This window comes from Xyrauchen texanus, chromosome 19, assembly GCF_025860055.1.
Source record: "Xyrauchen texanus isolate HMW12.3.18 chromosome 19, RBS_HiC_50CHRs, whole genome shotgun sequence".
In the NCBI taxonomy this organism is placed as follows: Eukaryota; Metazoa; Chordata; class Actinopteri; order Cypriniformes; family Catostomidae; genus Xyrauchen; species Xyrauchen texanus.
The window spans coordinates 39,430,318-39,502,406 of NC_068294.1; the positions used below are offsets into that span (position 1 = coordinate 39,430,318).

General features: G+C 36.2%; 3 protein-coding genes across 4 annotated transcripts; 1 reads left to right on the forward strand and 2 right to left on the reverse strand.

Moving 5' to 3' along the window:
• Positions 1-437: 437 nt before the first annotated feature.
• On the reverse strand, positions 438-1,427 carry LOC127660161 (trypsin inhibitor ClTI-1-like). Its single transcript, XM_052150263.1, has 4 exons — positions 1,305-1,427; positions 1,117-1,157; positions 904-1,013; positions 438-770 (listed from the first exon to the last, which is right to left on the reverse strand). Exons 1-4 carry the CDS (start codon positions 1,339-1,341, stop codon positions 725-727), a joined length of 234 nt encoding a protein of 77 aa, XP_052006223.1. The 5' UTR covers positions 1,342-1,427; the 3' UTR covers positions 438-724.
• Positions 1,428-1,899: 472 nt separating this feature from the next.
• On the forward strand, positions 1,900-40,967 carry LOC127659454 (UV-stimulated scaffold protein A). 2 transcript variants are annotated; one of them, XM_052149288.1, is made up of 14 exons: positions 1,900-2,034; positions 2,505-2,639; positions 2,918-3,248; positions 3,638-3,758; positions 7,270-7,596; positions 7,712-7,821; positions 8,420-8,548; positions 18,203-18,308; positions 24,462-24,663; positions 27,508-27,648; positions 29,549-29,732; positions 29,941-30,052; positions 38,323-38,509; positions 38,656-40,967. In XM_052149288.1, the coding sequence occupies exons 1-14, from the start codon at positions 2,030-2,032 to the stop codon at positions 38,747-38,749; spliced, it is 2,184 nt and encodes a 727-aa protein (XP_052005248.1). In that variant the 5' UTR covers positions 1,900-2,029; the 3' UTR covers positions 38,750-40,967. The 2 variants fall into 2 exon arrangements, with proteins under 2 accessions (XP_052005248.1, XP_052005249.1); XM_052149289.1 differs by having other exon boundaries at positions 1,903-2,034; positions 2,518-2,639.
• A 434-nt stretch (positions 40,968-41,401) lies between these two features.
• Positions 41,402-46,929, reverse strand: LOC127659455 (NK1 transcription factor-related protein 1). Its single transcript, XM_052149290.1, has 2 exons — positions 46,481-46,929; positions 41,402-42,349 (listed from the first exon to the last, which is right to left on the reverse strand). The coding sequence occupies exons 1-2, from the start codon at positions 46,884-46,886 to the stop codon at positions 41,634-41,636; spliced, it is 1,122 nt and encodes a 373-aa protein (XP_052005250.1). The 5' UTR covers positions 46,887-46,929; the 3' UTR covers positions 41,402-41,633.
• Between the last annotated feature and the right edge of the window lie 25,160 nt (positions 46,930-72,089).

Genomic DNA, 72,089 nt, shown 5'->3' on the forward strand with positions numbered 1-72,089 from the left:
TAGTTTAAGGGTGTAGTGTGATGCTGCAATTGCAAAATTTTGATATGTATATTAGATACAGCAGAAATATTAATAGTATGCCATTCAGCACATAGCAATCCACTTACTCCAGGTCAGCAAAAGTTCACACACCTAAAGCGTCATTGATATATGAATTTGATATATATATCTTAGAAGCAGAAGTGTGATCTCTTTAAGTGGAGTGTATACATACAATGTTCTCACAACCAAAGATTGAGAATCACCATTATAAAAAAAAAACTAAAACACTTTGCATTTACACAAAAAGGGCTAAGGAACCATCAGTTAATGTTAAAGTTGCACGCAGTAACTTTTCCCCCTAAAAACAAAACTCTTCCTAAAGAAATTGTCATTTTAAAACATACCTATAAAACAAGCACAACAACAAGCACTCAACATGACTCATATCAGTGACCTTTAAAATGCAGTTTTATTTTATATGGAGAGGGTATGGAATGGGTGCGGAAATGTTATGATCACATGACCAGCCATATATTGCTCAATTTCATGAACTGCCATTATTGGACATTTTCACTCTTGTATTCAATGAATCATGGCTGATTTATGTCAGGCTTTATTTAAGCATTAGATCTACTATAACAGAATGGGTTTACAATAAAAGGAGCCAAAACAATTAATTTGGTTAAAAATAAAGATGCAATTCCACCAGCCTTTTCGCTTTCAAAATGGGTGTATTGGTGTCTCAGCATTCGCCCTGCCTGGAAATCAGCATGTCGACCTTTAACTCCCTATGACAAGACAGTGAAACATGTTTTTCAGTCTGTGGTTTCAAAACAACTACATGACATGGAGTCAAGAGACATTCCATGCCTTTGGAACATCGTAGATAAAGGATAAAACAAACAACAAAATTAGACATACACATTTTTGAGGCACAGTGAGCATTCATTGGGGTAAGTAACCCCATCAGTACCACACACAGGGTTATACTCTCTGGTGCAGCTGGGCAGGTGGTATGCAGAACAGTCAGGCTGTAAAGAGAAGTATACAGACGGTTACATAACTCCCTTACAGATAAGTGAGCAAAACTGCTTTTGTTATAGCAACATAAATAGGTTATAAATATAAACCCACCACTTTTGAGCCATCAGGAATGACCGCAGCGGTTGCCAGAACTGTTAAGACAAAATTGTGAACAAATAATATAATAATTGTAGAACACACAATATACCGGTTGCATTTTAAAAATGGTTTAAGTGAAAATCATCAAGTAAAAGTCAGACTCTGATATTCCTAATGTCCAAAATTATTTAAAAACTCACCTGCCAAACAAAGAACCAAACAAATCCGGGCAAGCATGATTATCTGTATCGAGCGATGTCTTCACTGTGTAATCAATTGCTTTCAGGTGTGTGTGAAGTCCTTTTATTGCACTCTTGATCCCACCCACAGAGGGTTCACAAATTTACAAAGCGCGTTCCTCGAGGCTTATTTAATGAATATTAATTAGGTTACGTGTCTTTTGGACAGTTGGCCTTACTGATTGGCTGAAAGGCAAGTGGGCAGTGGTCAGCGGGCGTGAGTTTTTCCAATGAAGGTTTGTCTCATGAATATTAATGAGCTACGAGACTGGACACTACCCAAATAACGCCAATGTTCATCTGAGTGACCTAATTAATAATCATGAGCTATGCAAATGCGTTCGCCTTGTCGCATGAAGTAACGTTGTGGCCGTGTCTCGCGCTGCAAAATGTATGCCTACACACACCCTACACATAAAAACGAAATTATTTTGATTAAAATATAATTCACTTAACAATTCCGTTGTTATGTTTCAGTTCTAGATCACTCAGTTTTCACCTGAGGGCGACTCTTATTTTGAAAATGCTAGGATCGACGCCATTGTTACATGATATGATTGTAGCTTTGTTTACATTACTCACACGGACTAGATAGAAGCTAATATGAGGGGCTTTTAATTCTAAACGGAAGCATAACTATATTAAAATATCGCTGAATAATAACTTTTCTTCATTTTAGCAGCTGGATGAGGTACGTGTTGGTCATTCGTCCCATCAAAAGACAGAAATATTCAGACACATTGCTGAAATGTGAAGCATTCTGTCTCTTGTTACTCACTATAGTGATAGTGATAGTTTGTTGTCAACTCTTAAAAACAAGGAGCTTGTGACAGTAATGGAATAATAGTGCCTAAATCAGGTTACTATTAAAAACAGATATTTCCGTGTCATTTTCTATCTATCTATCTGTCTGTCTGTCTGTCTGTCTGTCTGTCTGTCTGTCTGTCTATCTATCTATCTATCTATCTATCTATCTATCTATCTATCTATCTGTTTATCTATTTATCTGTCTGTCTGTTTGTCCTATATAGTTTACATTGTTAAAACCGATACACTTTTGTTGCAGACATACTTCTATAAATGTACAGGACCATATTTGTTCAGAAAACACAGTGTAAATGCACAATTTCTCATTGACGTTTGGGTTGACTTATTATACAGCATCATTTATCAGGTTCCCATCAGGATGGACCAAACAATGCGGGATAAGCTGTCAGAACTGGTTGAGGAGCTGACTACCTCTGGGGAACCACAGCTGAATCAAGACAAAATGAAGGAAGTGAAGAAAATTTGCAAGTATGAGAGAGATTACATATTTCTGCAGAACCTTTTGAACACCTTTTTTTTGTCGATATCATAAATCGATATTTTAACTAGTCCTAGTTATGATGCTTAATCAACTCATCAAATCACATTGATCACAAAGTGGAAGCAACTACCAGTACTTTCAAGTCTTTATTTAATGAAGTGCCTCCATCAGTTTTGCATTGCATGTTTATATGTAATCATAATTTGTGTTTATGCTCATATGCTCCATGTTTAATCTTAATCCTCAATGCCTTTTCTGTTCACAGAGTTTCCAATGACTACATTGATCATTTCTACCACCTGATGATGACCCAACTGAACCAAGATCACGCAGAGATCCGTCTCTCGGCCTTCCAGATGGTCAGTGAGGTGTTCAGCCGATCACATCACTTCAGAGTTCTCCTCATCACCAACCTTCAAGATTTCCTGGAACTCACTGTGGAAACAGACATTGAACAGCCTCTGCCTCCACCCAAAGAGGTGGCGAGAAAACTCAAGACGCTTGCCATCCAGACCGTACAGTCATGGCACGCCAAGTATGGAGAGGCGTATAAGAAACTGTCTCTGGGATATCACTTTCTGAAACAGATTAAAAAGGTACATTTCAGGCTGTGCCTGTTCTGTGATGTTCGATCACATCACAGGAGTTATGTAATTATTTAATAATTGTTATGTACAGATATTGTGCTCCTGATGGCAATATATTTAGAAATGAAAGAAACAAGCAGAATATTTAATAAAGAATTTAATTCCATTCATTTTCCCAATTCCATTTGCTCATCATTTATAATGTAAAAAAAGACCAAAAGTACAAAATGTGTAATAGAGGTACCTTTACATGTGCGTACCTTTACAATGCATGCCTTTATGAAATACAGACTACACATTATGTGATTCATTTTCATGATCTTTTTGATACTGCTCAACATTTTTGGTCATCATGATGATAGGTCTTCTTAAAGCTAATTTTTTCTATATTTCCCCAGGTAGATTTTCATGATGTTGAAGCAAGAACACTTGCTGAGAGGAAGAGACAAGAGGAGAAACAGAAGAGACTGGAAAGAATTTATAAAGACAAGCTTGACAAGGCCAAACAGGAGATGGAAGGTATTAACCTACATGCAAAACTGCATTTTTAACAGCCACTGATTTGTAATGTGCTTTTCTTTTTGATTTCTTTCATATCTCAAAATGTTTTGGTCACTTGGTTTCTGTTTCTGCACTGTTGTCACTGTGAAATTGTTTTGGTCCAAAATGCAGCTCCAGATTACACACATTAAACATTATATATCATGTGATTGTGCCAGAGCAATTGAGAGATTGCTTGTCGATGAAAACTTGTGTCATGTTGTGTCTGGTTAGGACACAATGTAATAGAACATGCAGTTCCCCTGATAACCTTGATACATGTTGAATTTAAAGGTATATGAACAGGCATAGACATAAATTATTATGTTATATAGTCAACAGGAAAAAATGTAGTGCTACTGGAAAAAAATAGATAATTAGTTGTTGCCTTTTGAGCATTAAAATACATCGCATTTATGAGATGTACAAAATAAATGAACATTTTACCTAATAAATAACTGCAAGGGAAAAAAAAGAAAGCCACATTGAAATTAAAAATATGGAAAAATGGAAGCAAAATCATCAAAAATGCAAAGAAAAACCAAAAGTTTATTCCACTAATTTTAAAACTTTATTGCAATGCTTTACTTATTACATAAAAGTAAATATGTGTACTAATAATCCCACTTAAGAGCCATATCCAACATGGCTGAAGATCGAACAGTGACTCATTTGTACAGTACATTATGATCAAAGAAGGTTTTGTGTTGATAAAATGCTTTAACGCGACATATAAAACATTCTGACAGGCCAAACAAAAACTCTCATTAGCCAGCTTTGCAGGTGTCACTTTCTCTGGCCTTGATTTAGACAAATAGCACTATAGACGCATTGACTTATCAATATCAGGATTACCCATTGATCTTTTGCAAGATAAGCAATTATGTTTTTCAATGATGGTTAAACATTAAGGGGCCGTTCCCAGGATGTACATTAAAAGTATCCTGGGACACGTTAAAATAAATAATAATTTCAACATTGCCTAATTATTTACCTCAATTAATTAAATGTTTCAATTACTAATATCTTGACTACAAAGGCCTTCTCCAAACGAAGTTTATGACTTGCCGGAATGGTTTAAAATTCTTGCCTAATAAAACAGATGGTGACAATAAATTCAATAAATGTCATGGAAATAACATTTTTAAATGTCAAACATGCACAAACAATATTTACATCACTTAAAGAAAAAGTCAGGTTCTTTTTTTGTGTAGATGTTGTTGTATCAAATTAATGTATGTATTTTAGGCTGCTGCAGTTCAAAACTTTGTTTTTGTTTTCATTGCAGTGTTGCTGAATGTATGAGCTTGACTGCATTTAGATAACATCCAGATTTCCCTAAAATTTCAGTCAGTCTCAGGGTAAAATCCATGCTCAATATTTTGAACACACTGGTTAAAATGCTATAACTATAGAAGCTAAATATTAATTTGGCTTTGTTAACACTTTTAGCTCTCAGGGTGTATTTAAATATTTCCTGTTTCAGTGGCATAAAAAAAACAAAAAAAGGAGGGTCAAGTGTTTGGTATTATTTTAAAGAAAACTTTTCAAAATTCTTTTGGGTCAAAAATGTCTTATTTTTCTGATTTGACATTATATATCTCCAAAAACTGCTTTTGTTTGTTGTGTCACGGTGTAAAGAAGGTATCTCCGAAAAATGCTTTTGTTTGTAGTGTCAGGGTGTAAAGACGGTATCTCCGAAAACTGCTTTTGTTTTGTTCCCAATCATGTCACCTGCGACTTAGTAAAATTGTGTGTTGATACGACAAAGCGATCAAAAGTTACAGCATTACAATAAAAATGTATCATAGTGTCCAAAAACATCTCCCTGTGTCCAAAAGCCTCTCCAAACAAATAAAACATAATAATTGTACATAATAACTAATTACACATGCAGATACAATAATGACTAAAGGTATCCTAATCTCTTCACGATCCTCTCTGCCCATATTTGGATGACTTCCACCTAGGGCTGGGCGATATGCCAAAAAAAATAAAAAATCTTGATTTTTATCAAACATATAGACGATTCACAATTAAATTTTTTCAACTAATATAATTAAATGTACTCTAACATGAAAAGTGTATAATCTGTATTAGAACGCAAGGCAACCTGGTTAGAGAAATCCAAGTTCTTTTCATTATAGGAAACAAAGATGTGCACGAAAAATTGACCACAGGGGGAAGTTGTCAAAAGAGTGTAAATGTAAAATAAATTAAAATCTAATAAACCCAAATGTTCAGAAATAACAGAATAAGAATATGGCAAAATAATTCTTAGCCAGTGTATGTATTCATTTTATCTAAGACAAGTCTATCTAGAAGGTTATCTAGAAATCAATATCTATGAATTAACAAGTTTATTTAGAAAGTACTCATTGTATATCAAACAATTTGTGTGTATATTCACAAAACCCTGCAGATAGAGATGCACCCGCTAGTGGAACACGCTGAGCAGTGTGGCAATATTAAATTAAACAATTCAACTAGCAAAATTTGTCAAAATGATTGCTTGCCAAATGTTGGCTATAGATGCAGTACACTTGAATCACGTCACAGAACAAAGCAATAATTAGCAATCTATCTGAATCATCATGGCAAAATGAGCTGCGAATGTTTGATTCTCCCATATATAGCCTCTCTATGATTTGAAATTAAGTGCCCATAACTAACGTGTCATGTAACAAATCTTTTTTATTTTTATTTTTTTAAATCTGAAAAACTGACCTGCCCTACTTCCACCTCTGATTGCAGCGATCTGAATCCTAATATGATTGGTTTAGCATTCCATGATGCTGGACAAAGTCATCTGATCCTGGAAAGCGAACGTGTTTTTTAAGTGAGATAGCACATTGTGTGCTGTGTGCACATTTTGCTTCATGTGGATTATCTAATGATCTATGCATCCGATTATATTGTGTGTGCGGGCTCGTTTTAAAGATAATCACCTCCTCTAAGAATGTTATGTGTTATATTTTGTGTTCCGTTTATTTTTCGTGAAGTCATAAGCGAAAACACAACATATAAGCAACACCTGTTTACATGAAACATGTATGTCAAAGAAATATACTTGGCTATTACTCATTGTATTTTTGTCTGTGAGTATAACAAATAGGCTGGTTGTATTCCACTCTCTGAGAGCTTTCCAACGACGTATGACACATGGCTGTTTTGATAAGTTTGTTGTAGTTACTGATTACAAAAATATGTGCAGTGCAAAATTATTAATAAATTATTAAAATGGTACACTTCTCATTTGTTGGCAAATTTCAAAGCATTTGTTACATGCATTGTAAAGTATTTTGTCTTGGTCAAGACTGTAGTTATTTATATTTTTTATAGAAAATCATAAGCACACATCTCTCCTCATCAATCTGCATGATTTGAGTTATCCATGCCTGTAGCACAAACAATATGGGATGTGTTGGGTTTTGTGAAACAATCCTTTTGTCTTTTCTGAAATGCTTGTTTTTTTATATCTTTCATTAAGAAATGACCGCTACCATGGAGGAAAACTTGACTGAGATGAACAACTGCATAAAACTTCTCACTCCTGATGACTTGAACCTGTTTAATGAGGAACCGGCAGCAGCTAGCGCCTCTACTGAAGCTGAGGACATATCTGACCTGCCCTGCTGCAGTAAAGACCTGAGCCATGAGCAGAATAGACAGATGATAGAAAAGAAGAATGAGGAAGAGCAAAAAGACAAGTCTAGTGATGAAAGCGACATGGAGGAGGTTCCAGATGAGGATGCGTTTCTCCGCAGCACTGGTTTAATGTCTCATCGATATCAACTGGAGCTCAATGTGTCTACAGGTCCAGCTAAATTATTATTTTCATTGCCAGTTTGATCATATTTATCCTCCATGTTCTAGAATTGCACAAAATCGGCTTCTGATTTTGTGAATAAACTTCTGTAACATGTCTGCAGATTTAAAAGTGAGGGAGACGGAGGAGAATGAGGCATTAATAAACACTGTGAGGGATCTTCATAGACTCGTCACAACCAGACACCTGCCTCTGGTGCAATCTTGGATCCAGGTAAACCATCTGACCTATCAGGAGAACATCATTTACTCACCTTCATTTTGTTCTAAACCTAAATTACATTGTTTCTGATATGGAATTTAAAAGGAGATGTTTAGCGGAACGTCCTGATGACTTCTTTCAATGAAAGTGGGATTGATTTACACTATTAAGCTCAAAATGAAAAAGAACCATAAAAGCACTATATAAGTAAAAGCGGTGTGGTACATTCCAAGTCTTCGGAAGTCATACTATAGATTTCTGTGAAGAACAGATCAAATTTTTCATGTTATTCACTGTAAATCCTTTGTGATCCTAAACCCTGGAATCCTAAGTTCACCTTTACGAAGCTTTCACATCTCATTCGCATTTGAGCATATTCAAATGTGTTATTCAATGGGAATGTTTTCAGTTAATAACAAGTTGTTTGGACTACTTTAATGGTGTATTTTGTCACATTTCGAGCTCAACAGCCCCAGTCCCCATTATGAAAACATCTCTTATGTGTTCCATGGAAGAAAGAAAGTCATGCAGGTTTTGAACACCTTGAGGGTGCGTAAATGATGACTAAATTCCTTTATCGACGGATTATAATTATAGCATATACTTCCAGGTTTTTACAAAGGTTGGCGTAGAGGAAGAGCTAATGCGAAGAGCCACTGAGTTGAAAAAGTCACTGGAGAATGCATTGAAAAAACATGAACATCTTCATTTAGACTACAAGGACAGAGAGAGAAGAGTGGTGAGTTTCTGTTTTTCCTTGATCATGCAAATGAAAACAAATCAACTAATGGAAATGGTTTTACATACGCCCAGGTGAAATTTGCTTATTTTTTACACATTTTCAGTGCTGATTTTAAGGGGAAGTCAACCTGATTGTTTCTAGTGTGATGAATGAACTGGAAGTAATATTAGACTTGATTTTAAATGTCTCTTTCTTGACTCATTATTTGATTATTTTACAATTTGACATTATTAAAAATGCAAAAATAACCTTTTTATTTCCAAGTGTACAGCTAGGCACAGTTGTTGCATAATACGTACTGTTTCACAAAAACTATATATATTATACAGGATATATAGCAGTAGGCTAGTATTCCATTCTGAACCTGGCAAATGTGTTATTGGGCCAACTTCAGGAATGAATTCTCACCAGAGGAGGGTGCAATTTACTCATACATGACATACTGGCGTTTCATCTAAATGTTGTACTGGGACAAGAGTGTTTGCTTCTCAAAAGCAGACTATGTTTATTTTGAGTCTTCAAAATGTTGAGAATATTAGTGTGAACATTTTGAGATTAGACATTTATGGAATTTGATCAAATTCTGAAGACATGCATCTCTCCATTGAGGCGGGGACATTTGTGACATGTGCTAATGGAGATTTGCTCACTCTCAGGTGGAATGGGACACCGTGAGCAGTTAGGAGACACATCATTATGACACATGGTATCCGTTTTTAACTGTGTGCAAAAGAACAAGATGGAGAGAAAGGAGGGGAGTGACATTGACAAAGCACTTTACTGCACGCCAGAAAGGTTTATCAGTCTCACTGATGATTTTCAATGCAAAAAGTCATTGCTTTGTGATAAAGCAACAACTTAAAGGCCTTTATCATAATTAGTTTTTCCATTTTAGCCTTAAAAGCATTCCATTACTTTATTCCCTGTATCATTTGCTCTGACATAGGCAGAATTGCTTTCGACTCCATAAACTCCCGCTGACTGGAGAGCTGGGAAATCACAAAGAGTTCTCATTTGAATATTTATATTTTTCTGTTTGCCTTTATTGCCAAAGCATATCAATGTTTTTAGGTTTCACTGTGGTTTGGGAGGTGATTATAAGCTTTACATTTTTTATTCAAGTTTTGTTTATTTTATTTATTATTCATATACCATAGTTTGATTTAAAAAACAACAACAAACAAAACCAAAGAAAATGGTAAATGGTCTGCTCTTATATAGCGCCTTTTTAACCTTTGTGGTATTCAAAGCACTTTACACTCCATCTCATTCACCCATACACACACACACACACACACACACACACACACACACACACACACACACACACACCAATGACGGCAGAGCTGCCATGCAAGGCGCTAGCAATTGGGAGCAACTTGGGGTTCAGTGTCTTGCCCAAGGACACTTCAGCATGTGGAGTCATGTGGGCCGGGAATCAAACCAACCCTGCGATTAGTGTCCGACCCGCTCTACTACCTGAGCCACAGCCGTTCCAATTAATCAAATTAATAATACAATGAATCGTGAAAGCCCTAAAACAGACAATTATTCATCATAATTGCAATTATTTGTTTGCCAGTTTTTCATCAGCCAAATTTCTAAAGTGAGCATTGTCTCTAAAAATGTACTATGTGGCAAAAAGGAGTTAAATTGCCAATAGAGACACTAATGGGTAACTTCAGACTCTCACCCCAGACAGCTTAGAACGTGTACTTATGACAAAGAGTGCCTCATTCTGTTCTGCGGTCAGCTAGCCCGCTAGTCCATACACCTGAGTTATTGGTTTGCCGTAATAATTTTCAAGACCTTCCCCATAAGAAGGAGATTAGCATATAAATAGCAGCTGCATGGAGGACCATCACAGCTGAGTACATTTAATTTTTGGTTTATAAGATTGAATGGGTTTTTAAATGCAAAGCCATCAAACTTGGCCAAAGACAAATGAAGTGGAGGGCTCAGTTGTCCGAGGGCTGCTTCCTCGGCTCATTTTTTAAAAGGATAACAGACTTGCTTAAGGAGTATGCACCCGGCCAACACTTCCCTGGGCACAAAGTAATTTAGATTGCTTACAAAGTTAATTGGACCGTACAAAATATATTGGAGGGCGCAAGGAGCACTTTAGCCCTGCTGGAATGTGCTTTTCCCTGTAAGTGGATGACATTTAACCGGAAGCTCATTATCTGGACTCCTCTCAGGGTCGGGGACAGAGGCTGCTTTGTGATCAATCGAGTTCACTGCAAATGTCTGCCAAAAGTCCACTCATGGGAGACATGGTCCTATAAATATTCTTCATTATTATATTATGGGCACGTCTGCTAATGCTTAAAGGGATAGTTTACACAGAAATGAAAATTCAGTCATCATTTACTCACTCTCATGTTGTCTCAAACCCAAATGACTTTTTTCTTTCACGGAACAAAAAAGATGTCAGGTGTAATGCTACTCTCAGTCTCCATTCACTTTCATTGTATGGAAAAAAGATGCACTGAGAGGAACATCTCATTTTGTGTTTCATGAAAGACAGAAAAGCATATTCATATGGGTTTGGAACAACATGAGGGTGAGTAAATGATGCCAAAATTAAATTTTTTGTGTGAACTCCCTTTAACGAGACCAATCTGAGATTTGTAAGGGACAATATGTTAGCATTTGTATTTCGATTCCTATAAAATATATATATATATATATATATATATATATATATATATATATATATATATATATATATACAAACTATAAATATAACCCTAATAACTAACTATCAAGTAGCAATTGCATTTTAAATAAATTAACATTTTATTTTTATAAAAAATGTAAATTATACCATTTAATTACATCAATAACTACAAATAATTTATATAATAATAATAATAATATATATATATATATATATATATATATATATATATATATATATATATATATACATTTTAAATTTAAACTGAATAACTAATTAACAAGTAACAATTGCAATATAGTAACAATTTATATATAAAAAATAAATGTTATATATATATATATATATATATATATATATATATATATATATATATATATATATATATATATATATATATATATAAATATACACACAAACTATAAATATAACCTGAATAACTAATTAATAGGTAACAATTGCATTTTAAATAAATTAACATTTTATTTTATTAAATATTAAAATGTAAATTATACCATTTAATTACATAAATAACTACAAATAATGTATATATATATATATATATATATATATATATATATATAAACTATAAATATAACCCGAATAACTAATTAACAAGTAACAATTGCATTTTAAATAAATAAACATTTTATATTATTAAATATTACAAATGCCATTTTTACCATTTAATAACATCAATAACTACAAATAATGTATATAATAATATGTTTTATTATTATATTACTATTAACAATATTATTATATTTATTATTATATTAATTAATATGATATATATTTGTATAGTTATTAATAGTTATATTAAAGTATGACAATTTATAAATTATTTCCTAATTCAAGTTGGTAGGATGTGGCGAATTCTGTATACATTTTACATATATCTTATACATCTGGTGGTTTTCTGGAAACTTTCTTGCAGGATTTTACTTTTATTTCCCCTACACACAAATAATGGTGGAAGTCAAGAGAAAAGAGTGTTTGAAATGCAAAGAGACTCTTGAAGGTGGTTCCATATGTCAGCAAAATACCTCCATATAGAGACTCATTCTTAGTGTGCGCACACAATCCAGTCCGAGAATTATAATACTGCCATTGCAAGTTGACAGTGCTGATTTTATCACAATAGAATTAAAGTGTATTAGAAAAAAAAAAGGTTTACTGCTCTACAATTTCCATTATGCAAGTAATATTTTTCGAATCCACTTTAATGTATCAAAGTAAAAGTAACTGCATTGGGCTAAATAAGGACAACACATATAAACAACCCAATGTTCTGTTCAGTCGCTGCCGGCAACAAGGAATAAAAAACTGTGGGGTAGTGTTGAAATGATGTTTAAAGTTTGTAATTAGCTGCAGATTGCGCCTTCCTTTATCTTTAAGTCAAGTTAACTGCACTTAAATTGATTGTATGGAATGACTGATCAATGTTTTAATTTCAGTAGGATGTTCTATATTTTTTTAATTAGTAAAAGACTTTCCTGTTTCTGTTTTGTAATGGGCTCTTGTTATTAACGGTGTTGTTTACATTTGTTAAATGCTTTAAGAAATGTAGTAAACATGACTAATTAAGCTCAACTACGGATAGTGGTTGAGCCGCTTTATGTTTGAGAAAAGATAAAAGCAAATTACATTCTTAACTTGACTAAAAGAACAACATACTGATCAACCTTTAAGTCAACATGAAACGTCATTCACAATTAATTCTACTTATACTCATAATTGGACATATTTCAGAGTGTGACCGGATATTCAATAAGAAAAAATTTGGTGGGACTAATCTATTGAAAAATTATTGGAAATTAAAAAGTGGGCGTTCAATGCCAGAATGGGACACTGTGGTTGGAAGGCTAGGGTTCAAAATGTATGAGGGATTTGTGTCATGCGAAAAGGAAAATTGTTTTAGAGGTGGAGCAAGCTATTAAATTTTGATTACACTATTATACGTTAATCATGCACAATAAGACCAGGTATGTGTGTTAAGAAAGTAAATTGGGTCGATTTTGATTTCATGTTGATTTTATAGTAACCTTACCGTCACATTTTAACACGAGTAATCATTGCATTACAATGTTACACTGACAAAAATAACTTTTTTTTTTTTTTATGATTTATTTTTTATTTTGCATGTTTTTGCACAAGTAGCTACATTTTGATGGTCTAAAATTGAGTAAATTCTATTTAACTTCTTGAAATAATATTGATTCAACTGAGTAAATTTAAAGGATTTAAACCAAATAACCAAATTGGCCCGGTTGCTAGTGAAAGTAGAGTCACGTGGGGTAACCTCCTCGTGGTCACTATAATGTGGTTCTCGCTCTCAGTGGATGTGTGAATTGTGCGTGGATGCCACACAAAAAGGCTTGGCGCTCAAAACACGATAACAGTAACAATCAAAAGATCATTTTTTTGATCATGAACAGGTAAGTGTGAGTGGAAAATGAACTTAAGACTTCACAAAACAAGACGTTACCAAAACGTTACAACAAAATTGTGTACAAACAAACTGTGTAAATAAACTTAGCAACGATGAAACCATGCAAACACATTTGTTATTCAAGCCTGGTGCATGTTGGGAACATTAAGTTTATAAATGAAGTACAATTTATTTATTTTATTTACCTGTGAAATTTACCCAAATTAGCAAATACATTTGGCAATGTTTTCTACTTTAGGATTGATACATGACACATTCTAAAGATAAACAATCATGAATAATATTATATTTTTACATGTTTGAATTGAGTACAAATGTAGAATTGACTTAATATTTTCACGTTCACACTTTAACTTATTCAATGTAAAAAGTACTTCATCTTTTCTGATTTTTTTACTTCACCGCAAAATAATTTTCTAAAGTCTAGTTGGAGACTCCAGCCCAGGGCATGAAAATGTGAAGTGTTTAAGGAATGATTTCCTTTCATTTCCTGTGTAGGGCGTATCTCATTTCTAAACCAATGCCACCAGTGCACGTAATTGAGACCTCATTCAAAGACAGTTTATACCTCAATCGGGATTTGTCAACATAGGCGGCATGCAATAATGAAAAAGAAAATAATAAAATAAAAAAGGCAAAGCAAGTTTGAATCTTTAGTACTTTATATTGAGGTTATCACAGAGACAATTAGACAGAATAAATGCAAAAGGCACTCTAGAGAAACGCACCTTTAGCAATGCCCTCGAAAAGGAAGGGCACACAGATTATGTATACCGTTTTATGAAAATGACCCCCATATTTAAAAAACTGGCATTCTGTTATGCATTGTAGCGCAAGGGATGCTTAAGCACCCTTTGAGTAAATTAAAAGGCATAAATTCTGTTTAGCGCGAACGCCCTCGCCTAAGGAGCGGGGTCCTGGCGGAGGAGGAGGAGGGGCGTAAAATAGCCTTGAGTTGCTTTTCACCTTTCATAAATTCCAGGCTGGGGATTTCTGTACCTTAAAAAAAAAAAATTTGCAGCCCGGTGGCTCATTGCTATTCTGTGTAGATTAATGGTTGTCATTTACCCGGCAGAGGAAGTTAAGTGCTGCTGTCATTCCTGAAGAGCGTAATTGGGAGGTTCCACAGGTCAGTGGCGGTGACAGTTTTCTCTTTTGATTAGTGTTAGAGTGATAACAAAACTTACAGCGCTAGTGATGGATGAGCAGGTGCAGATAGCGCCAGTAGACGCTCTGAGAGGGAGCAGAATGAAACTCACCTGCCTACTTAAACCATAGACTGGATAGTCAGTCGCCATCCATCTCAAGCACTTAAAGGCATCTAGAATAAAATTATAGTGCTTTTTTTTAATTAGTGGTGTCATTTTTGATCTTATTGGGAATGATTCATCAGTGCATGGTATTCAAAGAAATTGTTTATTTTTGCTCAGCCAACTTTCCCTATCAGATGATGTCACAAATAGGGCTGAATACAAATACTGAACGATCCCGATATCGATTCTTACAATCCCAAAATGAATATTTACTCTATGCGCAACCCTCTACAATCACATACTGTATGCAACCAAATTTCATGCTGTGTCAAAAAAAAATTCTGTAATTAACTGCTGGCTGGTAAAATTCTTAAATGTGTGATTGTCATCTGTGATTGAGTTGTGTAGTGGTGAAGAAGTTTTGAAAAGAGATTCTTTTTACTGCTTATTGAGAGAAAAAGATTAGTTTGACTTGTTCTGTGTCTCTTGTATGTCCTAAGATTAGATCCATTTTTCATTGAATAATGTCTCTTTTAGTACCCTTTCTGTTGTTTACATCTGCATCTGTATTTTTACAAAAATAGAAACATTTCATTCTAAGCACGGATACGGTAAAGAAGCCAATTGACTTGTTCAAACAAAACACTTCTGTGAAACATTTGCTGAACTGCTGCTGTTCTTAAAGAGACAGTACCATTAGCACATGTTCAACATATCAATGCAAATACTTGTAAATAATGGAAATTATGCAGATAAACAAACTTGTAATGAAATATACAGTGCCGTTCAATAGTTTGGGGTCACTTGACTGAAATGTTTCTCATGATCTTTAAAATCTTTTGATCTGAAGGTGTATGCTTAAATGTTTGAAATTAGTTTTGTAGACAAAAATATAATTGTGCCAACATTTTAATTTATTTAATTACAAAACTAACATTTTATTTAAAAAAAAGAAAAGTTATTAAATGGATGACTTGGACCGAATAATTAAGAAAAGCAGCCAATAACATAACATAATAATCACAATCACATAATCACAACATAATTCCCATTTTTCCATTTATGTTATTCCATAGTTTTGATGACTTAACTATTATTCTTAAATGTGAAAATAATAATAATAATTATTATTATAATAAAGAATGAGTCCAAACTTTTGAATGGCAGTGTACAAATGCATATATGCAATTTCAAGACATCATATTTATTAATACATAGAATACATGGAATTTGTATATTTTAAAAAACATCAGATGTGTCCAAAATGATAAATCAAATGATAAAATAAAATTTGTCAAATGTAGATTTTCATAATGTACCAAGTTAGAATGTCCCCTGTGTAATTAACAGCATTAGCTAAAAAAATATTTCTTTCTTATATAAGCAGAATATAACTGAAACTTCCTAAATTCGCAAATGAATCAGAATCAAATCGAAATCTAATCGAGAGCTTGTGAATTGGAATTGGAATTTAATCGAATTGGGCAATCTGTATCAATAACCAGCCCTAGTACCAAAGCCCTCTTATTTAAAAATGTTTCATCCCCTCCCCTCCAAATACATAGACTCCATTCAATCAGTTTATGTTTAGCACGCACACACACACACACACACACACACACACACACACACACACACACACACACACACACACACACACACACACACACTTTATTCTGTTTCATTCAGAAATACATAACATAACAAATGGGTTGTGAACGCTGCTTCATATTGACTTTCAACCTTCCTGTTGATGGTCAGACTAGCAAATTATGGTGGACGATAAAATCGGACTTTAAGTAGACTTTAAACGAAGAACCCATACCATATGAGACCAGAATATCGTAGAGACTTAACCCTGAAACACCCTTGCGACTACATAGCAATACACTAACAACCACTCTCTGGCAAGAGAAAAGGAGAAAATCAAACATTTGTAAAATTCAGTTTGTGGTGTCACATAAACGTTAAAAAAATACAAACTGGTTTTATTTGTCATTTATAAGATAGTTCTGTAAAATGTATTGATGTAGAATGAGCCTGACATAGTAAAATGTGAGCATTTGCTGTTGTTCTTTGCCAAACTGTCTTCAAACCTTGAGGCTTACTTAAGATTTTCAGCTTACCTTGAGCATAGGCGAATAAAAGACCAGAGAACCAGGAGTTCAGAACAGTTCTCAGACTCAGAAATCTTCTAGTCAAGGATTTTAAACCCTGGATCTGGTTTGGGTCGCCTCTAAGATGGATTTATCTGGTAGCTACTGTTGAGTTGATCGCCTTAAAGTGATTTCAAGATGTGAACACAGAACTTAAAGAGTAAGAATCGTATCACCTCGTACGCCACTCTCTTTTGATGAACAACCTGCACCACGATGTTATCAGTAACAACTCAACCTCGCCATCTCTAGCTTAGGCTAAGACACCCAATGTTACAAGCGTATCTTTCAATAGCTATATTTTGAGGGGGGGGTTCAGTAGTCCCATGTCACCAATATCTTTCTGATATTGTTACCTTAAGATTCTGATACAATATGAAAGAGAAACATTGCAAATTGTCGTTGTCTCCTTTACGTGCTGTCCAATGCTCAATTGGAGAAAAGTCTGCTTAACATAACAAGCACTATTTTATAAAGTCACAGTTAGATGGGACAATCCTCAGATAGACTACCACTAGAAAAAATTGGATGTGGTCAAGTGGAAATTCTATTAAGGGGCTGAATTAAAATGTGAAGATGTCCTACGTTACTGCAGAGTTTGCCGTTCAGGGTGCTGTAAATCTCGGGAATATCCTGGGGCCACAGTGAGTGTTAATCAGGCAGGAAACAATTGCAGACGTCCTTTCTGAACTGTCAGCATACAAACATTGTTTTGAAAACTGAGGGGGAAAAATAGGAGAAATTGTTTGCATCAGTAGTTTTACAGTGTTTTTATTGATGTAAATTACAGTTGTTGATTATGACTATAAAACAAACCAAGAAAAAAATGGACGCACAACATTTTTTCTTGCTAATTTATTAATTACGAATTAAGAATTCGTACTCCGCCAAGAGAGAATAGAAGACATCCTTTGTAAACTGTAATTTAGCTCAATTTGTTTTAAAAAATGGTGAGAAAAAAATAGGATGAATTATTTGCATCAGTAATTTTTACTGTATTTTATTTCTCTATAAAATGCAATGTAGTTATGTTTTTTCCTTGCACATTATGAACTGAAGAAGATTACTATTTGCCATTAGGGCATTAAACTGACTCTTTTTCTGAACTAGATGAGAGCTCCTGAGGATGGAGAAGAGGATGATGATGATTTCGAAGAGGTGCCGGAGAAGGAGGGCTACGAACCGCATATTCCTGAACATCTGCGGGCAGAGTACGGTGAGTTTGTTCAGGTGCTGATATAAAGCCAAACGCAATAAGACAAACCTGTTAAGCATCAATAGAGGGACTTGCTTTCACTTTAGGGACTCTTATAATCCATATAATCTCTCGTAGGATATCGCCACACACTAATAGGGTTTGCTTGAAAGCAGATATGAGCTGAAGATTCCTCTGGGGAGGCCTGATTGTTTGTATTTGTGGACTTGAAGGCAGCAGGGGATATTTAAATGTGGAATTAGTAGAACAAAGGCGAGTTTAGTTGAAATGGTTAGCTATAGAGTAAGCTTCAAAGCACAAAGGGAAGTTTGTTTTTAGGGTTACGATGTAAGGGAGGAAACGTTTATGCTCTGGATGACGTACAACTAAAGGTAGGAAAGATGTTGTGCTCTTTTTAAAAAGCTACGAATTTAAATTTTAAAATGCAGAACAGCTTGACAGTGAATGCAATTTTCAATTTTGTACCAGAAAAAACAACCAATTAAAATTGGTTTATCAGAATACAAGACCACTAAGTTTTAGTGTGGGATTTGTTATATTTGGTTATCATTATTATTTATTAAATACTTATAAACAGGTATAAATATACTGTATATACACTGCTGTTCAAAAGTTTGGGGTCACTTGACTGAAATGTTTCTCATGATTTTAAAAACCTGAAAAAAGTCATTTTTGATCAAATCTAGACAGGCCCCATTTCCAGAAGCCATCACTCCAACACCTTATCCTTGGGTAATCATGCTAAATTGCTAATTTGGTACTAGAAAATCACTTGCCATTATATCAAACAATAGATGCAAGCTATTTGGTTCATTAAATGAAGCTGAACCTTGTCTTTTGTTTTTGTTTTTGAGTTGCCACAGTGTGCAATAGTCTTAAGGTCAATATTAGGTCAAAAATGGCAAAAAAGAAACAGCTTTCTCTAGAAACTCGTCGGTAAATCATTATTTTGAAGAATGAAGGCAAATGCTTGAAATTGACAAAAAAAAATGAAGATTTCATACAAAGGTGTACATTAAAGTCTTCAAAGACAAAGAACAACTGGCTCTAACAAGGACAGAAAGAGATGTGAAAGACCAGATGTACAACTAAACTAGAGGATAAGTACATCAGAGTCTCTAGTTTGAGAAATAGACACCTCACATGTCCTCCGCTGACAGCTTCATTGAATTCTACCCGCTAAACACCAGTTTCATGTACAACAGTAAAGAGAAGACTCAGGGGTGCAGGTCTTATTAGGGAAGAATTGCAAAGAAAAAGCCACTTTTGAAACAGAAAAACAAAAAAGTAAAGGTTTGAGTGGGCAAAGAAACACAGACATTGGACAACAGATAATTGGAAAAGAGTGTTATGGATCTTAACCCCATTGAGCTTTTGTGGGATCAGCTAGACTGTAAGGTTTAAATTTTTAGAGAAGTGCCCAAAAAGACAGTCACATCTATGGCAAGTGCTACAGGAAGTGTGGGCTGAAATGTCACCTGAGTATCTGAACAAATTGACATCTAGAATGGCAAGGATCTGCAAAACTGTCATTGCTGCACGTGGAGGATTTTTTTTTTTTACTCTTTGAAGTAGTTTAAGAAGTTCAGAATTGTTCAAATTGTAATAGTAATGTTTCATGTTATTAATATACATTAGACTCTCATCCTAAGAAACTGCTGAAAAAAAAAAAAAAAAAAAGAAGTTACATTTTTGTTTTTATGTGAATAAGCGAAAATGTGCCATATAAGCAACACCAACATAATTGTCAAAGACAAGCCATAATGCCAACATGCTTTGGAAAGTAGAGCTTCTAAGCTTTCAAACGATACATATTATGTGTTGGTCAAGACTATAGTTATTCATATTTTGAAGGTTATTATTTTTATCTGCTGGTGGGCTCATCCAAACTTAAAGGGTTACAATAAAAAAAAAATAGTAATAAAAAAAACATATGACATGTGTGTATATATATATATATATATATATATATATATATATATATGTAAACAAAACTTATTTTTAAGACCTTTACTTTCTTTTTTTGTACATTAAGACCAAATATATATATATATATATATATATATATATATATATATATATATATATATATAAAGAAGAATATATTGAGAATCTTTTTTGAAAATCATGTGAATTACAGATAAATCAAAAGTAAACTGTCCAGGCACACTTCAGTAATGAGAATTGGCTAAAAATAGGCTTAATCTAATTTATCTTTTGATTTTGGGGTGAAATGTCTCATGGAGATACTTTAGTAAGATTCACCTATAAATGTGAATATTATTATAATATAAATATCATTGTATAAACAGCTGGACATTTAATAAACTCTGGTGTTTCTCTGTAAGTTAATAAATCACTTTAAGCCTGGTTTAAATCAATTATAACCTGGGGCGGCCAATTGGAATCTGTTTTGACAGCTGACTATTTTTACATGCAAAGATTCTTGTCCATCTGTGCAAGGACAGCTCCATTGACAAGAAGCCACAGCCGTAAGACAGAGGTCAAGCAATAGGTCACACCTAAGATAAATACCTAAAATTATATTTGACATCAAATCGCATCCAATTTCGAATTTACTGTCATGCAAATAATCTATTACAAACTGACTAACAGGAAGCATGTAGCACTTTAAAAGTAGGCTAGTCATTTCAATACTTTTCCTGGTGACATATGACAAACTCTACAGTATTGTACACTAACGATGAGAGATAATATGATATCTCTACCCACTCCTGTTCTCTTTCTTTATTCTCCTCTGGCCATTGCTAAACAGGCACTTATTTAAGATTCATTAGGATATAATTTCTACGACTCTACAGAGCCAAGCTTCTTTCTGTAGTTAAGTATGTAATGATCAGTTACCGATCAGGCCATGCCAAATTAACAATGCAAGGGTGTTAATGAGCTCCCATTAGCTTAGAGCTGTGATTTAAAATGCACACCTGCCACAATGCTAAACTAAAACTAATGAAACCATACTATGAAAACATAATCCCTTAATTTTGTACTATATCAATAATATTACAAACTAGATTAAAACCGAATGGTTGCTAAGGCATTTCTAGATGGCTGCTATGGTGGTTGTTAGATAGTTGCTTAACGGCTCAAGTCAATAGAGCCCACCCTGAAGTCTCTATGATATTCTGGTCTCTAGATATTGCTTGGATCCCACCTTCAATATAAGTCTATGGGGATGTTTCATTGTTCACTTGGCGAAAATTGCAAGTCTGATTTCTTAGGAAAGTCAAAACACACCTCTCCTCAATAAGCCTCGTGATTTGATGTATGATTTATGACCGTAACACAAAGGGTGAGGGACCAAATAAATGTCAAACCTTAGTTATACTTAGATTTAGGGGGTTGTGCTTTGCAAACACCATTTATAATTTAGGAGAATTACAGATCAGATCAGAGGCGGATTTGAACCTTCTGTATTTAATTTCTTTGCCATTGATTTAAAAGTGAAAAGAAGTAGAAAGTAGTCAAAATGCAGAAGAACAGATTGGAAGTGGAAATTGTGCATTAAGAGTGCAACCTTTCGCAATGTAATTTAAGTAGTATTAAAATGGGATGTAGGAAATATTATTCTGAATTACTGCCAAGTAAACTCCAAATTTATCAATCAGCACTTTCATTTAATATCACATCAACCTGTCAAAGGACTTGATCTCATCTCTGGCTAATCTTTCCCTATGTTCTTTCAAAATCACACTGGCTCTCTCTCATCTGGAAAGAAACACTTTCAATTGAAAAGTATTTTTGTCTCTTTCATTCTCTCTCTTGCTGTTCCTTTCACCACCAAGCTTTTATCTATCCCTTTATCCCACCGTTCCTGTCAGGACATTATCTCTTTCAAAATTTACATTTTAATTACAAGGCCTGCTGAACTCAGGAAAATCAATAACGCCACCATTGGCAGCTCCACTCTATGTCTACTGCTGGGCCTCTCTATTTCCTCTTATTGATTTATCTTTTTAGCACCTGCAACTTTATTGCTTCAGACAAATAGCTATCATTTTGGTCAATTTGAACAGAAAAATAATTTCTGCAAACCTGATGCGGTCAGTCATTGAAAGGGAGTCAACCAGTATTCACTGTATATACCAGAGGATCATGAAATGGATTGTAAGAATCCGGATAAATGTTTATCATCCTGTCCCAATATTGTGACATATTTTCTGTTGTTTACTACCCACCATGTCTATTTTTCTCTCGATATAAAGAAAAAACGAAACTGCACACTAATACAAACTAAAGTATAAACTAGATACAGTGAGGTCCAAAGTTTGAGACTTAGGCACATCCACAATATCAAGTTTCGGTGGAACATTTCCTAAGGTCATAATTTTTCAAAAGTCTCTGTCTTTGGTAGAGAGAAATGCCGTTCTTGTGTGGATACGAATTAGTATTAGTGTGGATGTCATAAATGCAAATACATTAATACAAAATTGCTCATTACAAACTATATTGCCGGCATAACAATTTGAGTAAAAAGTAGACAAAAGGGATCCAATTTTTTAATAATACAGGAACTGGTTCATTTGAACCTACAGTGCGAATTGTGTAGTGTAATTACAGAATGAATGACTCTTATGGGCCGATTTATTTAAATCTACCCTGCTACCAGTGTAGTGCGATTCCTGGATGAATGACACTTATGAGCTGGTTCTTTTGAATCTACGGTGCGAACTGTGTGGTGTGATTCCTGAATGAATGACTTACAATATGAGGCATTCATTTGAATCTACTGTGTGAACAGTGTAGTGCGATTCCTGAATGAATGACTCTTATGAGCCAATTCCTTTGAATCTACCGTGCTACCAGTGTAATGCAATTTATGAATGAATGAATCTTATGTGCTGGTTCTTTTGAATCTACAGTGCAAACTGTGTAGTGCGATTCCTGAATGAATGAATGACTCTTGTGAGCCGGTCAAGTTGAATCTACTGTGTGAACAGCGTAGTGTGATTCCTGGATGAATGACTCTTATGAGTTGGTTCTTTTGGATCTATAGTGCGAACTGTGTGGTGTGATTCCTGAATGAATGACTTACAGTATGAACCGTTCTTTTGAATCTACCGTGCTACCAGTGTAGTGCGATTCCTGAATGAATGACTCTTATGAGCCAATTCATTTGAATCTACCGTGCTACCAGTGTAATGCAATTCATGAATGAATGACTCTTATGAGCTGGTTCTTTTGAATCTACCGTGCTACCAGTGTAGTGCGATTCTTGAATGAATGACTCTTGTGAGCCGGTCAAGTTGAATCTACTGTGCGACCAGTATAGTCTTATTCCCAAACTTTATGACTCCTATGAGCTGGTTCTTTTGAATCTACAGCGTGAAGAGTGTAGCCCAATTCCAAAATAAATGACTCTTATGAGTCGTTTTTATTTGTATTTTTATCTACACCACAAAAAATGCAGCACTTCCTAAAGTTATCCAAAATACTACTAAATGTACAAAAAAATCATTAAAGGAAACAGTAAAGGAACCAGAATCGTTAGAGGAATCAGAACCAGAATTGTTAAATCCTTACGATTCCCATCCTAGTGAAAAGAGTTCGTCAATTTGATTAGTGATCTAGAAATAGAGCAGACTCTTACATCAAAATTTTTCTTTGTTTAAAACTCTTCAAAATCCTAAGACTTTTTAAATGGAAATATTAATAATAATAAATTTAAAAAAAACTCACTGTATGCTGCCACAAAATAGGAACAGATTGTTGAAATATGCATGTTTTTTTTTGTTGAACTGCAGCTGAAGGAATAAAGTCCTCATACATCCACTGATAGTCCAGGTGTGTTATGGTCAGGTGTCTCTTAATCAGAGTCTTATGAGGAATTCACCTCACTTTAAAGTTTTAATTACATCTCTTGGACGCTGGGCAGGTTTAGAGAGGATCTTTGATCTTTGTTTCACTCTTAAGACCATCTTAAGCCCAGGCACACTCCTGCTAGAATTGCACTCAGTCCACTACAGAGAGATTTTCAACAACACTGTATATTTGTGTTAGCAGTATAAGCTTTTAACATGGGTAAGAAGAAATTCAGACCTCTTCTTAAACATGTCCAACTGTTTTTAATGTATGCAAATGTAAGGAAGTGCCAAGTACATTACATTCTTTTTTTCCCATTGCCTCTCATAGGTCTTAATGAAGCTCCATCAACATCTACTTCTGTGGCCAAACCAAAGCCATCAAAGCCTGCAGTCAGACCTTCAGTTCCTCCTGTGTCCTCCAGCCTCTCTCGACTCAAGAAGAAGATGCGTGATGAAGAGGAGGACCCCACTTGTGCTGCCGCTACTCTGCGTGTGCTCAAACAGAGGCTTGTTTCTGCCCCATCCACAAGGTGATCTGATCCTCTTGCACTGCTTTTATCTATTAAAATGATAGTTCACCCAAAAATGGAAATTCTGTCATGCTTTACTCAACTTCATGCTGTTCTAAACCTGTAGAACTGTCAAAAGGTGATGCAGAATGTTAGCCTCATTTACCATTCATTTCATTTAATGGAAAAAAGATGCAATGAAAGTGAATGGAGACTTTCAAATGTGCGCTTACACATAAGTAATAAGTAGTGTTGTAACGGTTCTCAGTAAAAAAACAAACCGTATGGTTCACCACCCATGGTTCGTAAGCATGGGCACCACAGTTAACCTCAAGTTTAATGACGCATCTGGAGCACAAGGTTTGGCAAAGAAAACAAAGCGTCAAATAGACATGCACAGTTACAACCACCGCTAATGCACCTGAATTGATCTGTAAATGGATACGCTCTGCCTGTGATTCATTTGGGTCAACTTGATGACATCACTGTTCTGCACGTGTTGTGTGTAGTTGAATATGGCAAGTGCCAAGCGGAGAAAACGTTATGTTATTTAAGTCTCCTGTCTGGGAACTTTTTCTTTATGCAGTCAACAGTGATAGTCAAAAAACATTTACAAAACAGGCACTGTTTATAGACAGTGCTCGACGCGAGTGCCGTATACTGATAATTAATTATGTACGCCGATATCGCCCGAAGAAAGATTTCAGATTTCAAGAATTGCGCAGCACACACAGAGCCACAGGTGAGCCGCAACTATACACACTCCCTTCCGTTTTTAAGCAGGTACTCAGTGTTAAATAAGACATACATGAAACAATAACTAAAACGCTTGTGGTGTTCATTGCCATGAAGTTATTTTTCCATACTCTGTTGATGAAGATGTGGGATTTCAGCGTATGATTAAAACACTCGAGCCACGACGTCCCTTTTCATATACATATTAATAGCAAGGTTCATTCTATAGTGATGTACAGCTTCCGAATGTTGAATATATGTTGAGTTTGAAATGCACTTGATGTTGATGCATGTAGTGTAATAGTGCAGGTATTACATTAAAATATTGATTTAGCAATTAGAGAAAAGTTAAAGAAAATTAACCATGGATTTACTATAGTAATATTGTAGGAATCATGACTGAAGTAACAATGAACTTTGTCACCAGGGTTTTCCTAGCAGAAATCATGGTTTTACACCTCTAATATACAGTATGGACACTGATCAGCCACAACATTAAAACAACCTGCGTAATATTGTCTATGTCCCCCTCATGCCACCTAAACAGCGCCAACCCGCATCTCAAAATAGTATTGAGATCAACTCTAGAGACTTTTGTAATCCTAGGAGATAAGCAGTTACAGAAATACTCAAACCAGCCCATCTGGCACCAACAATCATGCCACAGTCCAAATCCCCATTCTGATGGTTGATGTGAAAATTAAGTCCTGTCCCACATCTGCATGATTTTTTGCATTGCACTGCTGCCACACGATTGGCTGATTAGATAATCACATGGATGATTGTTGGTGCCAGATGGGCTGGTTTGAGTATTTCTGTAACTGCTGATCTCCTGGGATTTTCACACACAACGGTCTCACAGAATGGTGCCAAAAACAAAAAACATCCAGTGAGTGGCAGTTCTGTGGATGGAAACGCCTTGTTGATGAGAGAGGTCAACAGAGAATGGCCATACAGCTTTGAACTGACAAAGTCTCAGATAACCACTCTGTACAAATGTGGTCAGAAGAATATCATCATCTCAGAATGCAGCAAAGCACCCCCATAACATGATGCTGACACCCGCATGCTTCACAGTTGGGATGGTGTTCTTTGGTTTGCAAGCCTCACCCCTATTCCTCCAAATATAACAATGGCCATTATGGCAAAAATAGTTCATCAGACCAGAGGGCATTTCTCCAAAAAGTAAGATCTTTGTCCCCATGTGCAAACTGTAGTCTGGCTTTATGGCGGTTTTGGAGCAGTGGCTTCTTCTTTGCTGAGCAGCCTTTCAGGTTATGTTGATATAGGACTTGTTTCCACCAGCATCTTCACAAGGTCCTTTGCGGTTGTTCTGGGATTGATTTGCACTTTTCGCACCAAACTATGTTAATCTCTTGGAGACAGAATGACAGTCTCCTTCCTGAGCGGTATGATGGCTGTATGGTCCCATGGTGTTTATACTTGCGTACTATTGTTTGTACAGATGAACGTGGTACCTTCAGGTGTTCAGAAATTGCTCCCAAGGATGAACCAGATTTGTGGAGGCCCACAATTTATTTTCTGAGATCTTGGCTAATTTCTTTAGATTTTCCCATGATGTCAAGCAAAGAGGCACTAAGTATGAAGCTAGGCCTTAAAATACATCAACATGTACACCTCCAATTGACTCTAATTAGCCAATTAGACTATTAGAAGCTAATTGGATAAAGGCTTGACATAATTTTCTGGAATTTTCTGAGCTGCTTAAAGGCACAGTTAACTTAGTGTATGTAAACTTCTGACCCACTGGAATTGTGATATTGTCAATTAAAAGTGAAACAATCTGTCTGAAAACAATTGTTGGAATAATTACAACATGTCATGCACAAAGTAGATGTCCTAAATGACTTGCCAAAACTATAGTTTGCTAATATGAAATCTGTGGCTTCAATCTAAGTGTATGTAAACTTCTGACTTCAAGAATATATATATATATATACTTTATATCAGATTTTATATACTTATATTTATATAAACATATTTATTATTATAATATAAATATTGTAAAAAAAATTATTATATTTTTTTTATATTGTTGTTATTGATGTTTTTGTCTTTTGGTATCTTGTTGTAATATAGGAGATTTATGCTCTGTCCTGGTTGTCTTAGTGTATCAGATGATTCTGCTGAGCCTGCCAGTAGCAGCGCTGATCAGGGTGACATGAACAAGGATAAAGCCCCATTGGTTCCGTTTGGTGTGGATCTTTACTACTGGGGAGAGGAGCAGCCCACTGCCGGCCTGATCATCAAGTACAGTCACATTCATAAGAAACACAAGAAATATTTTATTATTAGTAGTATTATTTATCTGAAATATTCTATTGTATAATCATTGTGAGTGACACTTTTAATGCTCAAATATTCCATGATAGCTCAGCGTTTCTCACTTATATTTTTTTGTCTTTAGTCAAACTCTTATTGCAGTATAAATGTGTTATCTTACGTGTTGTGTGAAGTGGCCACTAGAGAGCACCATTGTCTACTAGAGAGCACCATTGTCTATTCAGTGACTTCAAATGAATTCCTTTTGACCTAAATTAAGTGCTAGAAGTTAGAATGCTCTGCTCTGTTTTTGACATCCTGGTACAAGGTTTACATGCACAATATACAGGGTTCCTACTATAGGTGAATTACGGACCGAGCCAATAGGATCAGTGCCCAGAGGCCCTTGACTACCAGGGGTAGCAAGGTCTCACGGCCGATCATCTTTGAAATAAATGTTTGTATATGCTTAAATACAGTATGTGGGGCCCACAGCTTATACAAGGCCCCCTCAACAGGGCACTGTGACTATGAGGGCACCCAGCTCTCTTTTAGGATAGGATCCTGTTTCTATTTACATGTTTTGAGCCACTCTTTCATTTTATAACACTGCCAGGTGAAAGAATCCATGCTCTTCTGGAAGTAGAAGACCTTGTAAAATAATTTCCAAAATAGCTACCGTCATATTTTGATGCACTCATCTTTTTTATGTGAAATCTTTGCTGATTTTGATCAAGTAAAATGAACAATAACGTTTATATTGTTACTGATATGTCAAAATGAGTATTTATAGAATTCAAGCAACATGTGCTATTGAAAAGTAGGTTTAAAAAAAATATGTTATATGTTATGCTTTATATGGTTAAGCTTTATTCTTTGAATAAAAGGGCTGTTGAACAAAAACATTTATTATACTATTCAATGCTATAACTCCATGTTTGCCCTACATTACAAAAAATAACATGGCTTAAGTTGTTGGGGAAAATAAAATATTGATATTTTATTTTGTGTGTTTAAAAAGTACTGATTAAACTAGGTATATAAAGTTTGTTGAGACAAACTTTAAAGTTGGTCTGACAAAACCTTGTCTGAAAGTTTTTAATAGATTAAATGCTTAAAGTTAGAAATTTTTACAGGCTTAACATAAAGAAAAAAAAGAGAGCATCTGAAAGCTGATTAAAGGGCTTGTGTGAAGTTGTGACAGCTGAAGTTTGAAATTACGAACATTCAAAAACAGACTCGTAGCTCATTTAAACATTCTGTCAATCTAATGTAGTCTAGGGGATTTTTGGACACTTTGAAAAGGCTTAAATGGTTCCTTACCAGGGCTTTTTGATGGAAGAAGTATAATGGTAGCCAAGCTGTAGGGTCATTCCAAAAACTGAACAAATTACCACTAATTTTGAGCCCCACACCTTTCCCATACCCTGAGAGAATATTGGCCCCGGGGCCTCTGGTCACACTCGTGGAAAACTTGGAAATATCAGAGAATTTTTAAATTGTGATTTCCAGGCCTGGAAAAGTTATGGAAATATTTGAAAGTTGTGAAAATATCTAAATAGAATATGCATTTTATTTGCTTTGAATTAGCATTTTGTGAGTGCAATCTGTATAAAATTATTTTATTAACATCCTTATCCAGTAATCATGAACAATTGGAAAAATGGAATGGAAATTCATTGTTCAAAGTTGTGGGAACCCCTAATATAGAATGTTGAGGGTTTAAAGAACAAACAAACAAACAAAAAACATCAAAATCACCACAAATTAACACAGAATATGTAGCAAACAACCATTCTGCTATTTTGGGATATGAGCTGTCAAAATGTCATTTTGGTCACACTTTGTGCACTTTCTGCAGTACGAGCCTCTTGACCTCTTGTTTCAGGAACACCTCCCAGCACCAGTTCTGGGTGCCACATGAGGTGGAGGAGGAAGTGGAGAACAAGGAGCTGTCTGCACAGATGAAGTCGAGATATATCACATTCGCTGGGAAGTTTAAACCTGTGGAGCACAAGTGCAAAGCGCCAATGGCAAATGGATCTCTGTGTGAGCGTCAGGACAGAGTAAAGGTTAGAAAAAATCATAATATTCAAAATAAATACTACATGTTATATTAAGAACTTTGGCCATATTTTAGCCATAAAATATTGGTAGTGTGGTAAAAAAAAAAAACATATATTTTTCATATCAACATACTGCATGATATCAGTAAAAATATGTGAGCAGGACACTGATCAAATGAAAACAAGTGTGATTTTAAACGGTGTGTCATTTCAGTGCCCATTCCATGGATGCATTATCCCTCGGGACGAGCTAGGCCGGCCGATTAACCCAGAAGATGCATTGCGATTAGAGAAAGAAAAGAGAAAACGCGAGGAGGAGCAGCCAGGTTTGACAACGCATTCAACCTGTTCAGCACATTTATAGTTGTTTTTAATTTACTGAAAATCTTCCCCTTCCACAGTAACTCTCAATTCTCATTTGTATTTTCCACGTATTCAAACATCTTTGGTTTGGTTATGGCACACACGAGAACCAACACCATTTGGCATCGTTGATGTTAAACCTGGCACAATGCATCTTGACTTGCTTTAATGTAGCATCCGTTCCCATTCACTTACATTGCATGGAAAAGAGCAGCCAGGGCATTCTGCAAAACATCTCCTTTTGTGTAGAAAGCAAAAAAGTCACACAGGGTTGGAACCACATGAGAGCGAGTAAACGATGACAGAATGTTTATGTTATAAGTAAAGGAAAAGACCATCTTTGCACATCCTTTCCAAACTGATATCGTCCACCATCCTTGAAAGCATAATAATCTTCTTTCATTTATGTTCAGAGTCTGGTGGAATCTCTGTTTTGTCATCCTAGTACTTGAAGACCCCAAGCCCTCTTACATTTGTCAAAAGCCCTTTAGTAACCAATAACCAGACCAAATCCTAAACATCCATTACCCACATTTCCTTCCTTAGAACACACTGAGTGGACAACAAACCAATCAGGTGGGTGGGTGGAGGTGAACTGATGGAATCCCGTCCCAGTCATCATCAATACTTGGATAATAGGACAGGCTGCATCTCACTCACTTTTCACTTTCTCTCTCTCTTCCTCCTATTCTTGTGGAGTCGGGTGCTAAAAGCCAATTAAGTCGCGTCTCCATGCTGTCACTGGAGCGTCGGATGCACTTTCTTTTTCCACAGTTTACTTGTTAACAAACAGTTATCTCAGGCAACTGACTTCAGGCACCCGCTGACCACTGGCTTGTGAAATAGCATCTTTTGTAACTAAGTAAGCTATCGATCCCCCCCTGACTCCATCACGCCCTGTGCCCGTTGACATGCTGGTTGTCAGGGTAACCACAGGACACCCCACCCACTCTCCTGTGCTGGCAACATGCTTGTGGCGTCTATCAGTTCACTGACTGAACACTCACTCGCCTCCTGGGACATTGATTTCTGCTCCAGAGCCTCTAAACAGGCTTCAACCTTCATTTCATGTCTGTGGCATATGTTTCTCGTTTCTGTCATTAGTGGTGTTGGCTAAAGCAAGCAACACTGTTGCTATTGCTTATACTTAGGGTTAGGGATTTGTACAAACCCCTAATTGTTAAGTTTTCAACTTCAGTGCATATCTCGTCCCAGAACGTTTAGGCTATAGACTTAAATGATGGCTTCAAATCATGCAGTTTTTGAGGAGAAGTGTGCTATTATTTTAGGAACAGTGTTGGGTAGATGACTTCCGAAATGTAATCTGGTACATCTGATTACAAATGAAACAACTTAAATTGTAATCAGTAATGTTATCTTTTAGATTACACTTTTTACACAATCTTATCTGATTCCTTTTGGATTATTTTTTGAATGTTTTGATGAAAATCTAATTTAAAGTCTATTAAAGGAATATTTTGGGTTAAATACAACTTAAGCTCAATCAACAGCATTTGTGGCATAATATCGGTTTCCACAAAAAGTTATTTTGACTTTTTTCTTTAAAAAAAGCTCAAATCTGGGTTACAGTGAGGCACTTACAATGAAAGTGAATGGGGGCCAATTTGTAAACGTTAAAATACTCACTGTTTCAAAAGTATAGTTACAAGATGTAAACAATAAGTGTTAACATGATTTTAGTGTGATAAAATTGCTTACTAACCTTTTCTGAGTAAAATTATAGCCAATTTTACAACTTTGCTGAATGATGATTTAATGTCAACAAACCCTAAAATGACTGTAAAAATTATGATCTTTACAACTTTAATAGCTCAAATAAACATGAGTTTTAACAGAAGAATCAATATAAGTGCTTTTATAAAATGATAAAATTCACATTTGTGCCTTTTAAACCCTCCAAAAATCGGCCCCATTCACTTCCACTGTAACTGATTTTTTATTTTTTTAAGAAAATGTTCCTTTCAAGTGCAAATTTGCATTTGTAAACATCATTTCAAACTGTATTTTTATGTTCCATATTAAGTAATGTGTCATCCATAACTGTAATCTGATTACACTCATTTACAAATATTTTTGTAACCCTAACTCCAATTACATATTAATCTGATCATGTAATCAAGATTTCCTGTAGTCCCAACAATTTCTGCCGGATGATAAAATGGTAGAAAAATCCTATAGACTTATACTGAAAGAGCCCAGATCTGCCCATTCATTTTTCAGTAAGGACGAAATTTTGTTTTGGCATTAGTTAACATGGATTCTTCATGATTAACAGCAGGGCATTTTAATAGATCACTTCTACGCAAGAATGTAAATGCTACAAAAGCTTGATTTGACATATTGTTGGCGTTCTGAAATGTGTTGTCTGTCAATCGATTACAATTTTTAATTGAATTAATTACATGAGATGCTAATTAATTAATCGTAATTAATTGCATATATCAATATTTGCAGCGAAAGTCCCCCAAATAAAGCTAATTCAATATGAAATACAAATATAATTATGTTATTTTATATAGTTCAAATCGATAAAAATTTTTAATCGAATTAATTACTTTACTTTATTAATTTACATTACTTTAAATATAAAAAAAAATAAGACATACAGTGAGGAAAATAAGTATTTGAACACCCTGCTATTTTGCAAGTTCTCCCACTTAGAAATCATGGAGGGGTCTGAAATTGTCATCGTAGGTGCATGTCCACTGTGAGAGACATAATCTAAAAAAAAAAATCCAGAAATCACAATGTATGATTTTTTTAACTATTTATTTGTATGATACAGCTGCAAATAAGTATTTGAACACCTGAGAAAATCAATGTTAATATTTGGTACAGTAGCCTTTGTTTGCAATTAAACGTTTCCTGTAGTTTTTCACCAGGTTTGCACACACTGCAGGAGGGATTTTGGCCCACTCCTCCACACAGATCTTCTCTAGATCAGTGAGGTTTCTGGGCTGTCACTGAGAAACACGGAGTTTGAGCTCCCTCCAAAGATTCTCTATTGGGTTTAGGTCTGGAGACTGGCTAGGCCACGCCAGAACCTTGATATGCTTCTTACAGAGCCACTCCTTGGTTATCCTGGCTGTGTGCTTCAGGTCATTGTCATGTTGGAAGACCCAGCCTTGACCCATCTTCAATGCTCTAACTGAGGGAAGGAGGTTGTTCCCCAAAATCTCGCAATACATGGCCCCGGTCATCCTCTCCTTAATACAGTGCAGTCAGCCCTGTCCCATGTGCAGAAAAACACCCCCAAAGCATGATGCTACCACCCCCATGCTTCACAGTAGGGATGGTGTTCTTGGGATGGTACTCATCATTCTTCTTCCTCCAAACACGGTTAGTGGAATTATGACCAAAAAGTTCTATTTTGGTCTCATCTGACCACATGACTTTCTCCCATGACTCCTCTGGATCATCCAAATGGTCATTGGCAAACTTAAGACGGGCCTTGACATGTGCTGGTTTAAGCAGGGGAACCTTCCGTGCCATGCATGATTTCAAACCATGACGTCTTAGTGTATTACCAACAGTAACCTTGGAAACGGTGGTCCCAGCTCTTTTCAGGTCATTGACCAGCTCCTCCCGTGTAGTTCTGGGCTGATTTCTCACCTTTCTTAGGATCATTGAGACCCCACGAGGTGAGATCTTGCATGGAGCCCCAGTCCGAGGGAGATTGACAGTCATGTTTAGCTTCTTCCATTTTCTAATGATTGCTCCAACAGTGGACCTTTTTTCACCAAGCTGCTTGGCAATTTCCCCGTAGCCCTTTCCAGCCTTGTGGAGGTGTACAATTTTGTCTCTAGTGTCTTTGGACAGCTCTTTGGTCTTGGCCATGTTAGTAGTTGGATTCTTACTGATTGTATGGGGTGGACAGGTGTCTTTATGCAGCTAACGACCTCAAACAGGTGCATCTAATTTAGGATAATAAATGGAGTGGAGGTGGACATTTTAAAGGCAGACTAACAGGTCTTTGAGGGTCAGAATTCTAGCTGATAGACAGGTGTTCAAATACTTATTTGCAGCTGTATCATACAAATAAATAGTTAAAAAATCATACATTGTGATTTCTGGATTTTTATTTTTAGATTATGTCTCTCACAGTGGACATGCACCTACGATGACAATTTCAGACCCCTCCATGATTTCCAAGTGGGAGAACTTGCAAAATAGCAGGGTGTTCAAATACTTATTTTCCTCACTGTATATATATATATATATATATATATATATATATATACACTCACCTAAAGGATTATTAGGAACACCTGTTCAATTTCTCATTAATGCAATTATCTAATCAACCAATCACATGGCAGTTGCTTCAATGCATTTAGGGGTGTGGTCCTGGTCAAGACAATCTCCTGAACTCCAAACTGAATGTCAGAATGGGAAAGAAAGGTGATTTAAGAAATTTTGAGCATGGCATGGTTGTTGGTGCCAGACGGGCCGGTCTGAGTATTTCACAATCTGCTCAGTTACTGGGATTTTCACGCACAACCATTTCTAGGGTTTACAAAGAATGGTGTGAAAAGGAAAAACATCCATTATGCGGCAGTCCTGTGGGCAAAAATGCCTTGTTGATGCTAGAGGTCAGAGGAGAATGGGCCGACTGATTCAAGCTGATAGAAGAGCAACTTTGCCTGAAATAACCACTCGTTACAACCGAGGTATGCAGCAAAGCATTTGTGAAGCCACAACACGCACAACCTTGAGGCGGATGGGCTACAACAGCAGAAGACCCCACCGGGTGCCACTCATCTCCACTACAAATAGGAAAAAGAGGCTACAATTTGCAAGAGCTCACCAAAATTGGACAGTTGAATACTGGAAAAATGTTGCCTGGTCTGATGAGTCTCAATTTCTGTTGAGACATTCAGATGGTAGAGTCAGAATTTGGCGTAAACAGAATGAGAACATGGATCCATCATGCCTTGTTACCACTGTGCAGGCTGGTGGTGGTGGTGTAATGGTGTGGGGGATGTTTTCTTGGCACACTTTAGGCCCCTTAGTGCCAATTGGGCATCGTTTAAATGCCACGGCCTACCTGAGCATTGTTTCTGACCATGTCCATCCCTTTATGGCCACCATGTACCCATCCTCTGATGGCTACTTCCAGCAGGATAATGCACCATGTCACAAAGCTCGAATCATTTCAAATTGGTTTCTTGAACATGACAATGAGTTCACTGTACTAAAATGGCCCCCACAGTCACCAGATCTCAACCCAATAGAGCATCTTTGGGATGTGGTGGAACGGGAGCTTCGTGCCCTGGATGTGCATCCCACAAATCTCCATCAACTGCAAGATGCTATCCTATCAATATGGGCCAACATTTCTAAAGAATGCTTTCAGCACCTTGTTGAATCAATGCCACGTAGAATTAAGGCAGTTCTGCAGGCGAAAGGGGGTCAAACACAGTATTAGTATGGTGTTCCTAATAATCCTTTAGGTGAGTGTATATATACATATATAATACAAAATATTCAGATAATTAAAATGCATTACATTGTTGTGGCAGAAGAGTTAATCATTGATAAGTCAACACAAAAAGCGGCTTTAGAAAACAATGTATTGTTTACTACCATATTATTGATCATAAATCAATCATTGGCATACAGTTCACAGCAATCCATTACACAAGTGAATTTGTCAATCAGTTGGAGATTTATTATGAGGGCTTGTTTAAGGACCCGTCAATGTACACCTGCGTCAGACATGCTTGTGTAGCGTCTCGGGTGCGTTGCATCATAAACATAAATTTTTAGGTCAAATATAGTTTAATACTCTTGAGATCTCTTAGTTTGAATTTGCTCTCCATCAAGTGTTTTGAACGCAAGAACGTAACTCATGTTTGTGTTGTGCTGCCACTGGATGGTTGTTTTCTTCACTGTATAAACTGCGTGTTACCACACAGCTGAAGTTTCACTTACTGCCCTCTGGGGTAAACAGGTGGTAATACAAGCTTGCATTTCTCAGGAATCTTCCTTATTACAGTCCAGGGGCATTGCAATTAATTGCGTTAAAAACGAGGGTTTTTTAACGCGTTATTTTTTATAACATTTATCGTACAGAATAACGCGTTAAATCGACAGCCCTAGTTCAAATAAATTACATCATGACAGACAAGTTTAGCATTGATACAACAATAAAATTGGCTTTAGAAGTCAATATATTGTTTGTTTCATTTCCATATAATTTAACTTTATTATTGGCCTACTGTTCAAGATGGACCAGGTTGTTCTTACAGGACATGTTCTTGTGCATTTGTGCTATTTGAGTTGTTCTGTTGCTATATTATATGATGCTGTGTCACGTTAAAATGCTGGGTTGTGCTGCTGGCTCTCTGTAAGTGTAGTTTGTTGCGTGTATAGCTGAGGCTGTATTGACTGCCCCCTGCTGACAGAAATGAAGTACAGCTTAATTAATAGTGTAAAATATTTTAACATGTAAATTTTTTTTATATACAATTAATCGCACTGAATAAATGTGTTGAAACAATTCATAATGCAACGAAAGCACATGTTGCATTCTCATCTTGCCACAAGGGGCGCTGTAGTGAGCATTAACGTAAATGGTCTTTTTCTACGGCCTGTTTTCTCTTTCAGATCAACTACTGTAATGGCAATGCAACCGTTTAAAAAAATCTTGAGGATTGTAGCTAGCTACCTGAATAATAATAGATCCAGTTTAATAGTACAAACATTTGAAAGTACAATAACTCTCACCTCTTTTAGTACTGAGGTTAGTTAATATCACAGTAACACATGAATGCATGTTAAGTACATTATGTACAGCACTCCTAAGTTTCGCTTATGCATACTAGCATAGAGTATATTTCTGGTCTTAGAACTGCTGTTGGTCTACTTAACATTCTGAAGGTTTGGATTAAAGTGAAGACCCCGAGGAGGAGCATTATCAATCACTTCATGACCATATTATCATCTCATCATGTTAAAATGGATTTTAAAGGGATAATCGAACAGTCCGGCATGCCTGCAGCTGTCGCCTGCGATGCTCATGTATGCATGCGCTTGCATGTGTGTGTTCAGGTCCCTGACTAATGCAGATGCGAGCTGTTGACAGAGTAGTGAGCCCTGCTGCACAGCTTAATTAAAATGCAGGGCCCCCATCATCTTCACAGTGGGAATGAAGCCCCTAAAGGCTGGACTTCTAAGAAGCGACGGAACGTAGCACTCATATAACAGGGGCCTTTAACCTCCATAAATCCTGATAGGGAAGACCAACTCCCTCATATTAATTTGAAAGGCATTTGAAAAAGCTGTTTGTTGCTGCATGTGTTTCACTACAGACTGATGAACCGCAGTGCTCTGTGCAATTAAACACTTTGGAGATCGTAAATAATTTACCAGCTACTGTTTTATCATTGTGAGATGTGGATGGATCAACATTAAGGGACATCCTTAATAAAAAAAAGTTAAAAGATTTTAAGTTTTGAGTCGCAAGCCAATGAGAAAGATTTACGCACCACGGAATATGTCGGAATCAGCAATTCTTAAGAGGGCAACCATTACTACTGCTTCACATTAAACATTTGACAAATGAAACGACTTTACAGATATTTTAGTTTTACTGTACAGGGGTGATCCTTCAATTTGGGGAACTTCTCTGTGCACAGGACTATATATATATATATATATATATATATATACACACACATACATACAGGACTGTGCAAAAGTTTTAGGCACTTGTGAAAAATGTTGCATAGTGAGGATTTCTTCAAAAATAATGACAGAAATTGTTTTCATTTATCACTTAATGTCATACAAAGTCCAGTAAACATAGAAAAAGCTAAATCAATATTCGGTGTGACCACCTTTGCCTTCAAAACCACCCCATTTCTCCTAGGTACACCTGAATTGTTTTTCTTGTATGTTGGCAGATTGGATGTTCCAAGCTTCTTGGAGAATTCTCCACAGTTCTTCAATTGCTTCTGTCTCTTTATGTAGTCTCAGACTGACACGATGTTCAGTGGGGGCCATGACATCTGTTGCAGGGATCCCTGTTCTTCTATTTTAATCTTTTCTTAATTCCAGGATATGCAATACATGTTTATCTTATGGTAGATTTTTTAGATTTTATGGATTCATAAGTGCCCCTAATTGAAAAATCACCCACAAATGTCAGAAACGGTGCATTGATATCGATATTGTGGCATAAAGTGAGATGCTTCTCCCATTGGCTCAGACTGGCGAGACCCTGAACTCATGAGGGAGATTGAGGCAGCGACTGGAGAAGATCTGGGTTCCTCAAAGACGTTCGGGAAGGGAAAAAAGGGAAACAAAGGGAAAAAAAAGAAGTACCCAAACCTTACAGACTTGAAGCAAAATGCCAACACGTCACGTGCCAGACTAGAGAAGAAAGTCTTCAACAAGTAAGTGACTGAAGACGCCTCTAAGTGGGGCTTTTGTCTTTGTCTAGAGAAGTTTGTCTTTGATATTGAACAACAATACGTTTCAGAAGTTTAAGTTGTGATATAAGACATTTTTTGGGAATCTCAATCTTATGGTTTGCCTTTAGGAGCTCCATGAGACGAGTAACAGAGGTCATGGTCAAGATGGACAAGCGGAAACATGAGAAATTTTCAAATCAGTTCAACTATGCGTTGAATTAAAGGAGACAGACTCACCTCCACACACTTTGGATTTTACCTCAGTACATTAAGTGCAGCTCCCAGCAACAAAGCCTTAAATAAAGTTGAATAAACTTTGATAAATATAAACACTGAAGATTATCATTTTAAAATGCCTGTCGTCATATTAAATTATTATTATCATTTTTTGCATCTGTATATAAACAACTAATTTAAAGTTGGTAAATTATATATTTTACATCTTCAATCCAATGTATTTTTTCCCCACAATTTTTGTCATTATTTGCTTTGTTCATTATTGTATTTATGTGATTCTGATGTTTAAATATCACCATACTTTTGCCAAAATGTTTTATCAATGTATGCAAATATAATTTGAATATTCTGAATGTTACTGATGGCACAATAAATACATTTCTTACTTTGTATATATATATATATATTCTGTCAAATGCAATTCTGAAACAAAAATTGGGTGATATTTTTGAAAGTGAAATGATTTAGAGCTGAAATTGTAATGCTGTTTACACATCAAGAGTAAGATTGTTGTGTCTAAGAATACTCAAAAGAAATATTCAATTATGTGCAACTTTATTAATATTTTATTATTGAGGTTTGCATGGTTTTCAAGTACAGTTGCCTCAGTATATGCTTGCAGTTTCCCTTTTTCAATGAGCCCCTCTGAAACTGTAACTGCACAATTGTTTAATATAATTTATTAGTGTAGCAATATTATCGTAATTATTCATACGACTAGTGTTTCCTGGTGTAGCAACACTAAAGCAAAGAGGCTCACAGAAGTATTTTTGCATGATTTATAAATACACTAAATAGAGCAAAATTAGGTGTATATTGCTGAAAAAAAATGCCATTGAATATGACAGAAGAAATGAATGTTCTTTGAATGTGCTTTGAGTATGTAATCGGGCAGTGCTCTGTAGTGACAGAAGTGAATAGAAACTCTCTAAACTGAATATGGAGACTCAAAGCAGATATCGACGTGGAGAGGAAACGCATTAAAGTACGCGCTTCAAGAATCCCAGGACAAAATGTATAAAAATATCACATATAATGTCACTGAAACATTACTGATATTTCGTAAGATAAACTTCAAATATTTTTTTCACGGAAAACAGATCGTCGACGGGGATGTTTGAGAATATTAAAGGACTAATTCTGTATTTCCGTGCGTTTATTAACTCGAAATATTGTATGTGCATGTGAAACATTAGTTATCTGACAGCATCACATTAAAATATGCTTCTCTGTAGCAACCATAACAAATTAAACATTTTAATAATCACATTGATAATACGCAACTAACGCTGTAAGCCTCTGAAAATGCTATTTAAACGTGTGACCCTGAAAACAGGCAGGAAAAAAAAAATCTGGACAAGTTTAAATGAAAATAAACATTTAAAAAGTGAAAAAATTGCACACATTTAACTCAAAATTCGCACAAAAATACAAAAGAAATAATCCATAAAAAAAGATATTTTCTTGTGGAATGCAGGAGCTCGTTTGTGTCTAATTGTGGAGAATATGTATTGATTAAAATAATATTTTAAGAACATTTAATGCCAGATTAGAGAAGCCAAAATATGAAGTAGGCTATGCACTGAAAACCTTTAATCACTTCATCAAGGAGATGCATAATAGAATATTTCGTTTGAATGTGTTGAAGAACATAATAATTAATAAAAGTGCATAACTTTAATTACCAATTTAGTAGAATATACCATATTAAATCCCATTATCATTCATGTCTAATTACTTAAATACAAAAAAAATGAAATATATGTTGTGCAAAAATATTTTAAACCAACACAAAATTAAGGTGTATATAGGCCTGATTGAAATATTTCAGTACATGGATTTTAAAAATGCAGTGGCCAAAATGACAAGTAATTGGATAATTGAGCAACTATCAAATCAATAAGCCATTTTAAAGGATATTATGTCATTAGTGAGCTAAACATCCATAATTAGGACTACTACAATATGTGCCTTTTTCTAACCATTAAAATGTGTGTTTTGTTACAAATGTTCTGTGTCATTTTTATTAGTTCTTATTTAATTAACCGAAAATAAAGATGATTAGGTAAATCTTCCTATCATCGATTGCACACAGAAAGTTTTTTTCTCCTTAAGTGTAAATGCTCTTCGTAAATATGTACATGAAAATCTATTTGAAGATGTTTAAAATGTAAGCATGTTCGAGTTTCTCACATCGAAATTAAAAGAGGATCTATTTCATTTGTTTTTCGTCACAGCTGTTAAACTTCTAATATTCTTTAAATATTCTGTATTGCAAGATCATATAAAACTACATGTTACATTAAGTTAATAAACCTTTGTGTGTGTGTGTGTGTGTGTGTGTGGGGCAAATTTTTTGCGACCTTTTTCAGTGTGAGATGTCTATGCTGCATCTGACATAAATAATGTCTCACACACTTTAAAAATAAATCAAGATAAACCTTTCATTGGGCCTATATTTGTACAAGATTTCAGTGGAACACGCGCATACCTTTTCATTACATAATCTGTTTTATTCCCTACAACATTTGCATATGCATTCAAATTTAAGGTCTAAACACATATTCATAATAACTGATTATTTACAATCTGACCTAGAGAAATAGTCACATGTTATCAAAAGGAAGCAAACTGAAATTAAATAGAATTATTAGCATGTAATCATATTGCCGGGCGGACATGAGGACAATTATTCGTAAACACAACTCTGGGTTTGCCTCAATGCAATATCTCACAGGTTGAAATATAATTTAGCTCTTCAAGACAAACCTATCCAGTGTCTTTGCAATCTGTAACACCATAGAGCTTCAAGTTTAAATGTTCTGTCAATTTTTCACTGGACAATTGTGTGTCTCCTATAGTTCTGTTCTTATAAGTGCGGCGCGTAAAATGTTGGTGCTCCATAAGTCTGAGAGCCCAGCATGAAGGGTGACAGTACTGCATGACCCGGTAGAAAGGGCAACTGGGTGGTGCAGACTAGTCCTCCGGGCGCGTGACCTGGATAGCCGGTGTGCATAGACAGGTGGCCGCTCATAGGAGGAGATTGGCTCAGTGGACTCAGGCTCCCCAAACCGTTGCTCGGGCCATTCGGTCCCACTCCGTTCCCGCCTGTCGGTGCGCTCGTGTCCGCGCCCGGGTTCTGTTTCTTCCACTTGGTCCGGCGGTTCTGAAACCATATTTTCACCTGTGTCTCTGTCAAACTCAAGGACAGCGCCAGGTTGAGCCGTTCGCACACGGACAGGTAGCGCGTGGACTTGAATTTGTTCTCCAGAGCCACCAGCTGCTCGTACGTGAACGCAGTCCGGGCTCTTCTGGGTTTGCCAGACTTTGAGTCCGAGCCGGAGCGCTTCCGTTTGGGTTTGGTTGGGTGACTCTGTCCGTTTGAGGATGACTGTTGACTCTGCGCTCCGTCTGGGCTTCTATTTAACGGGTCGTCGTCCTCATGCTGTCCAAATTCGGCGTCGTTGTTCCCAGTCAGTGCGCTGCTCTCCTCGCTGCACAAATCATCCTGAAGCTCGCTGTCTGACTGATTCCCTCGGGGAAAATCATTCTCACATTCATCTGATCGGAACACGAACCCATCCTCTGAAGAAACACAAAACATTGGCATCAAAACGCATCTTATCACACCCATTAAGGGTTTAAAGGAATATTCCCGGTGCAATACAAGTTAAGATCAGTCAGAAAACGACAGCATTTAGGACATAATGCTGCTAACCAAAAAAAAAAATGACTTTCGACTTGTCCCTCCTTTTCTTTACAAAGTCAAAAACTCTGTTACAGTGAGGCACTTACAATGGAAGTGAATGGGGGCCAATTCGTAAACATTAAAACACTCACTGTTTCAAACGTATTGGCACAAGACGTGAACAATATGCCTGTTAAAATGATTTTAGTGTGATAAAATAGCTAAATAACCTTTTCTGTGTAAAGTTATAGCCTGTTAAAAACGTCCTAGCCATGATGACGTAATGCCGTAAATCATACTTTACAGCTCAAATAATTCAAGAGTTTTAACAGAAGAATTAATGCAAGTGCTTTTATCAAATTATAAGCTTCACATTTCTGCTTTTAAACCCTCTCAAAATTGGCCCCAATCATCTGCATTGTAAGTGCCTCACTGTGTGATCTCTATTTATTTTCATTTTATTTTTTGAAGAAAAAGAGGAACAAGTCGAAATTATTTTTTGTGGTACTCAACATTATGCCACAAATGCTGTCGATTGAACTAAACTTCTTCTGAACCCGGAATATTCCTTTAATGCACATTTGATAAACAGATAAACACGCACTGATATGAGTTCAGTATCAACACGTTTTCTAATAATAGACACAATAATAGTAACTATCTAATAATAGTTACTTTTAAATAGAATTAAAAGTAACATTTAAAGGGACAGTTCATCATTTACTCACTCACAGACCATCCCAGATGTGTACGACTTTCTTCTGCAGAACAAACAAAAGAATATCTCAGCTCTGTAGGTCCATACTGCAACTGAATGGTGACCAGAACCTTGAAGCTCCAAACAGCACATAAATGCAGCATAAAAGTAATCCATATTACTCCAGTGGTTAAATGACTGTGAAAGTGAGAAACAGATCGATATTTAAGTCCCTTTTTTTGGGATAAATCTTTACTTTCAAATCTAAAAGTCACATGTGGCACCTGTTTAGTGTCTTTCAGATGTGAAAGTGGTGATTTAGAGTAAGAACGACTTAAAATATTGATCTGTTTCTCACCCACATCTATCATAACACTTCAGAAGATATGGATTTAACCACTAGAGTTTTATGGATAACTTTTCTGCTGCCTTTATGTGCATTTTGGAGCTTCAAAGTTCTGGCCACTATTCACGTGAGAGATTTTGAACAAATTCATTTTAGAAGCAGAAGATAGTCATACACATCTGGGATGAGGGTGAGTAAATTAGAGATTTTTAATTTTTATTGTTAATACATTAATGCCTAGTGTAATTCATATTAATTATAAATGTTACTTTATTGTTCTACATGCTGTTTATTAAAACGTTTGTAAAACGAGTTCAAATGTTTTTATTACATGTATTTAAATTAATCCAAAATAAAGAAGCTAACATGTTTACACATTTGTTTATGGTGTGGTTTATTTTACAATATATTTTAAGGATAAAACAATCTGAAAATATGAACCCACATGAGAGCAAATTAACCCAGCATTTCTGTCAAAATGAACCAGCATCTGGGTCGAATAAATAACCCTTTTGCTGAGTTAAAATGAACAACCCCACTTGCTGGGTTAGTTTAGACCAATGTGTGTTCTTCTGTCCCATATTTAAACAGCGGCTGGGCTAAAAACAACCCAATTTGGGTTGTTTTTAACATAATTTTTTTAGAGTACAGGTTAACCTAATTTGATAAATTATAATGTAATGCAATTTGTTATTAAATGAGTATAATTAAAAACTGCTACAAGAAAACAAGGAAGTCCATATTTGATATTTCTTATTTAATAGTGGACATTTCTCAATTGTTGCATATATATATATATATTTAATTTCTCATTTTAATTTTTCTAAAAACTATTTTCAAAAAATGTTGGACAGTGATTTCGATTGGTAGAAATTGGTTTGTTATTTTTTATTGATTGTATTAAACAATATGCTACAGGCCTGAACGTTTTCGTTAAAGCTTTTAAAAGATTAATATGTTTACAATCTTTATATACTAAGTTTAAATTCTAGCACAGCCGTACCTAAATCAAATATATATATATATATATATATATATATATATATATATATATATATATATGTGTGTGTGTGTGTGTGTTAATTTGTTATTAAATTGAAATGGATACATCTTAAAAATAGGCTAAAATATTTTTAATATATATATATATATACACACACACACACACACACACACACACATACATACATATATATACACATACACTTAAAAATATTTTTGGCTATTTTTAAGATGTATCCATTTCAATTTAATAACAAATTTCCATCAAATTGAATTGAGTCTTGAAGAAAATGTAATTAATAAAACTTGCATTTTTTAAGATTTATACATTTATTTTATTTGTATTAGGCAATTCAATTAGATGGAAATTTGTTATTAAATTGAAATGGATACATCTTAAATATAGGTAAAACATTTTTTCCATCCAATATATATATATATTTATAATGTTATTTTATATCTTTATAATATAATAACTTTTATAACCTTATTTATTTTTTATTTATTTCAAATTTCATTGCTATTTTGCTGGTCTTTTTACCCCTTTATTTTAAGTGAAGACTGAATAGATGTCACTTCCTTTGGCTTGTCAATTCGTCTTGACATCTTAAATCATAGCATGGCCGTCCAATCGATAATTCTCAATTTACTCATCCATTTAAAGCGGCTGTTAAAAACAGCACAAACCTTATCAAATTATTGCAGCCTACAATTACTGTTTATTGAAAATTGCTGGCGCGCGCGTTGCCGCCAATCAATCATAGTGTTTGACACATATTTGTCCTTGCAAATACAGAAGATAAGATGATGGTCATGAAGCCACTGCCTGAGACATTCCTTTCTATTTTCACCATTTAGAGTCGAGACAAAGCACTAAAATATCTAAAGAAAAGAAAGAAAAAAAATCAATTACAGCTTTTCGATTGCGTTTAATTTAACGCGAGTTCCTGCGTAAAGACACTGATAATGGGGGGGAGCTGGTCCAGACTGGTCGATATCCTATTATAGAAATGAGTGTATCTCTTTCAGGCAGCTTGCAAAGTGACTCGCAACATCTAAATTACAGGGCCAAAATTCGGATAATTACTAGATTAAACCCTATTATACTTATTAAGGGAGATATCGATCACGGGTCTCCCAAAACAGCAAAAGATGCTGGATCAGCACAACTCTATTGCTGGAAAATAAATCTTAAACTTATAGTTGTTTACCTGAAAAACACATGATTAAAAAAAAATAAGTGTATTTATTAAGTTTCAACCAGTCTCAGGAATGACAGAAACGTTTTGACATTTTCTAAATGACCCTCATTTCACTCCAAATAAATAAATAAATAAAAACTCTCAGACTAAACACGCACGACTTAAAGAGCAACTTTACCAGGATTTTAATAACCTTGCAGTGTTCGTATCTTTTTCCTTATATACAAAGACGTTGTTCTGGAGGTTTAAGGCCTGTTTGTATTTGTTAACAATTATAACAGATTTTACTATTATTATTTTTAATAAAAGCTGGATTTTAATAGATGTATGCATAAATACAGAATAGATGTATGCAGTTGATCAGGCATGTCAAGCAGGTGTCATCCATTGGGATTTGCTATACTTCATCTTAAACTGTTTTTATCAATTTTATCTAATAATTTTGAACGCAGTTGTATGGCCTCTTATAAACTGGCAAACTATATGAACTATTTGTGCATTAAAAAAAAAATCTTTATCACACCTCTGAACTATATAAACAAACTGCAAAAGGCTGATTAAAAATGACGACATGTAACCAGTTACATGTTCACTTTCTCTTTTACATTCATATACTTTCATTTATTGGAAAATACATTTCAAATACTTTCCATGAGTCAAATAACTTTGCATCATATCAATTTCAATTTATTTATTTTTTTAGAAAGGTAGGCTAAATGCACATTTTATGCAAACCACCCAAGTGTAAACATATGAACGTAATAAAAACAGTTACACTTACTTAAAATTCCCGATGATTTTTTACAGTCGTAGTCCTCTGGATAAGACTTGTGCTCGATTGTGTGATTCGAGTCATCGCTTCCTCTGTTTTCTGCACCAAACGCGAATTCTGTCCTGTTAGACGATTGCCTCTTACTAGTAAATTTATTCGGGTCCAAAATGTCCAGAACCGAGAACGAGGTGGTCCGGTGACCGGTTGGCGGCGCGCCCGCGGGCGCAGGTTCGTGTCGCGGTGAGCTGTCTCGACTCTCCGCCGGTAACGCGTCTCTCCCTCCGGCGCAAGAAAACACCGGCAATTCAGCTGCAGCGAGGCGCTTCTCGTCCATGCCGTCCTGCGGAGCGACCACGATCACTCCGGGCGCGGGAGGCACGATGGAGTCGCCGACCTGCACCTTCTCCCTGTTCATAGCTCTCCAGAGGGCAGGACAGCTTTCAGACTAGTATTTTATATTACTATTCTTCTTCAACATGAGACATAATGTTGAATATACGTGTAAGTAAGTGCAGTGCGCTGTTTATAGCCAGTTGGATGCTGCGCTTCAGCTGGTCACCGTTCAGGAGTTGATCCAGACGGTCTCTGGGTGTTGATGCTGATGTCCCCCCTGCTCAGGTCCTTTTTGGGTTTGAGCCATTCCCTTAGGACACCCCAACGTTTATGTCACACACACACACACACACACACACACACACACACACACACACACACACACACACACACACACACACACACACACGCCTGGCTGACTCCCCCTCCTCCTCTTCACACTGCTATGATCATTGTCAAAAACTTAGACACAAGCCATGGCTTATTTATGCATTCATATTCTACCATGAGAGGTAATTGGCTACAAATTAATCCCATGCCTCTAATAGCCTATTATCTCCGTCTGATGATGTGGTTCCTGATATACACAGCTGTCAACTCACACCCAATGTGGGAGCACTGGACTGGAAAGTCACTAAAAAAGCTTATTTTCCTTTACTTTCTCACTCCCATCTTCCCGGACTGGGTTAAGATTAGGATAATGATTGTTTCCAGAGAAATTAATGAGAAAATGGGGCACTTAAAAGCAGTCTTGGAGTGGTTAGCAGTGAGTGAGTCATTATAATGCACTTAGTAGAGCAACTACAACAAAACAGAGGCATTTACAACAGATAGAAACTTATATTGAATCATTGATTTTTATTAAGTTTTCTTAACTTAAAGGAATGTTCCAGGTTCAGTACAGGTTAAGCTCAATCGACAGCATTATGGCATTATGTTGATTGCCACAAAAAAAGAATTTTAACACGTCTCTGCTTTTCTTTAAACATAGCAAATATTTAGGTTACAGTGAGGCACTTATAATGGAAGTAAATGGGGCCAATCTTTAGAGGGTTTAAGGCAGAAATGTGAAGCGTTTAATTTTATAAAAGCACTTGCATTTAGGGCTGTAACCACCATATAATGAGGCAGGGCTGTAGCAAGGTAATCGGTGCCCCCCGACTGTACATTGCTCTGGGCCCTGTTCCAATTAAAAAATTCAGTTTAGAATTTGTTGTTTGGGTCCCAAGAAACGTTCCCACCTTTCACCCCACTAGCTACCACACTGCATTGAGGGGTACATGTCCCTCCCAATATTCATAATAGTGGTCTACTGATATGGGTTTTTTCCATGGTTGATCATTAAATTATTACACCCCCCCACCCCCCCACCCCCCCCCAATCCTGAATATGTGGTTACATCCTTACTTGCATTAATGTATCATTTGAGCTATAAAGATGTTTAAATGAAAATTTTTACAGTCGTTTTAAGGTTTACGACATTACGTCGTCATGGCAACGAAGCTGTAAAATTGCATATAACTTTACACAGAAAAGGCAAAAAGAAAAATCGATTTTATCACACTAACATCAAATTGCATGCAAATTGTTTACATATTACAGAAGCCCTGCAGTGAAAAAAAAAATTCAATGGGTGAATTTTTTTATTTGTCTTTTTTAGGTTCCATGTCCAACCATTTTTTTCCTCTCTCAAAAAAATAAATAAAAATAAAACAATCTGTCTAAAAAAAAAATTATTTCCATTTTTTTCTGTTTAAATTGTTCCTCTCTTTTTTTCCTCAAAATTTTTTTTCTCTCTAAAAATAATGATTTATATCTAAAAATAGAAAAATAAATCCATTTAAAAAATCTTTTTCTTTCCCAAAAAAAATCTGTCTAAAAATAAATTTGTCTCTCTAAAATAAATGTCTCTCTCCTCAAGAGGCAACTCATGAGAATTTAGAAAAAAAATTAGACAGAAAAAAACTATTTTAGGGAGAATAAAAATAGCCAATTTTTTTGTATGACAGAGGCTCAGGAAGGCACTAAAACACCTAAAAAATGTCACCTATATATATATATATATATATATATATATATATATATATATATATATATATATATATATATATATATTTCCACAGTGTGGTTCAGAGCTTCCATACCATCTTGTGTCTATCTTTTGAAACAGTGAGTATTTTAATGTTTACAGATTGGCCCCCATTCACTTCCACTGTAAGTGCCTCACTGTAACCCAGATTTTTGCTTTTTTAAAAACAAGGAGGGACAAGTTGAAATTGTTTTTGTGGTCATCAAAATTATGCCGTACATGCTGTCGATTGAGCTTATCCTCTTTTGAACACAGAATATTCCTTTAAGAATTGATGCTTATAATAACCTTCAATGCAAAAGCCTAATGGTGCAGTTTACACGAAAAACCACCATAGAGGTGTGACAAAATTGAATATTCTTTCTTCTGGTTCAGACCGGGTGACAAGAACAAGGTCAGTTCTTTGCAATTACTGAAGGCAATGATCCTTTGGAAGCAAGAAATTAAAAGTTGCACAAAATAATGTGTAAAACAATCAGCTGTAAGGATGAACATGATTATCCCATCATGACCGGACCCCAGGGAGTCACGATATGAGCCTCTTCAACAATACTGCAGCATCAGAGACCGTGACATTGAACTTTTAATCTGATCTATCTAGGATCTGAATAATAGTGATCATAACAGGTTTTCCCAGATGTGTTTCCCAATTTCACATGCTAAAAACAAACATTTTGTGCATTGTGTTATGAAGGTATCACTTCTGAGATGTTTGAAATCAGCTATGTTAATAACGAAATGTTAATAACCATCTTCTCATAAACATGCTTTAAAACACTTCACTATGCTGCTCAGATTTAAAACAACACAACTGATGAATTGTGACATAAAAGGAATATTTTTGGTTAAATACAAGTTAATCTCAATCAACATCATTTGTGGTATAATATTGATTACCTCACATTTTTTGAAGAAAAGGAGGGGCAAGTCAAAATAAAGTTTTGTGGTAATCAACATCATGCCACAAATGCTGTCGATTAAGCTTAAGCTTGACTCCTTTTAAGGAGTATTGCCGCTGAATACTGCCCCTGGAGTCATGAGTTCGAATCCAGGGTGTGCTGAATGACTCCAGCCAGATCTCCTAAGCAACCAAATTGGCCCGGTTGCTAGGAAGGGTAGAGTCACATCCTCGTGGTCGCTATAATGTGGTTCTTGCTCTCGGTGGGGCACGTGGTGAGCTGTGCTTGGATACCGCGGAGAATAGCATGAAGCCTCCACACGCACTATGTCTCCACGGTAAGGCACTCAACAAGCCACATGATAAGATGCGCGGATTGACGGTCTCAGACGCGGAGGCAACTGAGATTCGTCCTCCGCCACCCGGATTGCGGTGAGTCACTACACCACCACGAGGACCTAGAGGGCATTGGGAATTGGGCATTCCAAATTGTGGAGAAAAAGGGGAGAAAATCTGACGTTTTACAATGCGAAATTCTTGAATTTGTTCCTTAAAACCTAAATTGACTTCAGTCATTTATTATATGCAGACATGTCTATCCATGAAGACACAATTAATTTGGCTGTTGAGTCGGTCAGACTGGTTTGCAAGCTGATTGGAGAATTGCTGTTGTAATTAGAAGGTTCTCCCAGAGGCACATTGAAAGATTTTGGCAATTTCTTATGCATGACAATTTGCATGTAAATTATCCTGTTCACAGACATCCCAACCTACAAAATACATTGAACCTACTTCCTTACGGCCTCAACCTACATCAAGTGACATGTTCATTATTGGCAATTTAATAACCAAGACGCCCCTTCAACAGCATCTCAAAACAACAGAACACAAGCCTTCTGAGATTTTCAGTTCGTAATTCTGCATCATTTGACCAACCTCTTTTAGTTTGATCCACTCTTTTAAGTGGCATATAGTAATATAAAACATTATAACTGACCTGAATAACCTCTGTGGACTAATCTGAGTTAAAGGTATTTAAATAACGTCATTTACTCACCCTCATAGTGTTTCAGACTTTCTTTCTTCCACGGAACAGAAAATAAGATGTTGCGCAAAATGTTAGCCTCAGTCACCATTCACTTGCATTGAAAAAGGATGCATTGAAATTGAATGGTAACTGAGAGTAACGTTTTGATACAGCTCTGGAACACCATGAGGGTGAGTAAATGATGATAGAATTGTCATTTTTGGGTGAACTTTAAGAAATATAGACTGCAAGATACTTTATATATCAAAAAGCAGCTGGAAATATTGAAATGATGCATGACTCTTTCTGACAGATTGAAAGTAGCTGGGATATAATCATGAAGACAAATATAACAGATATTCAGAACACAAAATGATCTTTTTGTTGACTTCTTTCAGCTCTAAAAAAGAGTGATCTAAACCAACTCCACATACTATAACACTGTGCTGCTATTGCTTTTTTCTGCAGGAACAACACAACTGCACCATTCATTGTGGCTTTACACAGTATAAAATATTGTGCCGTTACATTGCTCTGGGAGAAAAGACATCGTCAGTCGAAGCGTTAGAAGCAATCTAATGATTTTAAATGAGCACAGAGTAGTAAAAGGCTGACAATTCTCCATCACAACAGCAGATGATGGTTAAAACGACTAGAAATCAATATTCTGACCGGGTGTCTCACACTGATAAGAGGTGCCAAGACAATGTTGACTATTAAACTTGACAGCTTGAGATAATACACTATTACTTATGCTATTTTTAATAATCTATAAAATTTGGGCTATAATTAATTAATTCTATGGATCAGATCATATCAGAGGCTGGAAGGGAGGTCGAAGGAGTCTATTAAGACTGGTAATGGGAAAGGAGAATTCCAATCTTAGTGTAGAGGGCTTGTGAATGGACAAATATACACCCGGCTCTTTCAAAGGAGAGAGAGGAGAGAAGGAGTGAGAAAAGCGTGCAAATAACAATGCACAGTTATGAATTAAGATGCATTTAGGCTGTTAGGCCAAAGGAAATGCTTTTGGATTCAAATCCAAATTACATTACAGTTGTGATCTTATTTCAGAACGAGAAGTTATTGTCTCAGAATGTACTATATTGATTGATATCTACATTAGTGTGATATAAAACTGCTCGGATGGAGAGTTTAAAGGGTCCAGAAATAACTGCTGTAATTTCTACACTTCTTATTCTGAAAGCAAATTTGTATGTGTTTAATAACACTACAATGGAGACATGGTGTGCACTATGAAGAAAGCATTGCTGCTATGCAAAATGCTGGAATGTGCCAGAGGGGGGCGTTATGCTTCTCTGTGAACCTACAGTATTCAATCTGGCATCACACAATACAGTATGCATATTTCAGAGGAGAATTTGGGATGATCCAAATGCATTATAATTCATCCATTTCTGGAGGTACATATCAATTATATAAAGGTTATATAAAACATAAAAAGGTTTTTCAGTGAAAACATGTCGATGAGAAAACAGGAAAGTCTAATTTGAACAAATTTAAAATATATATGATGAATGCTTTTCATTTGTTTGGTAAGAAAATAATTAGACTTTTCATCACTATAATTGAAAGATCTGTTTTGTTATTTTCATGGTCATATTTCACTGTAAAATCAATAGAAAGAAATGTATTTTGCTTAAAGAAAATAAAAGATTTTCACAAACGCTCATTACCGTAATACCACAATTTTTTTATTAACCTTACTGTATTGCAAAAAATAAATAAATTATATTATATTATATAAATTTTATATAAAAGTATTTATAGTATTTCAAGTATTGGTAACACTTAGGCTGGGTAAATGGTCTGCACTTATATTGCGATTTTTAAACTTAGTGGTTTTCAAAGCATCTCATTCACCCACACACACATTCACACACACCAATGACGGCAGAGCTGCCATGCAACGTGCTAGCCTGCCATTGCGAGCAACTTGAGCTTCAGTGTCTTGCCCAAGGACACTTCAGCATGTGGAGTCATGTGGGCCGGGAATCGAACCGTCAACCCTGTGTTTATTGGACAACCCGCTCTACCACCTGAGCCACAGCCGGGTAAAAATATAGATTATCCGATTCCCAAAATCCAAAGATCAATCTCTCACTTTATTTGTCAACCCTCTATAATGCAAGTAAATCTGGCACTATGTGAAAAAAATGTCTTCTCTCATTATATGCACTCACTGGCTGATGCCGGTAGTCTTAAAGAGACAGTACCGATTTAGCTTGTGTTCTAAAAATCTGTGAAACTGCTCGTTAAAAGTCCAAATTATGAAAGTAAACAATACAAATTTAACAAAAAAAACAGTATATATGCAATATAATATATGCAATTTCAAAACATTAATTGATGGAATAGATTGAATTTGAAAAATTTTCAAAAGCTAAAATGTGACCAATATGATGAAAAACCAATGATAAATAATTATATATAAAATTAATATTTTCAAATTGTACCTAGGGTTGATAAAGAAGGTTTCTTATAATTAAGAGCATTAACTGAGAGAGAATTTCATACATAAGCTGAGTTGGACTGGTAATCTGGTGTACCGGGCATTTTCCTGGTGGGCCGATGCACTTTGGGGTGACGATCAGGGCGGACTGGCCATGGGGAGAACCGAGCAGGCCGGTGGGTCGGCCGCAAAATGTGCCGAATATGAGCTGCCGCGTTATGCAGAACGGATCACAAAACGGTGCCGCGATATGCAGAAAAGGACAGCACTAATCCATTTTCAGTTTTTGAAAATTATAATTTTTTTGCAAAGTATATGAGATACAAGACAGCTTTTTTTTTTTAAATGCTACGTTTTCAGTAAAGGAAAATGGCTTCTATTGTGGATTAGAGGCGTAAACACAGCTAAATCAATGCATTTCAAACAAATACGCATTAGTTTGGACGTGGCCTAAAACATCAAGTGTTATTATGAAAATGAGAATTTATAATGCTAAATTGTAATAAATGCAAAAAATCTTAATGGTCCAAAAATTGGCTTGATTTCTGATTTCTATTATTTTATGGTGGAATATGACCTGAACATGTTTTGTGAGTTTCATCCATTCCTCTTTGTTTTTTAAACCAATAGCTGCATTTATTGACATCTCCCTTGAGGCCAGACAAAAGGACACAACCAGCTTAAAAAAATACAGGCCCTATAAACAATGAACACTTCAAAGCGATGAGAAAAACGTGCGCTAGGGGCAATCGTTCTGCTTTGAGGTTAGAGGCCTCCGCTATTGTGTCAGCTTGAGGTTATGGGGCCTCAGTCAATATGCAATACGGCCGTTTGGCTCACTGATAAACATTCCCTGGGATGTGAGGCAAGGGGGATATATTGATGACAGTCGGAATTTTTCTTACCTTTGCTGGCGTCTTATTTCTCCATGCCGAGAAACTGTTTGGGGGGATTTATGCAAGGATGGGCTGGTATCTCTAGCTGCACTTGCAGATCAAGCTCTAAATTGTGCATCACAGCAGACAGGAGTTGTTTAAATGCATTGAAACTAGGACTACCGTAACCTAAATTAACCGACAGAAATCCACCGCACATACACACTTATAATGTAGAGGGGTGACAGAACAATATAACAATATAACAATATACAGAACAAGCTGGGGCTTCTGAAAGTTAACTGGAAATCTAATGCAAAAAGCTCCATTTAATCTCATTGACTTCAAGGAGAAACAACTGAGATATTAAAGAGGTCTTATTTGTTTCATATGTATGCCCTTGCGATTCAAATGTCTGCATGCATGCACTCCGCTATCAACATACATTACTGTGCTTTAGTGAAATTTTCGGCAGACTTTTAAAAAACTACTTATAACAAAGGTTGGACTGTGGTAGATGGAATATCTTCAGGCCATTAGTGGAAAAAACATCTCACTTTAAAGAGACAGATTAGCATCTTTTCCAATACTAGCGATATCTATGTGTCATCAGAGACAGAAAGATAGAGCTAAAAAGATGCTTTAGTATTTTTGTTTTGTTCCAGTGGATAAAATCTTGACTACGGTAAAAGAAAACACAACAAAAAATAAGTTGTCTTCACAGCTTTGGTGGCTCCTTATAATTGGTTTCCTTGTTTATTGTCCCTGCCAGCTGAAACGACCATTAATCCCCTTTTATTTGGCTGGAGTGATACTTCCTGTAAAGTATCGCTTTACTGTTGTCAGAAAAATGCCATTTGGCGAACAGAATGCTTGGTTTTAAAACTAGATCTATAACTTGTGCTCTACGAAGAGACCCATAAATGCAATGTGTACCAGAATACAGAACCAAACATTTGGTTCCTTGACATTGTACAAAGTTACAGAGGGTGGACTGTTTAAACCAAAGTATGAAAATTAATATTTTGAATGGTCATTAGTATTGCACTGCTGTAATCTTCATTCACAAATGCTTGCCCTGTCCATGTCAAATTCAATCAAGTCTCTGAATAGCTATATCCATGGCTTTTATTATGGATAATTAAAACAAGATGTTCCACTCTGAAGCAATTGTACAACATTCTCAACTTGTCCATGAGCTCTAAGCCACCCACCCCCCCCAAGTGCTGTGAACCAGTGATTTGTCCCTCCAACCCTCCTTGTTTATATATATATATATATTTTATCAATGCTGCAAATAATTTAGTATGAGATGCCTTGCATTTGCATGACAAAAAACGAAAGTCCCCCCCTCCGTTTTACGATTTGGTATCACCCAAATAGTGTTGCGCTATAACCCTCTAGCTTAGATGACGTATCCCGTAGTACCTGGCCAGGAATGGGCCAATCACAGTCGTTTATTATTACTGGATGATGATTTAAAAAAAAAGATGTTTAGATACAGCTGAGGTGGATTTCCATTCACAGGTGTGAATCCTGGTGATTATAATTTTTATTAAAAATAAACATCCTGTGTAATATGTCTCCAAGGGGATATAAAGCATTCTGAGATTTAAATGTAGATGGATGGAGGATTCGGTTTTCAGAGAGTCAAGCGCCCTCGGCAAGAATAAAACTTCGTGTCTCACAAGACACAGTCAGTGACTGACAACATGTACAATTTCGGTCTATACATCTATTACCCACACAAAACTTTTGTATGAATTTAGAAAACATTAAATATATTACATGAGTCATATGTAGAGTCAGTGAATATATCAGGAAGATAAGACCCTTCCTCTCTGAACTTGTCACACAACTGTTGTTCAGTCACTTGTCATAACTAGACTGGACTACTGTAATGATCTCATTGCAAGCCTCCCTGCATGTGCAATTAGACCTCTGCAAATGATCCAGAATGCAGCAGCACATCTGGTCTTAAATGAACCAAAGAGAGCATGTTACTCCACTCTTTGTCTCTCTCCACTGGCTGCCGGTTGATGCACGTATCAAATTCAAGGCTCTGATGCTGGCATACAGAACAGTCACTGGGTCTGCTCCAGCATATCTAAAATAATATCTGCAGAGCTACACGCCCACTAGAAGCCTGCGTTCGGCTAAGGAACGTCGCCTTGTTGTACCAACACAAAGAGGCACCAAAACACTTTCCTGGACTTTCAGTTTCATTATACCAGGTTGGTGGAATGACCTTCCCAACTCCATCCGTGAAGCTACTCACTTCTTCACTTCTCACTGTCTTCAAAAAACAACTTAAAACACATCTTTTCCATGAGCACTTAACCAGTCACTAAAAATATATATTTTTAATCTGTTTTGAATACTATTCTGATGCTAGTGAATCTTTGTAGAATGGCACTTTTTGTACCACTGTCTCCTCAAAACGATCCGCTTATGTTTTCCTCATTTGTAAGTCGCTTTGGATAAAAGCATCTGGCAAATTAATAAATGAACACGTTAAAGGCATCCATAGAAAGGAGTTGATTTTCAGGATGAGGAAAGTAGACAAGGCATTTCAGATGAGCAGGTAAGAATGGTCATTTTGTTAAAGGGTTAATGTTTATCTGAAACTATATACTGTATATGGGTGTTTCTTCAACTCTTTAAATTAAATTTCCCCGGGGTTGATTTTAATTAAAACTAAATGATTTCAACTTTTTTTCTTTTTGTTCTATGAAGGTCAGATTAAAACTAACTTGAAGACTTCATCATTAATTGTTTAGTACTTTAGTACTCAAATGACTTTTATATAGATTTGACTATTTCAATATTAACTGAATTAATCCATTAATACATGTTTAAAACTATGATAATCTAATCAAATAGTTAAAAAGACATAAAATGTGCAATTATGTGTGAAAAAATTTAAAAAATAATTTCCATCACACCAAACAATTTTGTCCCCAAAAACTTATATTAATCACAATACAGAATTTGAGATGTGGAAATGACACTGTGGTGGGAAATTGTTAATAACTTTCCGAAAAAAAAAAAAAAAATTTAAGGAATACCCATATACAGTATAACATTATAAAGGTATTGCCAATGCATTCATAGTGCCTTATAACACACTTAAATCAATGATAAATTACTGTATGTTAGAAATAATGTACAACCAGCTGGACATTATCCATAATTAAACCCCTGAATGGGTTTCTAATTAAAATGTATGAAAATACATAATGCATAGCAAAATAAGGCATTATGAATACCTTTATTATAAATACAATATCTACAGTACACACAATGATCAGTATGGCATGGACTTTGCAATCAAAAAAGATCAGCTAGATATCTAGTTATAAAGTCAAGTTCTTCAAACCTATTGGGCTATTAAGTAGACAGAGAAATTATTAGCAAAAATAAAAATAAATTACAACGGAAGCCGTAAAACCCCAATATATCTGTGTTAATCACTGCAGGCTGGTAATTAATGGACTCATTTATGGTTCTACTGCCCTGCACATATTTTCATGGCCATTGTTAATTAAGACAATGCTCATTGAGAGGCTAATTAACAATTAGCATAAACATAATTAGCGAGTGGTTACATTGTTCACTTGTTACATTGTTGGAATAATTTTTAGAAATTGCCCTCAGAGAAACACTGTCACACTAGCATAATGGCTGCACTTTGTCAAAGCAAGCGAGTGACTGCCTGTGGCTGCTCTCACGGTCACTTTCCAACTGGGATGCTTTGTTTTAAGATGCCCACAACTGCCAAAAACTGTGCTTCATGTGGTTAAATCTAAATTGATAGGTTTAATTCAAGTGTAAAACTATTATTCAACCTGACTAAATTGACCAGACTGTATTAGGGTACACCAAACTAAAGTCATTTTTAAGGGTTATATCAAGTACCAATACATGTAAGGTAGTAATTGCATGATTACATGATCACAATGATCCAGAACTTTGGTTTGTTCTTCACAACAAATCTACAGAATTGCAAAATAAATTATAAGGCAGGGCTGCACTGGTAATCTGTCATACCGGACATTTTCCCGGTGGGCCGGCGCACTTTGGGGCCGATCAGGGGTGGACTGGCAATCGGGAGAACCAAGCAGGCCGGTGGGTTGGCCGAATGGGCCGCGATAAGCTAAAATGAGCCACCGCCTTATGCAGAACGGATCAAAAAATGGTGCCGCGATATGCAGAAAAGGACAGTGAACCCCCCCAACAACTTTTGGGCCAGTTGCTATGTAAAATCCAGGCCGATTTTTCTTCCCAGTCAAACCCTGTTATAAGGTCTACTTTTATAGTTTTATAGTAGTCTGCTTTTATGTAATTGGAAAAAGGCTGCATGAAGATTCTTCAGAAATTCTCTTTCTGTGTTCCACTCAATAAATAAAAGAACATAGGTTTGGAACAGGGTCTAAAATTAAAGGAATATTCCGGGTCCAATACAAGTTAAACTCAATCGACAACATTTGTCCCTCATTTTCTTTAAAACAATTGAGGTTGCAGTGATGCACTTACAATGGAAGTGAATGGGGGCCAATTCATAAACATTAAAATATTCAGTTTCAAAAGTATGCCCACAAGATGTAAACAAATACATGTGCTAACATGATTTTAGTGTGACAAAAATCACTGTCTAATGTTTTCTGTGTCATTTTATATGCAATTCTAGAACTTCATTGCCATGACAATGTAATGCCATAAACCCTGTAATCCTGGTAAACAACGATTTAAACAGTTTTAAAGTTTAAATACGCACACGTTTTAAAGGAAGTATCAAAATAATGTATTTTATGAAATTATAAGCTTCACATTTATGCCTTAAAACCCTCCATAAATTGGCCCCATTGACTTCCATTGTCAGTGCCTCACTGGAACCTCGATTTTTGCTTTTTTTTGAGAAAATTAGGGACAAGTCAAATTTTTTTGTGGTAATCAACATTATGCATCAAATGCTGTCGACTGAGCTTAACTTGTATTGATCCTGTAATATCCCTTTAAGGGGAGCTCAGGGAAAAAATGACACCAAAAAATGACAAAATGCTCCAGAAATTCAAAATGTGGGGCATAAAAATGCCCTCATAATAAGGTCTTCTGTTATTTTTTTTATTGTAACATCTGATATAGTTCTTAATATTCTATTGTATTCCTAATTATACATATTGTGGCATAAAATATGAGTTGATGTTGATTGAGTTTTTTGGGGTAAGACGTAATAAATCTTGAGAATTTGTAGTGTTAAATGAATTACATTTAAGTCAATGATTGAGACCCAGTTTGTTTTAAATGGTTAGAAATAAAATATGCCCTGATAAAGGTAAAAATGCACCCGCAAATCTAATCTAGGGACAAATAATGCCCCTTTAAAAAAAAAAAAAAAAAAAAAAGGTTAATATCGGACACTGGTTTGGAAATGCATGAGGGTGAGTAAATAATGACAGAATTTACATTTTTTGAGTGAACAATTATTTTTAGGGTGTGTTCAAAGAGATTACAAGTTTGTTGTTTGCAATCACTGGTCAACAGAAATGCAATTTGGTAACAAAATGATATTATCTCATTAAGCGTCATCTCTTTTGGAGTCTCTTGAAAACTCGCAGAAATATGTTGGGGGAATTCTGAACTCTTCCAACAAGCAGGACAAGATTACCTGACAGTCAACATTCAAGCATTGGCAAAATCTGTATCTGCCAGCGGTAAACTGTTTGTCTTGGAGGTATAAGACACTTAGACAAGACAAATTTATGTTCAGAAGACAAACTGCAACAGGAAAGTTCTGTAGTCTGAGAGGAAGCCTCATTATCGCATGAGATAAGTGAGTACAAGTGGATTAGAGCTGTGAAGAACAGATCTGCAGGATTTCATTCTGTCCATTTGATTCATTCTCAGACTGCACTGCAATCTACCATCACTATGAGAAAAAAAAAAACAGAGTCTGATCGCCGTTGTTTTAAGTTTTCCTGAAGTAATATTCAGCATATACAGTGGCCTCCAAATTTATTTGGACTCTTAAAGGGATAGTTCACCCAAAAAGGAAACTGTTCCGCACACCTTTGAATTTCCTACTGCCATGCAATTCAAAAGATGTTAGGAACTGACAGCTTTTCCTACATAAAGTGAGAACTAAATAATGTCCATGCAAATGTGAGTGGATAAAATGGATCCAGCCACAGTCCAAAATAGCCATCTCTCATCTCAGAGTTCATTGCCGTTGACAGGATATCCTCAGTCAATAAGACTGTCTAAACTGCTCTTGCCAAATTGCATCTGTTTATCAAACATTACCTCTGCATCAGATGAGTACTGCAGGCAATCATGATTACTATAATACAGAAGGTGGACGGCAAGTGAGAGACCATCTTAATCTAACATTTGATTGACAAACAATGATATGCATTGTGACAAAAGATATCATTTTGTTGAAGTCCATGCTTAGCGAAAGTAGATTGAAATGTTCCAGCGCAAGCCACATTGGCATCACTTTGTTTCAAAAAGCACGACTAAGGCTTATCTTATGAATACTCATTAGCTTAGGCTCATAAATAATGCTTATAATTTATGCTTCATAATTAAACATGATCTTATACTGATCTTATAAATAGTCTATGTGACATTTTTACTGTATTTACTGTATATAAAAACTGAAATACAAACTAAAACTTCACAATTAGAAATGTAAAAAAAAAATCTGTTAAACAACCATTTCAACGCCAAGTTGAGTTGCTATTTTTAGAAATAAAACCTAGTTTCATTTACACAGTAATTTAGGAAAACTATTATTCTTGCTGACCAATTCAAGTGTTTCAATTAACTTGACATTTAATTTAATAACTTCATTAGTACACCTACATATTTGCAAAATGATTTTACGTGCCTTGTTGTATATATCATGGCACTTTCTTGGAGAAATTAACACTATGACATATTAGCGGCAGATTGGCAGCAGACTATAATTTAACCCTTACAGCTATGAGGGTGTTTTTAAAGATTTCCTGTTTCAGTGGCATACCCCAAATTACTATAACTTGCCAAAAAACAAATCACATTTTTTATGATATAGATTGATACATTCTGAGACTCTCAGCCTAAGAAAATGTGGAAAACACATTTATTCTTATTTTTCTGATTTCACATTATATACGTCAGGAAGTAAATAAGGTGGCACCAAAAAACTCATTTTGTTATGTTCCCAATTATGCCAACTTTGAGTAAAATTTTGTGTTGATAGGACATAGCAATCGTAAATTATAGCATTACATTGGCTCCTAAACTGAAACATTAAGGAGCCAGATGGATGTTTTTAGTCGCCAAAAGTGCACAGAATTGCTCGATTTAGATTGCTGTTCAGAAACAAAACAGAAAGCAAAAGAAAAGGAATACAGGTGATAAAACATTAATCTGAGGTTTAATAAACAGTATATATATTGGAGAAGATAAGTTTGCTTTCCCTTTTGTCTCATAAATGGTCACACCCCTTTCATAATTTATATAAATTGAAGAGATACGTGTATTTTTAGTACTGCTCTTCAGAATCTACATTACAGATATTTACATAAAGTATAGTATGCATATAGTAGTGTTGTCAATTAATTTTTTTGCACCCTTGTGTAACACTTTGTTTTGGAGCGCGGAAGTAAACGATTGCAGGGTAAACTTCAACAGCAGTGAAAGTGAGTGAATGGGAGTCCACAGCAAATCTTATTTTCACTTACCAATTTACTCAAAGAGCAAAAGAAAATATCCACTATTACATTTGAATGATTTTCCAGAAGAAGAAAAAAATAGAGAGAGGTGGATTAAGACTAAGTTAGATGAGAGAAGATGCCAAGTTACTTTCTCTCAGCAGCTGTAATAGAAACCCTCTCGCAGCTGTAGTAATTAATTTTTTAAAACTAATTCCAGGGTAATATATTACAAAGCATAATATAATAAACCTACACTCAATATTTAACATTTTAATAGTTTTAAATATTGCCTTAGTCTTTCTTTACTCTTACCGGCCCAGACACAGATAGAAATCCCAGATGCTGTTGATTGTGCTACTCCGATCCCAATCATTAATTACCAGAAGATAACACGTGGTACACAATACGGGACTTCAAATTATAAAAAAGCCTGAAATACACATGGGACTCTTATTTTGAAATGTCTGCGCTCCCAGTTGTGAGCTCACTTACGGCTGATACACTGAGAAAGTGAATCTGATTCAAACTGCTAACCTGAGCTCCTGAGTTCAAACCCTCAGTTTTTTCAGGTGTATATGAAAAAGACCCGGTTTAAAAGAGTAATTTGTTCACGACTCTCTCGTGCTGGATTTATTGTTGCATGCGGTGCAGCGAGCTTGTCAGAAACAGAATGGGTATAAAGCGGCATGAGACACACTAGTGTGCGCTCTAAAGATGTATTCAGTAACTCACAAGATGATATCTGACGAAACCGCATATGAACGCACACAACCCGACTATCGCCAATGATGACTAGATTTTAAATTATTGTCGCAATCAATTCTTTTTGGTGCATTTGCGACCATTTTAGTCGCAGTCTGTAGCCCTGAGTAATTTATCCTAGTGCCCAAAAATGTTCTCATGCCTCCAAAAGCCTCCCAAAACACATAAAACATTATAATTGTACATACACATGCAAACAATGACCAAGGTTGCATAGCATGGACACATTTTAGTAATGAGATTTTAAATGTGTTTCAGAATAAGTTTCTATTATGAGTTTCATTCTGTGCCAATTGAGTCATCATTGAGTCTGTGTAATGTACTTGGCACCATCTCCTGGTGGCCATTTGTAACAGTCACCAATTACATGTCTCTCTGCCCAAATATGATGGCTTTTTGCACTGATCTGAACCCAATCCGATTGGTTTTGCGTTCCATGATGCTACATAATTTCCGCTGATGTCATCTGATCCAAATAAGCTGACGTGTTTTCAGCCAGATTGCAAGATGCCAGATAGCCAGTTGCACTGTGCACATTTTGCTTCGTGTCAATTATTAATATTTTGATAATAGTTTTTTTTTCGTCCATACACATGTTCCTCACACAATGCTCTATTATGACATCAATACATTTTACTATAAAGCATGGCAATACATTTTAACATTTGCATTACCTAATCAACTATATTAGCAAGCTTGTTTTAAACACAATCAAATTGTATGGTAGCTCAACTGATTTCTTTGCAACTTGCAATGCAAAGGACCTGGTACAAGTCCTGAAGAGCAAGCGAGTTGACACGAGGGCCAAATGTGTAATGGAAGCACCACAAAATTATATGGTTGATTCAGCAATTGAGTGTTCATCTCACATTTGCTTTTTATTTCACTATCGTTTAGGTTCAGGTTTAAGGTAGGGAGGTAGGTTTTGTTGATTTAAAACTCGACAGTGCATTAACCTTAAAAATGTGATCTGTTTCTGAATTTATTTTTACTTGATTTAAGTGCCACACAGTGGACATTTCACCTCGGAACTGCCGCGACATGTGTGAGAAGCCATGTAATGCCACAGTCACATCATTTTCATGAAATCAGGCTCGGATAAATGCATGGATCAGCAAAGATGTGTTGGTCTAGCAGTAACATTTTTATTTTGAGTACAAATCTTTGATGTATTTGCAGTTCTAACCTGACCTAAAATAAACATAAATGCCATTGGATGCATAACAGGTTCACAGAGACATTTGTTTGCATTTTGTTTTGTGAACAAAACTGGAATGAATAGCGAGTTACTGGAAAACAATAGTGTACCTCACGTCTGAGAGCTGTAACTTTCCGCCATGTTCTGAAGCGACCACCGCTGGTTTGCCACATGTTATAACACACACAAACAAAATAAAACTCATCCTGATTAACAACTGGAGGTGATTCGTCTCAACTGTAAACATCAGTAACTATTTCAATATGTGGTGATAACAAAACTTGCATGGTCCAAAAAATAAAATAAAAGTCCCCACCATAAATGTTACATATGGCAATCCAAAGTATCAGCAAAATTGATTATGATTGTTCATGGGAGAATTCGATTGAAAGCCGTTCCGTAGAGAATTTAGGGGTCAGGAATACTGTTCAGACACTTTGTTGGTCCGAAAGTGTTTGTGCAGGCAGGAAAACTCAGTCCCATCTTAAGCCCACTGGCAAATTTCTAATTTCCGTTTGGTGGGCGAGCTGTCTAATTGCTATTTAGCTTCGCCAGTCAAGTAATTCAGGCCAATGTCTTAAAAGCAGCCACTAGTAGTTAAGCCTCGATGCCAAAGACTCTGCTGAACAATAGTGACATCTCATCAGGGCCTGGGGTCCTGGACAGGAGTGGGAATCAGGTCTCTCTCCTCTTGAATGGGCAAGCAATCTTCAGAAAATTAAGTCTGAAAAGGCAGGGAAGAGCTGTGCGATTCATCACGACAGAGCCTGTCAGGCAGAGGGCTATTAGAGGATATGGCACTGTGCGGATGCCATGTTGTCATCTGTGCAACAACTGCATCAAAGGACTGATGTGCATAGTGCGAACAAGAAGGACAGCTCGCGTTGAGCTTCATACAACTGTTGATGTCTCATTTGTCAAGCAAGGAGTTGTTTCACAAAAATCGCTGACTGGCGTTTTCTCTAACTGATGGCAAATTATCCTCTAAAGACATTTGATGAAATGTGCTGCTCACAAAAACTTTGTAACCAATGCGTATGGCTAAAACAGTACAGTAAAAGCTAACTTTAGAAATTCGCCACTCTGTTGCTTTGCCAGAGCGTTGCTAAAGTGTTCTATGTGGTTGCTTGGGCATTGCTAAGTGGTTGATAATGTGTTCTATGTAGTTGCTATGCCATTCCTGGGTGGATGCCAGGCCACAGCTAAAGGGTATGGTAAAAGCTAACTTTAGAAAACTCGCCACTCTGTGGCTTTGCAAAGGTGTTGCTAAGGTGTCCTATGTAGTTGCTATGGCATTGCTAGGTGGTTCTGGGGTGTTGCTAAGTGGTTGCTAATAGGTTCTATGTGGTTAATTTGCTGTTCCTGGGTGGATGCCAGGCCATTGCTAAACAATACGGTAAAAGCTAACTTTAGGAAACTCACCACTCTGTGACTTTGCCAAGGTGTTGCTAAGGTGTCCTATGTGGTTGCTATGGCTTTGCTAGGTGGTTTCTGGGGCACTGATAAGTGGTTGCTAAGTGTTCTATGTGGTTTCAATGCCATTGCTGGGTTTATGCTAGGCCACTGCTAAACAGAACGGTAAAAGCTAGTTTTAGGAAACTCACCACTCTATGGCTTTGCCAAGCGGTTGCAAAGGTGTCCTATATGGTTGCTATGGCATTGCTAGGTGGTTCTTGGGGTGTTTCGAAGTGGTTGCTAATGTTTTCTATGTGGTTGTAATGTTGTTGGGTACCATTGCTATATGGTACAGTAAAAGCTAACTTTAGGATACTCTGTGGCTTTGCTAAGAGGTTGCTAAGGTGTTCTATGTGGTTGCTATGCTGTTGCAAGGTGTTTGCTGGGGCATTGCATTGCAAAGCGGTTGCTAACGTGTTCTATGTGGTTGCTATGAGATTGCTGTGAGGTTGCTTGGCCATTGCTAAGCAGTTGCTAAGGTGTTCTATGTGGTTGCTACAACATTGTTAGATGGTTGCTAAGGCATTCTGGGTGGTTGCTAGGCTGCTAGGCAAGTGGTTGGTAGAGTATTCTGGGTGGTTACAAGGGAATTGCTAAGTGATTGCAAAGGTGTTCTCAGTGGTTGCAATGGCATTGCTAAGTGGTTGTTATGGCATTTCTAGGTGGTTGCTAGGGTGTTCTATGTTGCTGCTACAGTGTTGCTAGGTGGTTACAATGATGTTCTGGGAGGTTGCTTGGGCACTGCACTGCTAAGCAGTTGCTAATGTGTTCTATGTGGTTGCTATACTGAATTGTTAGATTGTTGCTAGGGCGTTCTGCGTGGTTGCTAGGCTGTTTCTCAGTGAATGCTAAAGTATTGTGGGTGGTTACAAGGGCATTGCTCAGAAGTGGCTAAGATGCTCTTTGTGGTTGCTATGGTGCTCTGAAAGATTGCTAAGGCATTGCTAAGTGGTTGCAAATATGTTCTCTGTGGTTGATATGTGGTTGGGAGTGGTGGTGGTGTAGTGGCCTAAGCACATAACTGGTAATCTGGTAATCAGAAGGACACTGGTTCAAACCCCACAGCCACCACCATTGTGTCCTTGAGCAAGGCACTTAACTCCATGTTGCTCCGGGGGGATTGTCCCTGTAATAAGGGCTCTGGCTAAGTCGCTTTGGATAAAAGCGTCTGCCAAATGCATAATTGTAAATGTAAATGATATGTGTTGCTAAGTAGTTGTTATGGCAGTGCTAGGATGTTACTAAAGTGTCCTATGTGGTTGATATGGTGTTGCTAGGTTGTTACAATGGTTTTCTAGGTGGTTGCTAGGGCGTTCCCCATTGGTTACTAATGTGATCTATGTGATTGCTATGCTCTAGCTAGGTTGCTAGAGTGCGCTGAGTGGATACAAAGGCATTGCTAGGCTGATCAATGTGGTTAGTAAGTCAAAGAATATAATATTGGCATGTTGGCTTTTGTCAGGCCCGCATAATAACAAAATAATATTGTTTACAGCAAATTGTTGCAAGAATAGCTAATCCTTCTCAAGGTTGATCTAACCTTGCCCGTCCTTACTTGTGTAACTGGACACTGGATTGCTGATAAAGCTATTTCATCGCTCTCTAATGATGCCAAAAAGGATCAGCAAAACGATTCTAATTTTTTAAGCTGAAATACAGTACATTAATTTAACATCATGGAAGCATGACCATTAGAACGCTCTGTCACAGTGGAAGAACTGGATGGGAACTGCTTAACAATAAAAGAACCTTGGCTTAGCTCGGTGGGTTAAAGAGGCCCTGAGAGGAAGAACCTATTGATTTTAATTACACTGAACAGCCCTTGGGGACACAAGGACTTTGGCTGTTTATTTAGCCATTGCCTCTCACTGTGATTGTACAGCCTGAGATAAAATCAGTCTCCTAATTATTACCATAATAAGCTTGCGAAAAGCTCCAGGCCTTGTCTTTTCTATTTAAAGACAAATCACAGGTTGGAGCAGAAGGATAAAGCCATCAACTAAGGCTAACAGAACAGGTTGCTTTCAAAAATGTTTAATTATTATTTTCTTTAAAGCCAATAAAATTGGTGATATATCATCTGTAGCACAACATCAATTCAAATGAATCAAACAAACTATTCTTTCAATTCTTACAGTGATTACTGTATACTGTTACATAGACAGAAGTGGTGAAGTGTATTGGACAAAGTTTGTTACTGGAGACCCCATGTCATGGACAGTTCTTGTGGAGTATATCAAGATTTCTGTGCCCTGTGACTGGACAAGGTTTATTCCATGAAGGTTCAATTAGATCCAGATCTGATAATGGTCTGGACCAAGGTTAGATGGCAGATGAGATTGTACTTTGGAGAAGGCTAAGCAAGATTAGTTGAATCTCGACAAAGCTAATGTTTGTCCTCCCAACTCCAAACACCAGCAGAAACTGAAAGAATTTTAATGGGGCATCATAAATGGCATGGCGAGCTCGTTTAGAGGGTGAAAATTACGATAGCGGTTCACCACGGACAAAATGATCAAGACGTTACTGGGTCCAAAAGTCTGAGACCACATTGAAAATATGAGATTGAGAAACCCTATAAGAACATTTATGATGTAAATAAAGAGGAAATACTTAAAGGACGATATTCCAGGGGTAATTCTGTCGATTAATCGACATCATTTGAGGCATAATGTTGATTGTCACAAAACTTAATTTAGACTCATCCATCCTTTTCTTAAAAAAAAAAAGCAAAAATCTGGGTTTCAGTGAGGCACTTACTACAGATGTAAATGAGGCCATACAATGCAAGTGAATGGCGACCAGAACTTTAAAGCTCCAAAAAGCACATAAATGTAGCATAAAATTGGTCCATATCCTTAAAAGCGATATGACAGGTGTGGGTGAGAAACAGATCAATATTTAAGTACATTTTATTTTACTAAAAATTCTACTACCTACCCAGTAGGTGGCGATATGTATGAAGAATGTAAATCCGGAAATGAAAGTGGAGATTGATAGTAAAAAAGACTTAAATATTGATCTCCTTCTCACCCACACCTATTATATCACTTCAAAGGACAGATTAAACTACTAGAGTTGTATGGATTACTTTTATGCTGCCTTTATGTGCTTTATGGACCTTCAAAGTTCAGGCCACCATTCACCTGCATTGTATGGACCTACTGAGCCAAGATTCTTCTAAAAATCGAAATTTTTGTTCTGCAGAAGAAAGAAATTCATACACATCTGGGATGGCATGAGGGTGAGAATATGATCAGGGAATAGACATTTTTGGGTGAACTATCCCTTTGAGATTCTGCAATATTATGCCAATAATCAAATAAGCAAATTTGTGACATTGGCCATATTAGGTCAGATTTCTTTGCCTCTATTTAAAAAACACAAGATGCTCTATGGAACATTAGCAAATCATGCTGAATAACATGTATCATCTGGTTTTGATCAAACTTGTGTAGGTCATGCTAGCTCAAGTGCATGTTATCATTAAAGCAAAAGATAGAAATAAATACTATGAAAATCATGTACATTGTTCAACTGAAATTTTAGCTTAAATTGTTATGCCAACAATATAATAATAAAAAAATTGCTCTATAAATTGCAAATAATGTAAAATATAAGCATTTCCCACTAGTGCTCTCAATGTTGTGTTAATAGGACAAACTGAGATGCCTTCAACAACAAAAGAAATATGATTTATTTTTATTTTTTTGCATGACCACTTTATATTTACTCATTATAGCTCTTTGCCATTTTCATATACCAAACCCCCACCATCTTATTCAGTTATCACCTTAACATTCACAAAACAGATGACATGTAATGTAGGACTGGTTCCATGGCTTTTGGCTCTGATGGAATTCTGCATGGAATAGAGTATTTCAGGATAGCAGCACGTAACCTTTAAATTCGGCAGTGGCAATAGCCTTTCCCTGACAGGCTGGAAACACCATCCCTCGGTTTCCCTCAGCCACCATGCCTCACAGAGTGAAATTGACCTGTATTAAGGTCCCCTCACTCTGGCTAAATTATTTGATCATAGTCCCTGACAGTTGTTTGGGTCAGTAATTGCTTGTTTATTGCAGGAAAGGGGAGCTGGTCAATGGTGGGCTGTGGGACAGGTGCGGAGGGCCATCAGACAGGTCCCAGACCAGAGCTGGCCATTGGAGATAAGCCACTGAGCTGGGTTGGAGGCTCTATCTCTCCACGATGAGCCTGGTAATCTGCCTGTTTTTGCCATCGGCATACTTACCCACCCTACGCATCTAGACACACACACACACACACACACACACACACACACACACATGAAGACGCATCCCAAAATGAGCCATTCTGGCCATATTACTGTCCGTACACCTGAAATGTACCTTGCAGAATTGTATTACTTTCCAATCGTCCAGTTATTCTTAAATGTCAATTTCATGGCAGTCTGTTGAGGAGATTATGATTACATGGGCGCGGTCAGACAGAGCATCCGTCTATTTTTCTGCCTCTGAGCAAGGATAGTTAGATAGTTAGGTGTTTTGAGACTAATCCTGCGTTCGGATGTGGGATATTCCTACTTGATATCTCCGACTGAGTCTGAACATAAAGCTGTTTTGTTAATCGATGCTCAAAAGATGACGTACAAAGAAACAGAAATGCTAGCATTTGATTCTTGACAGAGAAGATCCTTTACCGTGTTTAACCTGTCTTTGCAAACATTTGCTAAACAGGTTTAATTATCATGAAATGTGGGAACTTTGACCCATTCATGCATTTTGTTTGCTTATAGGAATAGTTCTCTCAAAAATACTTTTTAAATTCTTTTTTTTGTTCTGTGAAATGCAAAAGGAGATGTTCAACAGAATGTCTTAGCTGTACTTTCCATACAATGAAAGTGGATGTGATTTACGCGGCCAAAGTACAAAAAGCTAAAAAAGTAAAAGTATCATAAAAACAGTATATACGACTTGTGCGCTATTTTCAAGTTTTAGTTTGCGTTCCCTTGTAATAAGTTTTGCATGTCATCGCAATAAGTTTTGCGTTCCCTTGCAATAGTTTGCGTACCCTTGCAATTGTTTTGCATTCCCTTGCGATAGTTTGTGTTCCCTTGTAATAAGTTTTGCGTTCCTTTGCGATAGTTTGTGTTCCCTTGTAATAAGTTTTGCATGCCCTTGCAATATTTTTTGCGTGCTTTTGAAATAAGTTTTGCGTTCCCTCGCGATAAGTTTTGCGTGCTTTTGCAATATGTTTTGTGTTCCCTCGCAATAGTTTGTGTTCCCTTGTAATAAGTTTTGCATGCCCTCGCAATATGTTTTGCGTGCTTCTGCAATATGTTTAGCTTTCCCTCGTAATAGTTTGCGTGCCCTTGCAATTATTTTGTGTTCCTTCGCAATAATATATACTATAGTAACCAAATTTTAACCTTGACATTTATAGTAAAATTATAGTAATAATACAGTAAAATGCAAACTATGGTAATAAAAATCATAATTTTGTGGTTATTATGGTTTTACTACAAATATCTGTAGTAAAACCATAGTAACCACAATTATTACTATAGTTAATCTATAGTAAAACCATGGTTACTATATTAAAACCATGGTTTCCACCAAAAACAATAACATGGTTGCTCAACTTATTAGTTACTACATTACTAGAGTGAAACTATGGTTTCTGCCAAAAACAAAACATGGTAAGCCTACAAATGTCATGGTTAATACAAAATTACTATAGAGAAATATTTCCGTCAAAATGTTTATTACAGTCTACAATATTACTATAGTATTTGAATAGTAAAACCATAATAACCATAATTTTAGTTTTCCTGTAATCACTATAGTTTCACTACGAATATCTATGGCTAAAACATGGTTGGCAAACCATAGTAAATTTATTGCGATGAAAATGCAAAACTATTGCTAGGGAACGCAAAATAATTTCAGAAATATTATTCTCGCCCTGTCCTCAAATGGGCTCTCACTGGGCAATTTATTAAGAGTGTGATTATCTCAGCCAATCATGTGGTAGCAGTGCAGTGCATAAAATCATACAGAGCTGAATTAGGAGCTTCAGTTAATGTTCACATCAACCATCAGGATGGAGAACATTTTTTGATCTCAGTGATTTGGATCATGGCATGATTGTTGGTGCCAGATGGGCTGGTTTGAGTATTTCTGTAACTGCTGATCTCCTGGGATTTTCACAAACAATAGTCTAGAGATTACTCCAAATGGTGCCAAAAACAAAAAACATCCAGTGAGCGGCAGTTCTGTGGACCGTAACACCTTGTTGATGAAAGAGGTCAACAGAGAATGGCCAGTCTGGTTTGAGCTGACAGAAAGTCTACAGTAAATCAGATAACCCCTCTGTACAATTGTAGTGAGCAGAATAGCATCTCAGAATGCGCAACACGTCGAACATTGAGGCAAATGGGCTACAACAGCAGAAGACCATGTCGAGCACTTTATTAAGACCTCTGTGCTCATAATAATGTGTTCAGTGAGGGTATATTGTCATATACTCATTAATGTGAAAAAATATACTTATATATTGAAATTGTTAAAGTATTTATGCAACATAGTAGTACTTTCTTGGAACTGCCTTTCATCTTTATTGATTTAAATTTTTAATATAATTACATTTTTTAACTGCTTTTTTGTTCTTTATTTTACTATAAAAAAACAAAAACAAACTGTGTTATGGTAATTAGAATCATCAATGAAAACAATGCAACTAGTGAATGTAAATCGCCTGGAAACCTTGCGTAATGAAAAGTGTCCTGAGAATAATGTCACAATGCAAATAAACATAATCCTAA

Coding starts and splice junctions, on each gene's coding strand:
- LOC127660161 (XM_052150263.1), bottom strand. CDS start 1,341: ATGCTTGCCCGGATTTGTTTGGTTCTTTGTTTGGCAG. Junction 1,158..1,304: donor TTTGGTTCTTTGTTTGGCAG/GTGAGTTTTTAA, acceptor TTGTCTTAACAG/TTCTGGCAACCGCTGCGGTC. Junction 1,014..1,116: donor TTCCTGATGGCTCAAAAGTG/GTGGGTTTATAT, acceptor TTCTCTTTACAG/CCTGACTGTTCTGCATACCA.
- LOC127659454 (XM_052149288.1), top strand. Junction 3,249..3,637: donor TTCTGAAACAGATTAAAAAG/GTACATTTCAGG, acceptor ATATTTCCCCAG/GTAGATTTTCATGATGTTGA. Junction 27,649..29,548: donor ACTGCCGGCCTGATCATCAA/GTACAGTCACAT, acceptor CTCTTGTTTCAG/GAACACCTCCCAGCACCAGT.
- LOC127659455 (XM_052149290.1), bottom strand. CDS start 46,886: ATGAACAGGGAGAAGGTGCAGGTCGGCGACTCCATCGTGCCTCCCGCG. Junction 42,350..46,480: donor AAAATCATCGGGAATTTTAA/GTAAGTGTAACT, acceptor GTGTTTCTTCAG/AGGATGGGTTCGTGTTCCGA.